The sequence below is a fragment of the Xiphophorus hellerii genome, chromosome 10 (genome assembly GCF_003331165.1).
Source record: "Xiphophorus hellerii strain 12219 chromosome 10, Xiphophorus_hellerii-4.1, whole genome shotgun sequence".
Classification (NCBI taxonomy): domain Eukaryota; kingdom Metazoa; phylum Chordata; class Actinopteri; order Cyprinodontiformes; family Poeciliidae; genus Xiphophorus; species Xiphophorus hellerii.
Window position 1 is genome coordinate 25,744,963 of NC_045681.1, and position 60,948 is coordinate 25,805,910.

At 39.8% G+C, this 60,948-nt stretch overlaps 4 protein-coding genes, 1 long non-coding RNA gene and 2 pseudogenes across 5 annotated transcripts; 4 read left to right on the forward strand and 3 right to left on the reverse strand.

Moving 5' to 3' along the window:
- Window positions 1–17,124: 17,124 nt before the first annotated feature.
- On the forward strand, window positions 17,125–18,318 carry LOC116726914 (uncharacterized). Its single transcript, XR_004340721.1, has 2 exons — window positions 17,125–17,852; window positions 17,986–18,318. It is a non-coding gene; the product is annotated as an uncharacterized LOC116726914 (long non-coding RNA).
- A 31-nt stretch (window positions 18,319–18,349) lies between these two features.
- LOC116727463 (zinc finger protein 850-like) lies at window positions 18,350–22,233 on the forward strand. Its single transcript, XM_032574906.1, has 5 exons — window positions 18,350–19,412; window positions 19,498–19,917; window positions 19,999–21,177; window positions 21,345–21,428; window positions 22,220–22,233. The coding sequence occupies exons 1-5, from the start codon at window positions 18,464–18,466 to the stop codon at window positions 22,231–22,233; spliced, it is 2,646 nt and encodes an 881-aa protein (XP_032430797.1). The 5' UTR covers window positions 18,350–18,463.
- Window positions 22,234–23,805: 1,572 nt separating this feature from the next.
- LOC116727466 (gastrula zinc finger protein XlCGF8.2DB-like) lies at window positions 23,806–26,651 on the forward strand. Its single transcript, XM_032574909.1, has 5 exons — window positions 23,806–24,117; window positions 24,287–24,958; window positions 25,294–25,377; window positions 25,998–26,026; window positions 26,640–26,651. Exons 1-5 carry the CDS (start codon window positions 23,850–23,852, stop codon window positions 26,649–26,651), a joined length of 1,065 nt encoding a protein of 354 aa, XP_032430800.1. The 5' UTR covers window positions 23,806–23,849.
- A 7,361-nt stretch (window positions 26,652–34,012) lies between these two features.
- LOC116726897 (zinc finger protein OZF-like) lies at window positions 34,013–40,681 on the forward strand. The gene is made up of 4 exons (XM_032573847.1): window positions 34,013–34,068; window positions 39,034–40,041; window positions 40,210–40,463; window positions 40,633–40,681. The coding sequence occupies exons 1-3, from the start codon at window positions 34,026–34,028 to the stop codon at window positions 40,380–40,382; spliced, it is 1,224 nt and encodes a 407-aa protein (XP_032429738.1). The 5' UTR covers window positions 34,013–34,025; the 3' UTR covers window positions 40,383–40,463; window positions 40,633–40,681.
- Window positions 40,682–47,212: 6,531 nt separating this feature from the next.
- Window positions 47,213–47,364, reverse strand: LOC116727754 (uncharacterized; annotated as a pseudogene).
- Window positions 47,365–50,233: 2,869 nt separating this feature from the next.
- LOC116727756 (uncharacterized) lies at window positions 50,234–50,371 on the reverse strand (annotated as a pseudogene).
- Window positions 50,372–57,721: 7,350 nt separating this feature from the next.
- Window positions 57,722–59,674, reverse strand: LOC116726904 (gastrula zinc finger protein XlCGF57.1-like; the record flags this gene model as incomplete). Its single annotated transcript, XM_032573861.1, has 1 exon — window positions 57,722–59,674. A coding segment is annotated over one exon (1,470 nt), but the record flags the coding sequence as incomplete, so codon positions are not given.
- Window positions 59,675–60,948: the final 1,274 nt, after the last annotated feature.

The following is a 60,948-nucleotide window of genomic DNA, read 5'->3' on the forward strand; positions in this document are numbered from 1 at the left end:
GACTTGGTTCCAGCATCAAACCACCAGAACTACTGCATCTCAGCATTTCCATGCTGTTCCCAAGCTAATAAGGCTGAAAATTGAGTGTAGTGCTGAAAATTCACATATTGTCACTTTTTCGCTTCTCTCGCCGAGAGAACGCTTTTTTTGTCTCTAACATTCAAAACTCATGAAACTCAAAATTTAGACTTGGTTCCAGCATCAAACCACCAGAACTACTGCATCTCAGCATTTCCATGCTGTTCCCAAGCTAATAAGGCTGAAAATTGAGTGTAGTGCTGAAAATTCACATATTGTCACTTTTTCGCTTCTCTCGCCGAGAGAACGCTTTTTTTGTCTCTAACATTCAAAACTCATGAAACTCAAAATTTAGACTTGGTTCCAGCATCAAACCACCAGAACTACTGCATCTCAGCATTTCCATGCTGTTCCCAAGCTAATAAGGCTGAAAATTGAGTGTAGTGCTGAAAATTCACATATTGTCACTTTTTCGCTTCTCTCGCCGAGAGAACGCTTTTTTTGTCTCTAACATTCAAAACTCATGAAACTCAAAATTTAGACTTGGTTCCAGCATCAAACCACCAGAACTACTGCATCTCAGCATTTCCATGCTGTTCCCAAGCTAATAAGGCTGAAAATTGAGTGTAGTGCTGAAAATTCACATATTGTCACTTTTTCGCTTCTCTCGCCGAGAGAACGCTTTTTTTGTCTCTAACATTCAAAACTCATGAAACTCAAAATTTAGACTTGGTTCCAGCATCAAACCACCAGAACTACTGCATCTCAGCATTTCCATGCTGTTCCCAAGCTAATAAGGCTGAAAATTGAGTGTAGTGCTGAAAATTCACATATTGTCACTTTTTCGCTTCTCTCGCCGAGAGAACGCTTTTTTTGTCTCTAACATTCAAAACTCATGAAACTCAAAATTTAGACTTGGTTCCAGCATCAAACCACCAGAACTACTGCATCTCAGCATTTCCATGCTGTTCCCAAGCTAATAAGGCTGAAAATTGAGTGTAGTGCTGAAAATTCACATATTGTCACTTTTTCGCTTCTCTCGCCGAGAGAACGCTTTTTTTGTCTCTAACATTCAAAACTCATGAAACTCAAAATTTAGACTTGGTTCCAGCATCAAACCACCAGAACTACTGCATCTCAGCATTTCCATGCTGTTCCCAAGCTAATAAGGCTGAAAATTGAGTGTAGTGCTGAAAATTCACATATTGTCACTTTTTCGCTTCTCTCGCCGAGAGAACGCTTTTTTTGTCTCTAACATTCAAAACTCATGAAACTCAAAATTTAGACTTGGTTCCAGCATCAAACCACCAGAACTACTGCATCTCAGCATTTCCATGCTGTTCCCAAGCTAATAAGGCTGAAAATTGAGTGTAGTGCTGAAAATTCACATATTGTCACTTTTTCGCTTCTCTCGCCGAGAGAACGCTTTTTTTGTCTCTAACATTCAAAACTCATGAAACTCAAAATTTAGACTTGGTTCCAGCATCAAACCACCAGAACTACTGCATCTCAGCATTTCCATGCTGTTCCCAAGCTAATAAGGCTGAAAATTGAGTGTAGTGCTGAAAATTCACATATTGTCACTTTTTCGCTTCTCTCGCCGAGAGAACGCTTTTTTTGTCTCTAACATTCAAAACTCATGAAACTCAAAATTTAGACTTGGTTCCAGCATCAAACCACCAGAACTACTGCATCTCAGCATTTCCATGCTGTTCCCAAGCTAATAAGGCTGAAAATTGAGTGTAGTGCTGAAAATTCACATATTGTCACTTTTTCGCTTCTCTCGCCGAGAGAACGCTTTTTTTGTCTCTAACATTCAAAACTCATGAAACTCAAAATTTAGACTTGGTTCCAGCATCAAACCACCAGAACTACTGCATCTCAGCATTTCCATGCTGTTCCCAAGCTAATAAGGCTGAAAATTGAGTGTAGTGCTGAAAATTCACATATTGTCACTTTTTCGCTTCTCTCGCCGAGAGAACGCTTTTTTTGTCTCTAACATTCAAAACTCATGAAACTCAAAATTTAGACTTGGTTCCAGCATCAAACCACCAGAACTACTGCATCTCAGCATTTCCATGCTGTTCCCAAGCTAATAAGGCTGAAAATTGAGTGTAGTGCTGAAAATTCACATATTGTCACTTTTTCGCTTCTCTCGCCGAGAGAACGCTTTTTTTGTCTCTAACATTCAAAACTCATGAAACTCAAAATTTAGACTTGGTTCCAGCATCAAACCACCAGAACTACTGCATCTCAGCATTTCCATGCTGTTCCCAAGCTAATAAGGCTGAAAATTGAGTGTAGTGCTGAAAATTCACATATTGTCACTTTTTCGCTTCTCTCGCCGAGAGAACGCTTTTTTTGTCTCTAACATTCAAAACTCATGAAACTCAAAATTTAGACTTGGTTCCAGCATCAAACCACCAGAACTACTGCATCTCAGCATTTCCATGCTGTTCCCAAGCTAATAAGGCTGAAAATTGAGTGTAGTGCTGAAAATTCACATATTGTCACTTTTTCGCTTCTCTCGCCGAGAGAACGCTTTTTTGGTCTCTAACATTCAAAACTCATGAAACTCAAAATTTAGACTTGGTTCCAGCTTCAAACCACCAGAACTACTGCATCTCAGCATTTCCATGCTGTTCCCAAGCTAATAAGGCTGAAAATTGAGTGTAGTGCTGAAAATTCACATATTGTCACTTTTTCGCTTCTCTCGCCGAGAGAACGCTTTTTTGTCTCTAACATTCAAAACTCATGAAACTCAAAATTTAGACTTGGTTCCAGCATCAAACCACCAGAACTACTGCATCTCAGCATTTCCATGCTGTTCCCAAGCTAATAAGGCTGAAAATTGAGTGTAGTGCTGAAAATTCACATATTGTCACTTTTTCGCTTCTCTCGCCGAGAGAACGCTTTTTTTGTCTCTAACATTCAAAACTCATGAAACTCAAAATTTAGACTTGGTTCCAGCATTCAAACCACCAGAACTACTGCATCTCAGCATTTCCATGCTGTTCCCAAGCTAATAAGGCTGAAAATTGAGTGTAGTGCTGAAAATTCACATATTGTCACTTTTTCGCTTCTCTCGCCGAGAGAACGCTTTTTTTGTCTCTAACATTCAAAACTCATGAAACTCAAAATTTAGACTTGGTTCCAGCATCAAACCACCAGAACTACTGCATCTCAGCATTTCCATGCTGTTCCCAAGCTAATAAGGCTGAAAATTGAGTGTAGTGCTGAAAATTCACATATTGTCACTTTTTCGCTTCTCTCGCCGAGAGAACGCTTTTTTTGTCTCTAACATTCAAAACTCATGAAACTCAAAATTTAGACTTGGTTCCAGCATTCAAACCACCAGAACTACTGCATCTCAGCATTTCCATGCTGTTCCCAAGCTAATAAGGCTGAAAATTGAGTGTAGTGCTGAAAATTCACATATTGTCACTTTTTCGCTTCTCTCGCCGAGAGAACGCTTTTTTTGTCTCTAACATTCAAAACTCATGAAACTCAAAATTTAGACTTGGTTCCAGCATTCAAACCACCAGAACTACTGCATCTCAGCATTTCCATGCTGTTCCCAAGCTAATAAGGCTGAAAATTGAGTGTAGTGCTGAAAATTCACATATTGTCACTTTTTCGCTTCTCTCGCCGAGAGAACGCTTTTTTTGTCTCTAACATTCAAAACTCATGAAACTCAAAATTTAGACTTGGTTCCAGCATCAAACCACCAGAACTACTGCATCTCAGCATTTCCATGCTGTTCCCAAGCTAATAAGGCTGAAAATTGAGTGTAGTGCTGAAAATTCACATATTGTCACTTTTTCGCTTCTCTCGCCGAGAGAACGCTTTTTTTGTCTCTAACATTCAAAACTCATGAAACTCAAAATTTAGACTTGGTTCCAGCATTCAAACCACCAGAACTACTGCATCTCAGCATTTCCATGCTGTTCCCAAGCTAATAAGGCTGAAAATTGAGTGTAGTGCTGAAAATTCACATATTGTCACTTTTTCGCTTCTCTCGCCGAGAGAACGCTTTTTTGGTCTCTAACATTCAAAACTCATGAAACTCAAAATTTAGACTTGGTTCCAGCTTCAAACCACCAGAACTACTGCATCTCAGCATTTCCATGCTGTTCCCAAGCTAATAAGGCTGAAAATTGAGTGTAGTGCTGAAAATTCACATATTGTCACTTTTTCGCTTCTCTCGCCGAGAGAACGCTTTTTTTGTCTCTAACATTCAAAACTCATGAAACTCAAAATTTAGACTTGGTTCCAGCATTCAAACCACCAGAACTACTGCATCTCAGCATTTCCATGCTGTTCCCAAGCTAATAAGGCTGAAAATTGAGTGTAGTGCTGAAAATTCACATATTGTCACTTTTTCGCTTCTCTCGCCGAGAGAACGCTTTTTTTGTCTCTAACATTCAAAACTCATGAAACTCAAAATTTAGACTTGGTTCCAGCTTCAAACCACCAGAACTACTGCATCTCAGCATTTCCATGCTGTTCCCAAGCTAATAAGGCTGAAAATTGAGTGTAGTGCTGAAAATTCACATATTGTCACTTTTTCGCTTCTCTCGCCGAGAGAACGCTTTTTTGGTCTCTAACATTCAAAACTCATGAAACTCAAAATTTAGACTTGGTTCCAGCATCAAACCACCAGAACTACTGCATCTCAGCATTTCCATGCTGTTCCCAAGCTAATAAGGCTGAAAATTGAGTGTAGTGCTGAAAATTCACATATTGTCACTTTTTCGCTTCTCTCGCCGAGAGAACGCTTTTTTGGTCTCTAACATTCAAAACTCATGAAACTCAAAATTTAGACTTGGTTCCAGCTTCAAACCACCAGAACTACTGCATCTCAGCATTTCCATGCTGTTCCCAAGCTAATAAGGCTGAAAATTGAGTGTAGTGCTGAAAATTCACATATTGTCACTTTTTCGCTTCTCTCGCCGAGAGAACGCTTTTTTTGTCTCTAACATTCAAAACTCATGAAACTCAAAATTTAGACTTGGTTCCAGCTTCAAACCACCAGAACTACTGCATCTCAGCATTTCCATGCTGTTCCCAAGCTAATAAGGCTGAAATTGAGTGTAGTGCTGAAAATTCACATATTGTCACTTTTTCGCTTCTCTCGCCGAGAGAACGCTTTTTTTGTCTCTAACATTCAAAACTCATGAAACTCAAAATTTAGACTTGGTTCCAGCTTCAAACCACCAGAACTGCTGCATCTAAGCATTTCTATGCTGCTAAAACACTAATAAGGCTGAAAATTGAGTGTAGTGCTGAAAATTCACATATTGTCACTTTTTCGCTTCTCTCGCCGAGAGAACGCTTTTTTTGTCTCTAACATTCAAAACTCATGAAACTCAAAATTTAGACTTGGTTCCAGCTTCAAACCACCAGAACTACTGCATCTCAGCATTTCCATGCTGTTCCCAAGCTAATAAGGCTGAAAATTGAGTGTAGTGCTGAAAATTTATGTGGCAGGAAGAGGTGGAGGCTGCACCTGCTGGCAGGGTGATTGCAAGCGGGCCAATAGCGCCAGAGGGCGCTCAGTAAAAAAGTAGAGGTGAGCTCCAGTCTGACGTTGTTTGCTGTTGACACACCACGCTTCCGTGTTGAGCTGTCTGTGCGCTGAGTACAGCAGGAACGGACGGGTGTATTTACCTCCACATTGATGTGGGTGAGGTGGTTCCTGCAGAAACAGTGCCAACATTTGAGCGTTCCCATTTGGGTGCAAGTGTGGAGAGCTTGCTAATTGGAATCTCGACTGTCACACAACGCTGCTGCTTTGCCTGCACCAAGTCACTGCTTACTTAGCGGTTGCGAGAGAGAGACCGGCTGCCTGGGACACGCCCCCCACCCCCTCTTCCGAAATCGAAACAAGGAGCGGCTGATCGCATTCATTTCGGATTGGATTGGACTGGGTTGCTCATTTTGCTGTGCCGTCGAGCATAGGGATTTTATGGGGTTATTTTGACATTTTCTATTTCTTTTATTGCCTGTATTTTTAACAAATTGTCTTTTCTTATTTTTATTTTCTAGACTACCGGTGGTGCGCTCGGGCCCTGGATGCGGCGTCCCTTTTTGGTGTGACTGTAGTGATCAATACCAATAGGTGGAGGGAGTTACAAGGAGTGAGTGACTTCACGGGTGTTTGTTTTGATTTCTTTGCTTTGGAGCCTACCATCCAGGACCTGGCTGTATCCACCGGTAAGCCTATTCGGATTTGTTTTGTGAATTTTCTTTTTGTTCAGATACAGGTATTTTTTTACTCTCATAATAAATTATTATTGTCTTGAGGACTGTCTCGCTTTTTTGCAAAACCGGACCTGTGTCCCTTTAATAATTCCTGGGTGAAAACCCCGGGTGGCGTTGTTGGCAACAAACGACATTGTATTGTCCAAATCACGGAGCGCCACATTTGGCGTTGTCGGCAGGATGTTTTTGCAAATTTAAGCGGAGACTGTGTTTCGAGTGTTTTATTTATTTTTTAAATTTTTTTTTTTTTTTTTTTTTAGTATCTGTTTTATTGATTGTTTGGCAAAGCAGCAGCTGGTTGAGTGGTGGCGTTTTTGACTTAACTTTTAACTTGTTTTTTTTTCTCTCCTGTGTTTTGGAGGCTGGCATCATTGTGTCACCCCTCTACGTGCCAGGGTTCAGTTATGGAGGCAGAAATGCAGGACCTGAAAAGCTTAATTGTTCAGTTGAGAGCTGAAAATGAGAAGTTGCGCCAGGAACAGGCGGCAGCCAGGCCTGGACCTAGTGCTGCACAATCTACAGCTGGGTCGCATTCTGAGGGAAGCCCTTCTATAATGGAGAGGTTTGTTTTTGTGCCACGTGATAGAAAATGTCCTATGTTTAGAGGGAAGGGAGGCATTGGGTTAACCGAGTGGCTTGAGGAAGTACAGGCCTGCATGAGGGTACGTCATTTGTCCCCAGCTGACCAGGCCTTCTTTTTATTTGATCACTTAGAGGGAGAGGCACGCGATGAAATAAAGTTTCGACCTACCACAGAACGTGAAGATCCACTAAAATTATGGCTATTTTAAAAGAATTGTATGGGTGTTATGAATCCTATGTGGCACTGCAGGAGGCATTTTTCTCTCGCCGTCAGCGGGATGGTGAAACGCTACAGGAGTTTTCGCTGGCTCTAATGAGCCTTATGGAGGCTGTAAAATCCCGTGCTCCTAGAGATTTTCAAAATGCAGAGTCATTGCTGCGTGATCAATTTGTCGAGCATGTGAGCGATGGGGCTCTTCGTCGTGAGTTAAAGCAGTTTGTGCGCAGGAAGCCAACGGCCACCTTGCTTGAGGTTAGGGCAGAGGCACTTCGCTGGGAGCGTGAGGTGCGACCAAGTAGTGTACTCGGTTTAAAATCTTCTACACCTTTAGCATTTGGTTCGCAATATGGCGTGCAGAGCTGCCCTCAAGGGGCGATTAGTTCACCCAACACCTCTGAACTGAGTCATCTGAGGAGCATGTTACAGCAACAGCAATCACAGCTTGATCAACTTACTCAGAGTATAGCTCGCTTGCAAAAACCCAGCCAGCAGGGCCGTTCTCGAGACTCTATTATCTGTAGGCGCTGCCAGAAAGCTGGCCATTTTGCTAGGGATTGTGATGGGGTTCGGGTTCCGGTACGGGCCTCTGAGAAATCACCTCAGGTGGCGGAAAACTCTTTCCCACCGAGTCGCTGAGCCACGATTCGGGTGGGGTAGTTATCGGCTCTAGGGGTGGGGTTTTTCAGGAAGGTTCTAATCTGGTGTCATCGTGTCCACACCTGGCTGTGAGCATGGGTGGAGTCAAAGTTCCTTGTTTGGTAGACACTGGCTCTATGGTGTCTACAGTTACCGAGAGTTTTTTTTACTCAATATTTTGAGTTGTGGGGTCAGGAGAAACTGCAGTCTTGTCATTGGCTCCAGCTTAGAGCTGCCAATGGCCTTGCCATTCCCTACATAGGCTATTTAGAGCTGGATATTGAACTTTGCGGTAAGATGGTTCCTCAGTGTGGGATATTGGTGGTCAAAGATCCTCCTTGTGGCGTATCATCACAGGCTCCCGGTGTTTTGGGGATGAATGTGATTAGTCGCTGTTATGGTGAGCTTTTTAAACATCATGGTTCAACTTTGTTTAACTCACCTGCTGTTTCCAGAGCTCCAGAGTCCATTAAACAGGCTCTCCATAGATGCCATCATGCCACCACTCGACCTCCAGATGACGGTAAAGTAAAAGTGTGTGGTAAGAAGGCTCACCATATTCCTGGTGGCACACTGAAAACTATACCAGCCACTTGTTCAGAGAGCTATTCGGGTAAAGCGGTTTTGTTTGAGTCTTTGGATTCCAGCCCTTCCTGCTGGGCTCCTCATTTCACCTTCTTTGGTCCAGGTCACAAGGGGAACTGCTTATATCCCCATGGTGAATGTGGGAATTACAGATGTGGTTTTACACCCTCGCACCTGTATTGGTACATTGAGTTCTGTTCATGTTGTCAGCTTACCTGCAGGTGTCCAAGCGGTATCATCAGAAATTGCCTCCATGGGAGGGAAAATTGTTGCTCCTTCAGTCCATGAGCAAATAGATGCGTTGGATGTGACTGGACTGTCAGCTGAGGAACAGGGTTGGGTAAGAGCTTTACTTAAGGATTATAGCTCAGTCTTTTCTGCACATGATGGCGATTTGGGGTGTACTAATTTAGTCACCCATGATATCCCTCTTTTGGATGACACGCCCGTTAAACAGCGTTACAGACGCATACCCCCTTCTGAGTATGAGGCGGCGAAGGAACATATTCATAAATTGCTAGAGGCACAAATAATTAAGGAAAGCAGCAGCCCATATGCTAGTCCTATTGTGCTGGTTAAAAAGAAGGATGGGACTTTGCGCATGTGTGTTGATTATAGGCAATTGAATGCTAAAACCAGAAAAGATGCCTTTCCCCTTCCTCGTATAGAGGAGTCCTTGGATGCATTAGGTGGGGCACGCTGGTTTTCCACGTTGGATTTGGTGAGTGGATATAACCAGGTGCCAGTATCGGAGGCAGATCAGCCTAAAACCGCATTTTGCACTCCATTTGGCCTCTTTGAATGGACTCGTATGCCCTTTGGCCTCTGCAATGCACCCAGCACCTTCCAAAGGTTGATGCAGCGGCTGTTTGGTGACCAGCAGTGTAAAAGTCTTCTGTTGTATCTGGATGACATTGTTGTCTTTTTCCTCCACAGTCCAACAACATCTGGAGAGGCTGGAGGTGGTTTTTGAGTCGGCTTCAAGGTGAAGGTCTTAAAGCAAAGTTAAATAAATGTGCCTTCTTTAAGCCAGAGGTGCGTTATCTGGGACATGTCATCTCTGCGGAGGGTGTTGCAACTGACCCCAGTAAGACGGAAGTGGTTGCCAACTGGCAGCCCCCCACCACAGTCTCTGGGCTGCGATCATTTTTAGGGTTTGCTAGCTATTATCGCCGCTTTGTGGAGGGTTTTGCAAAGCTAGCTGCCCCTCTTCACAGGTTGGTTGCAGGACTAGGGGGCACCAGGTCAAGGAAGCAGAGTGACCAGAGCATCATACCTGGTTGGACAGGGGACTGTCAACGTAGTTTTGACGAACTGAAAACCAGATTGATAACTGCACCGGTATTGGGTTACGCAGATTTTTCACTTCCTTTCATTTGGAGGTAGATGCAAGTTATGGTGGTTTGGGAGCAGTGCTCTCACAAGAACAAGAAGGCAAGGTGAGACCCATAGCTTATGCAAGCCGTGGTTTAAGACCTACGGAGCGTAACATGCTGAATTATAGCTCCATGAAGCTGGAGTTTTTAGCACTTAAATGGGCTATGACTGAAAAATTTCGGGATTACCTTTTGGGCCATAAATGTGTTGTCTTTACTGACAATAATCCATTGAGTCATTTGGCTTCGGCCAATTTGGGAGCAACGGAGCAGCGTTGGGCTGCCCAGCTGGCTTTATTTGATTTTGTAATCAAATATCGTTCTGGCAGAGCCAACAGGAATGCTGATGCTTTATCAAGACAGCATCCTGTGGGTGTACAAGATTTGGAAATTATGGTTCCTGGTACATCTCTCCCTGAGCCCTTGAGAGAGGTTTTTCAGGGGAAGAAAAGGGAGGTTACTCAAGAGGCTGTTATGGCCTTGCCTAACCATACCATCTCTGAAATCGGTGTTTTCCAGCAAGCTGACCCAACCATCCAGGAGTTCTTGGTTTTCTGGAGGCGGAAACGGCGCCCAACTGCGGACGAACGGCAGCAGGTATCCCAGCAGGTTCTGGTGCTACTCAGACAATGGGACAAGCTAGTGGAGGAGGATGGTTTTTGTACCGGCAAGTGTTCAAACCTGCTGGTGGTGAGTTAATTTTACAGTTGGTGTTGCCAACAATTTTGAGGGAGGAAACATTAAAACAAGTTCACCAGGAGCATGGCCACCAAGGGGTGGAGCGAACATTAGAACTCCTACGCCAACGCTGTTACTGGCCAGGTATGGCCGCAGAAGTGGCACATTGGTGTCAGACCTGTGAAAGATGCCAGGTAGCAAAACAGTCTCAGCCACAAGCCCGTACATTTATGGGACATTTGTTAGCCTCACAACCTAATGAAGTTTTAGCTATTGATTTCACAGTGTTGGAACCTACAAGCAAGGGACTTGAGAATGTGCTGGTCATGACTGATGTGTTTAGTAAATACACCCTTGCTTTTCCCACCCGAGACCAGCGTGCTTCAACTGCTGCCCAGGTCTTGGTGAGGGAGTGGTTTTTCAAGTTTGGCATACCTGTCCGAATACATTCGGATCAGGGTCGTAGTTTTGAAAGTCTGCTCATTCAACAGTTGTGCCAGTTGTATGGCATTGAAAAATCACGCACCACACCATATCACCCAGCCGGTAATGGTCAGTGTGAACGGTTTAACCGTACCCTTCATGACCTGTTGCGAACATTGCCTCCCTCTCGTAAAAGAGACTGGAGCTCATGTTTGCCACATGTTCTGTATGCTTATAACACCACGCCCCATCAGGCAACCGGTGAATCACCCTTTTTCTTGATGTTTGGACAGGAACCTCGGCTGCCGGTTGACTTCCTTTTAGGACGAGTTCAGGAACCTGTGGCTGGAAGTGTCCATGATTGGATTCAGGAGCATCAGGCCCGCCTTCAGGTAGCTTTTCGGGGTGCTCGTGACAGGTTGAGGGTGGCAGCGGACCGCCGCAAGAGTCACCATGACCAACGAGTTCAACATGCTCCCCTGAAGGTTGGTCAGCTAGTGTGGCTAAGGGACTTCACCCCACGAGGACGTCATAAGATTCATGACCTATATGGCTCAGTAAAGTATAAAGTCCTCAGAGAGCCCAGTGAAGGAGGTTCAGTGTATACTATAGCACCTGTAACGGATCTAGCTAAAACCAGAAATGTTAATCGCATACTGTTAAAGGCGGGGGTAGAAGAGTCTGGAAAAGGTGCCATTGGTCCCAGCCACCACTTGGTGATCGTCAATTTGAAGATGAGAGGTCAGGTGATGAGGATATGTATGTTTTGGTGAGTAGTAATCCTCCCGCTCCAAGAGTGGTGCAGACTAACCAACCTTTTCAGTCAGGGGATCCACAACCTCAGTCGCCATGTCCATCGGGCATTGCTACTCATGGGGGAGTAGCATCTTCCGGCCCTTCACTTGGTCCTTCTAGGGCTCAAAGGAACCAGTTTTGCGGCGGTCGGCAAGGACAACTGCCGGCCAGCATTCTAATGTTAACCACCTCCCCAGACCAGCGGGTGAAGCTCCACAGGCTGTAAACTCTCCTGATCCTACAGCCAACTCTATTTTTGTCCTATTTAGACCATGGAATTGAGTCGTCGGGGCGACGACACAAAAAGGGGGGGTAGAATGTGGCAGGAAGAGGTGGAGGCTGCATGCTGGCAGGGTGATTGCAAGCGGGCCAATAGCGCCAGAGGGCGCTCAGTATAAAAGTAGAGGTGAGCTCCAGTCTGACGTTGTTTGCTGTTGACACACCACGCTTCCGTGTTGAGCTGTCTGTGCGCTGAGTACAGCAGGAACGGACGGGCGTATTTACCTCCACATTGATTGTGGGTGAGGTGGTTCCTGCAGAAACAGTGCCAACATTTGAGCGTTCCCATTTGGGTGCAAGTGTGGAGAGCTTGCTAATTGGAATCTCGACTGTCACACAACGCTGCTGCTTTGCCTGCACCAAGTCACTGCTTACTTAGCGGTTGCGAGAGAGAGACCGGCTGCCTGGGACACGCCCCCCACCCCCTCTTCCGAAATCGAAACAAGGAGCGGCTGATCGCATTCATTTCGGATTGGATTGGACTGGGTTGCTCATTTTGCTGTGCCGTCGAGCATAGGGATTTTATGGGTTATTTTGACATTTTCTATTTCTTTTATTGCCTGTATTTTTAACAAATTGTCTTTTCTTATTTTTATTTTCTAGACTACCGGTGGTGCGCTCGGGCCCTGGATGCGGCGTCCCTTTTTGGTGTGACTGTAGTGATCAATACCAATAGGTGGAGGGAGTTACAAGGAGTGAGTGACTTCACGGGTGTTTGTTTTGATTTCTTTGCTTTGGAGCCTACCATCCAGGACCTGGCTGTATCCACGGTAAGCCTATTCGGATTTGTTTTGTGAATTCTTTTTGTTCAGATACAGGTATTTTTTACTCTCATAATAAATTATTATTGTCTTGAGGACTGTCTCGCTTTTTTGCAAAACCGGACCTGTGTCCCTTTAATAATTCCTGGGTGAAAACCCCGGGTGCGTTGTTGGCAACAAACGACATGTAGCATTTATGGGCCCCTGAAGAGCCTTATGGAGCCGCTGACTTAATTTGTTAAACAGAAGTGAAAATAATTGATATTAATTTTATTTGTATTGGGAAGAAGGGAGCGGGAGATCGACAGGCGGATTGGCGCAGCGTCTGCTGTCAAGCGGGCGCTGTACCGGTCCGTCGTGGTGAAGAGAGAGCTGAGCCAAAAAGTGAGGCTCTCGATTTACCGGTCGATCTACGTTCCCACCCTCATCTATGGTCATGAGCTTTGGGTCATGACCGAAAGAACGAGATCGCGGATACAAGCGGCCGAAATGGGTTTTCTCTGTAGGGTGGCTGGGCTCTCCCTTAGAGATAGGGTGAGAAGCTCAGTCATCCGGGAGGGACTCAGAGTAGAGCCGCTGCTCCTTCACATCGAGAGGAGCCAGTTGAGGCTCGGGCATCTGGTCAGGATGCCTCCTGGACGCCTCCCTGGTGAGGTGTTCCGGGCACGTCCCACCGGGAGGAGGCCCCGGGGAAGACCCAGGACACGCTGGAGGGACTTTGTCTCTCGGCTGGCCTGGGAACGCCTCGGGATTCCCCCGGAGGAGCTAGAAGAAGTGGCTGGGGAGAGGGAAGTCTGGGCCTCCCTTCTGAAGCTGCTACCCCCCGACCCGACCTCGGATAAGCGGAAGAAGATGGATGGATGGATGGATGGATGGATGGATGGTTTGTGTTAAAATATTAGCATTTATGGGCCCCTGAAGAACCTTATGGAGCCGCTGACTTAATTTGTATTAAACAGAAGTGAAAATATTGATATTAATTTTATTTGTATTCTTTGATTAGTTGTTTTTAAGACTAGTTGTGGGTTTAAATATCGTTTCACTGGCAATGTTTTCCCTTACCCTCTTCTTGGGCTGCCACCTTATCGTGGTGGAGGGGTTTGAGTGCTCCAATGATCCTAGGAGCTATGCTGTCTGGGGCTTCATGCCCCTGGTAGGGTCACCCAAGGCAGACAGGTCCCTAGGTGAGGGACCAGACAAAGCGCAGCCGAAGACCCCAATGTTGGATAAAAACATTGATTTGGCTTTCCCTGCCCCGACGCGGGTCACCGGGGCCCCACTCTGAGCCAGGCCTGGAGGGGGGGGCAACGATGGCGAGCGTCTGTGGCCGGGCTTTAACCCATGGAGCCCGGCAGGGCTCAGCCCGAAGAGGAAACATGGGTCCCCCCCTCCCATGGCCCACCACCTGTGAGAGGGGCCAAAGGGGTCGGGTGCAGTGTGGATGGGTGGCGGCAGAGGGAGGGGACCCTGGCGATCCGATCCTCGGTTGCAGAAGCTGGCTCTTGGGACGTGGAATGTCACCTCTCTGGTGGAAGGAGCCGGAGCTAGTGTTTGAGGTCGAGAGGTTTCCGGCTAGAAATAGATCGGTCTCACCTCGACTCACGGCTCTGGTTTTGGACCAGCCCTCCTGGAGAGGGCTGGACATACTTCCACCTGGAGTTGCCCAAGGTGAGAGTCGCGGGCAGGAGTGGGCATACTTGTTGCTCCCCATCTCGGCGCCTGTACGTTGGGGTTTACTCCGGTGAACGAGAGGGTAGCCTCCCTCCGCCTACGGGTGGGGGGACGGGTCCTGACTGTAGTTTGTGCTTACGGGCCGAACGACAGTTCAGATTACCCACCCTTTTTGGAGTCCTTAAAGGGGGTACTGGAGAGTGCTCCTCCGGGGGACTCCCTTGTTCTACTGGGGGACTTCAACGCTCACGTGGGCAATGACAGTGAGACCTGGAGGGGCGTGGTTGGGAGGAACGGCCCCCCCGATCTGAACTCGAATGGTGTTCTGTTGTTGGACTTCTGTGCTCGTCATGGATTGTCCCATATCGAACACCATGTTCAGGCATAAGGGTGTTCATATGTGCACTTGGCACCAGGACACCCCTAGGCCGCAGTTCGATGATCGACTTTGTCGTCGTTTCATCGGATCTGCGGACCGTATGTCTTGGACACTCGGGTGAGGAGAGGTGCGGAGCTGTCCACTGACCACTACCTGGTGGTGAGTTGGCTCCGGTGGTGGGGGAGAAAGCCGGTCAGACCTGGCAGGCCCAAACGTGTTGTGAGGGTCTGCTGGGAACGTCTGGCGGAATCCCCTGTGAGACGGAGCTTTAACTCCCATCTCCGGCAAAACTTTGAACACGTCCCGGGGGAGGTGGGGGACATGGAGTCTGAGTAGGACTGTGTTCCGTGCCTCCATTGTCGAGGCGGCGGTCGGAGCTGTGGCCGCAAGGTTGTCGGTGCCTGTCGCGGCGGCAAACCCTCGTACCCGTTGGTGGACACCCTTCGGTGAGGGATGCCGTCAGGCTGAAGAAAGAGTCCTACCGGGCCTTTTTGGCCTGTGGGACTCTGGAAGCAGCTGATGGGTACCGGCAGGCGAAGCGGCATGCGGCTCGGTTGGTTGCTGAGGCAAAAACTCGGGCGTGGGAGGAGTTTGGAGAGGCCATGGATAAAGACTTCCGTACGGCTTGAGGCGATTCTGGTCCACCATCCGGCGTCTCAGGGGGGGGGAAGCAGTACGGCACCAACACTGTTTATAGTGGCGATGGTGTGCTGCTGACTTCTACTCGGGACGTTGTGGGCCGGTGGGCAGAGTACTTCGAAGACCTCCTCAATCCCACCAACATGCCTTCTATTGAAGAAGCTGAGCCTGGGGACTCTGGGTTGGGCTCTCCAATCTCTGGGGACGAGGTCGCCGAGGTGGTTGAGAAGCTCCTCGGTGGCAAGGCTCCGGGGGTGGATGAGATCCGCCCGGAGTTCCTTAAGGCTCTGGATGTTGTAGGGTTGTGTTGGCTGACGCGACTCTGCAATATCGCATTGACATCGGGGGCAGTTCCCCTGGACTGGCAGACCGGGGTGGTGGTCCCCCTGTTCAAAAAGGGGGACCGGAGGGTGTGCTCCAATTATAGAGGGGTCACACTCTTAAGCCTCCCTGACAAGGTCTATTCAGGGGTCCTGGAGAGGAGGGTCCGTCGGATAGTCGAACCTCGGATCCAGGAAGAGCAGTGTGGTTTTCGTCCTGGTCGTGGAACACTGGACCAGCTCTACACCCTCGGCAGGGTCCTGGAGGGTGCATGGGAGTTCGCCCAACCAGTCTACATGTGTTTTGTGGACTTGGAGAAGGCGTTCGACCGTGTCCCTCGGGGAGCCCTGTGGGGGGTTTTCCGGGAGTATGGGGTACCGGGCCCTTTGATACGGGCTGTCAGGTCCCTGTATGACCGGTGTCAGAGTCTGGTCCGCATTGCCGGCAGTAAGTCGGGCTCGTTTCCGGTGAGAGTTGGACTCCGCCAGGGCTACCCTTTGTCACCGATTCTGTTCATTACTTTCATGGACAGAATTTCTAGGTGCAGCCAAGGTGTTGAGGGGATCCGATTTGGTGGCCTTAGGATCTCATCTCTGCTTTTTGCAGATGATGTGGTCCTTTTGGCTTCATCAGATCGTGATCTGCAGCTCTCGCTGGAGCGGTTCGCAGCCGAGTGTGAAGCGGCCGGGATGGGTATCAGTGCCTCCAAATCCGAGGCCATGGTCTTGAGCCGGAAAAGGGTAGAGTGCCTTCTCCGGGTCAGGGGAGGTGTCCTGCCCCACGTGGAGGAGTTCAAGTATCTCGGGATCTTGTTCACAAATGAGCGAAGAAGGGAGCGGGAGATCGACAGGCGGATTGGCGCAGCGTCTGCTGTCAAGCAGGCGCTGTACCGGTCCGTCGTGGTGAAGAGAGAGCTGAGCCAAAAAGCGAAGCTCTCGATTTACCGGTCGATCTACGTTCCCACCCTCATCTATGGTCATGAGCTTTGGGTCATGACCGAAAGAACGAGATCGCGGATACAAGCGGCCGAAATGGGTTTTCTCCGTAGGGTGGCTGGGCTCTCCCTTAGGGATAGGGTGAGAAGCTCAGTCATCCGGGAGGGAGTCAGAGTAGAGCCGCTGCTCTACATCGAGAGGAGCCAGTTGAGGTGGCTCGGGCATCTGGCCAGGATGCCTCCTGGACGCCTCCCTGGTGAGGTGTTCCGGGCACGTCCCACCGGGAGGAGGCCCCGGGGAAGACCCAGGACACGCTGGAGGGACTATGTCTCTCGGCTGGCCTGGGAACGCCTCGGGATTCCCCCGGAAGAGCTAGAAGAAGTGGCTGGGGAGAGGGAAGTCTGGGCCTCCCTCCTGAAGTTGCTACCCCCGCGACCCGACCTCGGATAAGCTGAAGAAGATGGATGGATGGATGTTTTCCCTTAACATATAATTACCCAGTAATATTTTTACTTTTACTGTCTACTTAATATCTTTTTATACAAAAACACGGTGGACCGCCTCGGCGCCCCGCCCACCGGGCTTAGCAAGTTTTCTGGGGGAAACCCTGCAGTCTACCCACGTCTCTTGGAAAAAACTGTGTGAAAAATAGACACTTGCTTTTTTCTCCCTTTCTCTCTTGTTTTGGAAACCTGACTTTACTTCATGGTAATTACTTCTATTCCACCAAACAGGAATTGGCTTTAACTTCTGTCAAGAAGGTTTGGTTTCTGCCAAAACTTTATCAATGGAGCTGAACTGAGCCTGACTGAACATAATACAGAGTCTTTCTCAATGTTCTGCTTGGTGGCGATTTGCAGAATTGATTGGAATGCAAAGCGCCGATGGGTTTGTCATTGCAACATACGCCAGAGCTTTGTTGAGGCGCATGGGCCATTCGAGGTTGCTTACAACTTTAATTTTTGTTGCTACAGTAATAAAGAACAGATGTTTATGCAAATGAGGATCGGAATGAAGACATGAAACCAAAACCATCAACAGGGTTTAAAGTGCTCAGTTTCTTTTTTAATGTGCATTAGAAAACAAGCTGCTCTATGCATTAAATGTTTCAGCATAGAATTATGTATAAGACTCTAAGGAACTATAACAGGACTAAATCAAGCTGCTGTTTGAACTATTTTTGTCTTGGAGCCACTAGGTTTAATTATCGCCATCTTGCTTTCTCGCCTGGAGATCCATAGTATGTTTTGACTGATTTCTTGACCCCTTCCAGTCAGAAAGACTAAAGTGGTTAAGTACATTTTCATAATTATACATTTGTAATTTTAGTCTTTGGATCACTTGAAAAGGCTTTAAGTGATTAAAATCAATACTTCCTTCTTTTACTCATATTTAAAAGCTTTTGTTATTGTGTTTTGTGCAGATCTCTCACAGTGCTGGGTGTGTAAAGAGGAGGAGGTTCTCAATGAATTCAGCAACCAGGAGAGGAAGTCCACTTCAGATAAAGAAGAACCAGAACATCAAGAGTCCAAAGAGGAAGAGAAGCAACTCTGCATCAGTCAGGATGAAGAGCATCTTGTGCTGAAACAGGAGACTGATGACATTTTGGTGAATCCTCTTAATGTGCAAAGAATCCACAATGAAACAGAACCACAGAGGAACCAACTCATCTCTCATGGCTCTGCTGAGGATGAGAACCAGGATCAGGAAGGCAGCAATTCTGAAGACCCAGGAAAAGAGAAAAGGAAGAACAGAAACAGAAGGAGAGATATGAGAAAATCAAAGAGCAGAAAAGCAGAACTGACACTGAAAAGCAAAAAAAGCAGAAGAAAGCTCACGCAGAGCAAAAATTATATTCTTGTAAAATTTGTGATAAAACATTTTCTGGAAACCGTAACTTGATGGTACACATGAAAACTCACACAGGAGAAAAACCTTTCACTTCTTCAATCTGTGGAAAACGTTTCAAACAAAAAAGACATTTAACTCAGCACATGAGAATTCACACAGGTGAGAAGCCTTTCTCATGTGGGAGCTGTGGAAAAAGTTTCAACGATAAAGGCCAATTAAATGTACATATGAGAATTCACACAGGTGAGAAGCCTTTCTCATGTGGGACCTGTGGAAAATGTTTTACCCATAAAAACACTTTGAATGTTCATATGAGAATTCACACAGGTGAGAAGCCTTTCTGCTGTGGGACTTGTGGAAAGAGTTTCACCCAAAAGGGCAGTTTAGATGTTCACATGAGAATTCACAGAGGTGAGAAGCCTTTCTCCTGTGGAACCTGTGGAAAAGGTTTCTCTATAAAAAGTAATTTAAAAGTTCATGTGAAAATTCACACTGGTGAGAAGCCTTTCTCATGTGGGAGCTGTGGAAAAAGTTTCACCTTGAAAACAATTTTAAATAATCATATGAGAAATCACACAGGTGAGAAGCCTTTCTCATGTGGGAGCTGTGGAAAAAGTTTCAACGATAAAGGCCAATTAAATGTACATATGAGAATTCACACAGGTGAGAAGCTTTTCTCCTGTGGGACTTGTGGAAAGAGTTTCACCCATAAGGGCAGTTTAGATGTTCACATGAGAATTCACAGAGGTGAAAAGCCTTTCTCCTGTGGGTCCTGTGGAAAGCGTTACAGTGAAAGAGGGAAGTTAACTCAGCACATGAGAATTCACACAGGTGAGAAGCCTTTCTCCTCTGGAACCTGTGGAAAAGGTTTCTCTATAAAAAGTAATTTAAAAGTTCATGTGAAAATTCACACTGGTGAGAAGCCTTTCTCTTGTGGGACTTGTGGAAAGAGTTTCACCCATAAGGGCAGTTTAGATGTTCACATGAGAATTCACAGAGGTGAGAAGCCTTTTCTCCTGTGGGTCCTGTGGAAAGCGTTACAGTGAAAGAGGGAAGTTAGCTCAGCACATGAGAATTCACACAGGTGAGAAGCCTTTCTCCTGTGGAACCTGTGGAAAAGGTTTCTCTATAAAAAGTAATTTAAAAGTTCATGTGAAAATTCACACTGGTGAGAAGCCTTTCTCATGTGGGAGCTGTGGAAAATGTTTTACCCATAAATACACTTTGAATGTTCATATGAGAATTCACACAGGTGAGAAGCCTTTCTGCTGTGGGACTTGTGGAAAGAGTTTCACCCAAAAGGGCAGTTTAGATGTTCACATGAGAATTCACAGAGGTGAGAAGCCTTTCTCCTGTGGGTCCTGTGGAAAGCGTTACAGTGAAAGAGGGACGTTAACTCAGCACATGAGAATTCACACAGGTGAGAAGCCTTTCTCCTGTGGAACCTGTGGAAAAGGTTTCTCTATAAAAAGTAATTTAAAAGTTCATGTGAAAATTCACACTGGTGAGAAGCCTTCTCTTGTGGGACTTGTGGAAAGAGTTTCACCCATAAGGGCAGTTTAGATGTTCACATGAGAATTCACAGAGGGTGAGAAGCCTTTCTCCTGTGGGTCCTGTGGAAAGCGTTACAGTGAAAGAGGGAAGTTAACTCAGCACATGAGAATTCACACAGGTGAGAAGCCTTTCTCCTGTGGAACCTGTGGAAAAGGTTTCTCTATAAAAAGTAATTTAAAAGTTCATGTGAAAATTCACACTGGTGAGAAGCCTTTCTCATGTGGGAGCTGTGGAAAATGTTTTACCCATAAATACACTTTGAATGTTCATATGAGAATTCACACAGGTGAGAAGCCTTTCTGCTGTGGGACTTGTGGAAAGAGTTTCACCCAAAAGGGCAGTTTAGATGTTCACATGAGAATTCACAGAGGTGAGAAGCCTTTCTCCTGTGGGTCCTGTGGAAAGCGTTACAGTGAAAGAGGGACGTTAACTCAGCACATGAGAATTCACACAGGTGAGAAGCCTTTCTCCTGTGGAACCTGTGGAAAAGGTTTCTCTATAAAAAGTAATTTAAAAGTTCATGTGAAAATTCACACTGGTGAGAAGCCTTTCTGTTGTGGGACTTGTGGAAAGAGTTTCACCCATAAGGGCAGTTTAGATGTTCACATGAGAATTCACAGAGGTGAGAAGCCTTTCTCCTGTGGGACTTGTGGAAAGCGTTACAGTGAAAGAGGGAAGTTAACTCAGCACATGAGAATTCACACAGGTGAGAAGCCTTTCTCCTGTGGAACCTGTGGAAAAGGTTTCTCTATAAAAAGTAATTTAAAAGTTCATGTGAAAATTCACACTGGTGAGAAGCCTTTCTCATGTGGGAGCTGTGGAAAATGTTTTACCCATAAATACACTTTGAATGTTCATATGAGAATTCACACAGGTGAGAAGCCTTTCTGCTGTGGGACTTGTGGAAAAAGTTTCTCTCGAAAAGATAAATTAAATAATCATATGAAAATTCACACAAGTGAGAAACCCTTCTCTTGTGGGACTTGTGGAAAGAGTTTCACCCATAAGGGCAATTTAGATGTTCACATGAGAGTTCACACAGGTGAGAAGCCTTTCTCTTGTGGTACTTGTGGAAAAATTTTCTCTCGAAAAGATAAATTAAATAATCATATGAAAATTCACACAAGTGAGAAACCCTTCTCTTGTGGGACATGTGGAAAAAGTTTCACCTCGAAAACAACTTTACATAGTCATATGAGAATTCACACAGGTAGAAGCCTTTCTCCTGTGGAACCTGTGGAAAAAGTTTCTCTAAAAAAGTTCATTTAAATGTTCACATGAGAATTCACACAGGTGAGAAGCCTTTCTCTTGTGGTACATGTGGAAAAAGTTTCACCTTGAAAACAACTTTAAATAATCATATGAGAATTCACACAGGTGAGAAGCCTTTCTCTTGTGCAACCTGTGGAAAAAGTTACAGTGACAGAAGGACTTTAATTCAGCACATGAGAATTCACACAGGTGAGAAGCCTTTCTCTTGTGGTACATGTGGAAAAAGTTTCACCTGGAAAACAACTTTAAATAATCATATGAGAATTCACACAGGTGAGAAGCCTTTCTCATGTGGGACCTGTGGAAAATGTTTTACCCATAAAAACACTTTGAATGTTCATATGAGAATTCACACAGGTGAGAAGCCTTTCTGCTGTGGGACTTGTGGAAAGAGTTTCACCCAAAAGGGCAGTTTAGATGTTCACATGAGAATTCACAGAGGTGAGAAGCCTTTCTCCTGTGGAACCTGTGGAAAAGGTTTCTCTATAAAAAGTAATTTAAAAGTTCATGTGAAAATTCACACTGGTGAGAAGCCTTTCTCATGTGGGAGCTGTGGAAAAAGTTTCACCTTGAAAACAATTTTAAATAATCATATGAGAAATCACACAGGTGAGAAGCCTTTCTCATGTGGGAGCTGTGGAAAAAGTTTCAACGATAAAGGCCAATTAAATGTACATATGAGAATTCACACAGGTGAGAAGCTTTTCTCCTGTGGGACTTGTGGAAAGAGTTTCACCCATAAGGGCAGTTTAGATGTTCACATGAGAATTCACAGAGGTGAAAAGCCTTTCTCCTGTGGGTCCTGTGGAAAGCGTTACAGTGAAAGAGGGAAGTTAACTCAGCACATGAGAATTCACACAGGTGAGAAGCCTTTCTCCTCTGGAACCTGTGGAAAAGGTTTCTCTATAAAAAGTAATTTAAAAGTTCATGTGAAAATTCACACTGGTGAGAAGCCTTTCTCTTGTGGGACTTGTGGAAAGAGTTTCACCCATAAGGGCAGTTTAGATGTTCACATGAGAATTCACAGAGGTGAGAAGCCTTTCTCCTGTGGGTCCTGTGGAAAGCGTTACAGTGAAAGAGGGAAGTTAACTCAGCACATGAGAATTCACACAGGTGAGAAGCCTTTCTCCTGTGGAACCTGTGGAAAAGGTTTCTCTATAAAAAGTAATTTAAAAGTTCATGTGAAAATTCACACTGGTGAGAAGCCTTTCTCATGTGGGAGCTGTGGAAAATGTTTTACCCATAAATACACTTTGAATGTTCATATGAGAATTCACACAGGTGAGAAGCCTTTCTGCTGTGGGACTTGTGGAAAGAGTTTCACCCAAAAGGGCAGTTTAGATGTTCACATGAGAATTCACAGAGGTGAGAAGGCCTTTCTCCTGTGGGTCCTGTGGAAAGCGTTACAGTGAAAGAGGGACGTTAACTCAGCACATGAGAATTCACACAGGTGAGAAGCCTTTCTCCTGTGGAACCTGTGGAAAAGGTTTCTCTATAAAAAGTAATTTAAAAGTTCATGTGAAAATTCACACTGGTGAGAAGCCTTTCTCCTGTGGGACTTGTGGAAAGAGTTTCACCCATAAGGGCAGTTTAGATGTTCACATGAGAATTCACAGAGGTGAGAAGCCTTTCTCCTGTGGGACTTGTGGAAAGCGTTACAGTGAAAGAGGGAAGTTAACTCAGCACATGAGAATTCACACAGGTGAGAAGCCTTTCTCCTGTGGAACCTGTGGAAAAGGTTTCGCTATAAAAAGTAATTTAAAAGTTCATGTGAAAATTCACACTGGTGAGAAGCCTTTCTCATGTGGGAGCTGTGGAAAATGTTTTACCCATAAATACACTTTGAATGTTCATATGAGAATTCACACAGGTGAGAAGCCTTTCTGCTGTGGGACTTGTGGAAAAAGTTTCTCTCGAAAAGATAAATTAAATAATCATATGAAAATTCACACAAGTGAGAAACCCTTCTCTTGTGGGACTTGTGGAAAGAGTTTCACCCATAAGGGCAATTTAGATGTTCACATGAGAGTTCACACAGGTGAGAAGCCTTTCTCTTGTGGTACTTGTGGAAAAAGTTTCTCTCGAAAAGATAAATTAAATAATCATATGAAAACTCACACAGGAGAAAAACCTTTCACTTCTTCAATCTGTGGAAAACGTTTCAAACAAAAAAGACATTTAACTCAGCACATGAGAATTCACACAGGTGAGAAGCCTTTCTCATGTGGGAGCTGTGGAAAAAGTTTCAACGATAAAGGCCAATTAAATGTACATATGAGAATTCACACAGGTGAGAAGCCTTTCTCATGTGGGACCTGTGGAAAATGTTTTACCCATAAAAACACTTTGAATGTTCATATGAGAATTCACACAGGTGAGAAGCCTTTCTGCTGTGGGACTTGTGGAAAGAGTTTCACCCAAAAGGGCAGTTTAGATGTTCACATGAGAATTCACAGAGGTGAGAAGCCTTTCTCCTGTGGAACCTGTGGAAAAGGTTTCTCTATAAAAAGTAATTTAAAAGTTCATGTGAAAATTCACACTGGTGAGAAGCCTTTCTCATGTGGGAGCTGTGGAAAAAGTTTCACCTTGAAAACAATTTTAAATAATCATATGAGAAATCACACAGGTGAGAAGCCTTTCTCATGTGGGAGCTGTGGAAAAAGTTTCAACGATAAAGGCCAATTAAATGTACATATGAGAATTCACACAGGTGAGAAGCTTTTCTCCTGTGGGACTTGTGGAAAGAGTTTCACCCATAAGGGCAGTTTAGATGTTCACATGAGAATTCACAGAGGTGAAAAGCCTTTCTCCTGTGGGTCCTGTGGAAAGCGTTACAGTGAAAGAGGGAAGTTAACTCAGCACATGAGAATTCACACAGGTGAGAAGCCTTTCTCCTCTGGAACCTGTGGAAAAGGTTTCTCTATAAAAAGTAATTTAAAAAGTTCATGTGAAAATTCACACTGGTGAGAAGCCTTTCTCTTGTGGGACTTGTGGAAAGAGTTTCACCCATAAGGGCAGTTTAGATGTTCACATGAGAATTCACAGAGGTGAGAAGCCTTTCTCCTGTGGGTCCTGTGGAAAGCGTTACAGTAAAAGAGGGAAGTTAACTCAGCACATGAGAATTCACACAGGTGAGAAGCCTTTCTCCTGTGGAACCTGTGGAAAAGGTTTCTCTATAAAAAGTAATTTAAAAGTTCATGTGAAAATTCACACTGGTGAGAAGCCTTTCTCCTGTGGGACTTGTGGAAAGAGTTTCACCCATAAGGGCAGTTTAGATGTTCACATGAGAATTCACAGAGGTGAGAAGCCTTTCTCCTGTGGGACTTGTGGAAAGCGTTACAGTGAAAGAGGGAAGTTAACTCAGCACATGAGAATTCACACAGGTGAGAAGCCTTTCTCCTGTGGAACCTGTGGAAAAGGTTTCTCTATAAAAAGTAATTTAAAAGTTCATGTGAAAATTCACACTGGTGAGAAGCCTTTCTCATGTGGGAGCTGTGGAAAATGTTTTACCCATAAATACACTTTGAATGTTCATATGAGAATTCACACAGGTGAGAAGCCTTTCTGCTGTGGGACTTGTGGAAAAAGTTTCTCTCGAAAAGATAAATTAAATAATCATATGAAAATTCACACAAGTGAGAAACCCTTCTCTTGTGGGACTTGTGGAAAGAGTTTCACCCATAAGGGCAATTTAGATGTTCACATGAGAGTTCACACAGGTGATAAGCCTTTCTCTTGTGGTACTTGTGGAAAAAGTTTCTCTCGAAAAGATAAATTAAATAATCATATGAAAATTCACACAAGTGAGAAACCCTTCTCTTGTGGGACATGTGGAAAAAGTTTCACCTTGAAAACAACTTTACATAGTCATATGAGAATTCACACAGGTAGAAGCCTTTCTCCTGTGGAACCTGTGGAAAAAGTTTCTCTAAAAAAGTTCATTTAAATGTTCACATGAGAATTCACACAGGTGAGAAGCCTTTCTCTTGTGGTACATGTGGAAAAAGTTTCACCTTGAAAACAACTTTAAATAATCATATGAGAATTCACACAGGTGAGAAGCCTTTCTCTTGTGCAACCTGTGGAAAAAGTTACAGTGACAGAAGGACTTTAATTCAGCACATGAGAATTCACACAGGTGAGAAGCCTTTCTCTTGTGGTACATGTGGAAAAAGTTTCACCTGGAAAACAACTTTAAATAATCATATGAGAATTCACACAGGTGAGAAGCCTTTCTCTTGTGGAACCTGTGGAAAAAGTTACAGTGACAGAAGGACTTTAATTCAGCACATGAGAATTCACACAGGTGAGAAGCCTTTCTCTTGTGGTACATGTGGAAAAAGTTTCACATGGAAAACAACTTTAAATAATCATATGAGAATTCACACAGGAGAGAAGCCTTTCTCATGTGGGACCTGTGGAAAAAGTTTCAGGATGAAAAGACAATTACTTAAACACATGAAGATTCATGTGGGTGCGAAACAGTGATGTGCGGTGAGGTTCATAGCTGGTGAGGCACTGCCTTATGATGTATAAATACAGACATCATGCATGTTATTGTTTACGTGCAGGCATTTTGCGCATGCATACAACGCTGGAGGGCAAAAAGACAAGTCTTTTACATGTCTTCCATAGCTGCGTTTACTAGATGTAACTTAGAAATGTAGGTATTATGGGTTGTTGTTATGTTGCTGTACAGTGTTTTAAGATCTTGTTCAATGTGCCCCTTTTTAACTTTGAGCCCCTGCCCCTTCAAAGGTCTTTGCACGGCCCTGTTCACATGTAAGGTAAGATTTATTATTTTTTACCGCCTAGCTTGGTTGTCCCCAGAGTGCTAATGTTGTTAGCAGCTAACTTAGTGTTGAGTCCTGGACAGAAAATAGGTTTATTCAGTGGGACTTCCATGCTAGAAAAAAAGCAGAATAAATTAAATATAACCTACCCAGCCATACAGTCTTTTCCTGACCCCCATCAGAATTTCTTGCAGCATCCGAGTCACATGTCTGAAGCCCAGAAATTGAACGCTGTGATGTTTGTTTGAAAGGAAGAAAACTCAAATATTATTGAGATTACTGAGATCTCAATCAAAATCACATTTTGATTGAGAGCTAACAGCAGAGAGATTTTTATTTTCCCAAATGTTTGTTCCTCAGAAGTCATTGTTAAAATTCTGCTGTGAAAATGTGTTTGTACATGCTCTACACAACCAGGTTCATAACAGTATATTGGTATTTTATACAGCTGCAAAATGACTTTTGTTTCTTAGCAGGGAGGAGCTTCAGTTAAACACATTTTGTTCCTTTGGGAGGCATCACAGTGTTTTCCTCTGTTATTTTATATTTCTAACATATTTTCTTTGTATGTTTTTAAATGAGTGATTAATAACATCTCTTTGCTCAGGTACATGTATGATGATACAAGCAAAATAATTACTTTGTCTTTGTGGCTTTAATTAAAGTTATGTCTTCTTCTTACATCTTGTCTCTTCAGTGACCTTTCATGTTTTCACTTCTTTCTATGGAAACATGAACCTTTTTTCACAAGATTCTGTTATTATTAATATTTTCAGGTCAAAACAACATTTCACTGTGTTAATCTAAAATATATGTAGTCATTCAGTGTTTAACTTTAAAACTGAATCACAACCTACAAAACTACAACTTGATATAGTTATATAGTTTATAGTATAGTATAGTTTATAGTATAGTTTTGCCTGATAACTGGAAGGAAGCTATTATTATTCCTATATGCAAACCTGGGAAAGATCCATGTTTAACTGAAAGTTATAGACCAATAGCCCTAACGTCGTGTTTAGGTAAAGTTATGGAGAAAATGGTAAATAATAGGTTAGCATATTTCTTAGAATCCAAGGGGAAGATAAAGGAATACCAATTTGGATTTAGGAAAGGAAGAAGTACGATTGATTCAGCAATATGTTTGGAACATGAAGTTAGACGAGCTCAAGTTAATAAAGAGAGTGTGATAGCAGTGTTCTTGGATGTGGAAAAGGCTTATGATATGTTGTGGAAAGAAGGGTTGCTGATTAAATTAAAACTAACAGGTATAAAGGGTAAAATGTTTAGATGGATTCAAAATTTCTTAACTGAAAGAAAGATAAGAGTGAAAATAGAAGGGGAAATAAGTTCAGAGTATCAAGTGGACAATGGAACTCCCCAAGGAATTGATGAAGTTCAAATTAGTTCGGTAGTTGTCTCTCCCGCCATCCCACCATGGGTTTTAGAACAGGCTGAAGTTGACTTAAAATTATTGGAAAAGGGAAGAGAGATGGAAAAGAATGAAGTGGAAAGTTATATTAATAAAGAATATTCAAAATATATCCAAGTATATACAGACGCTTCAAAAATGTCAAATAATCAAGTAGGGATAGCATTTATTGCTCCAGATTGAAATGTTATGGAAAATAAAAGAATTAGTGATAAACTAACAGTGTATACAGGCGAATTAATGGCAATTTTAATAGCCTTAGAATGGATAGAGGGAATAGGAAGAGGAAAGTTTGTAATTTGTTCAGATTCTAGTAGTGCATTAATTAGTATAAAAGGAATGAAATCGGAAGTTAGGCAAGATTTTATAGAGGATATAGTTCAGGTAATTTTCAGGGTTAAGAAGAAAGGAACTCAGATTAAATTAATTTGGATTCCTGCTCACATCAGTGTTGTTGGAAATGAATTGGCAGATAGTTTTGCTAAGAGAGCCTCTAATAAGGAAATTGTTGAGTTAAATATTAAAATAAGTAGGAATGAGATAAAAAGTGTTGTTAAGGAGTACATGAAGGAAAAATGGCAAGAACAGTGGGATAGAGGAGAAAAAGGGAGATTTTATTATAAAATTCAAAAAAGAGTTAGGGGGTAAAGAAAAGGTAATAGGAATAGAAGGGAAGAAGATATTATTTCCAGAATCAGATTTGGGCACACAAGGTTAACTAGTACTCTTAAGTTAATTAATAAACACAGTACAGGTTGTTATAAATATTGTGGAGAGATGGAAACAATACAGCATGTATTTTTAGAATGCAATAAGTATGTAAGGGAGAGAGAGATGTTGGTTAATAAGTTGAATAATTGTAAATTAGATTTAGAAGAAATATTTCAGAAATCATCAGGAGATATAATATTTGAGAGTGTTTTTAGATTTCTAAGAAGAACGGGTATTATGGGGAGGGTATAAGCGTGTGATCCCTACTCCAACCTGGAAGGTGGCGGTAATGCACCTGTAAGTTGTTTGCCAGCCGCCATAAAACAAGAAGAAGAAAAAGAAGGCGGGGAAGGAGACTAGGTAGGGTCGGAGGAGGAGATCCGGTTGGAAGGCCGGAGGATCTTCGAGCAGCGAGAGTTTTTGAAACAACTTTACAAAGGGTTTTGTTATTTTGGCGGTTGGCATAAACTGGAGTGTGACTGGATTGGGATGACCACAAAGGTAGATGGGGGTGGTGATGAAGATGATATGGATTTTGACGAATGGACTACGGTAGGTAGAGGAAGGGGTAGAGGGAAGGAAAACGTTTTGAAAGATGATAGAGAGATTGGTAACCTAAATAGTAAGAGAAGTTTAGAAGAATATGGTTCAGATGAAGAAAACAGAGTGGTTAGGAGGAAAATGGTAAATGAGGAGTTTAAGGTAATACTTAAATTCAGGAAGGAAGATATGAACATAAACCTCAGTCCGATAGCAGTGTCTAGAGAAATAAAAAAGAAACTAGGGGAAGTTGAGTTTGTAAAAATCTTGCGAGATGGTAATATGTTGATAAAATGTAAGACTGAAGAACAAAAGAATAAAAGCATGCAGATTGATAACATTTGTAAAAAGGTTGTGAGTGAAAAGAAAATTGTTGGAGAAAACAGAGTATCACGTGGTGTAATCACAGGTATTCCGCTTGAGGAAGATTTAGAAAAACTTAAAAGAAATATACATGGTGGTGAAGTGCGGAGATTGAAAAGATTGTTAAAATCTGTGGATGGGGAGAAAATAGAAAGTTTTTCGATACTTCTGGAGTTTCAAGGTGATGTTCTTCCTGATAAAGTGAAAATTGGGTTCTTGAGTTTTCCTGTTAGACCTTATATTCCTCCTCCCTTGCGCTGTTACAAATGTCAAAGGTATGGTCACATTGCAGCAGTGTGTAAAGGGAAGCAAAGATGTGCTAAATGTGGTGGAGATCATCGATATGATGAATGTGGAGCAGATGTACAGTTGAAATGTTGTAACTGCGGTGGTCAGCATAATGTAGCATATGGAGGGTGTGAAGCAAGGAAAAAGGCAGCAGAAATTCAACAGCTGAAAGTAGTTAAAAACATTTCTTATGCAGAGGCAGCAAAAAGTGTTCAAGAAAAAAGAATAGTTCAGAAAAATCAGCAAGTGTCTTCTAGTCCAAATCGTGGACCAAGTCAAAAAACTATGTCAGGAATGGAAATTACAATGGATAAATTAATTTTATTCATGGCTTATGTTATTAATTGTACTGATCAAGTGAAACAGAAAACTGAAAAAATCAAGATTATAGTGAAAGGTGCAGAAAAATTTCTAGCTGTGAAGGATTTATCTTGGGAGTTGATAAATAAAAGGCTTGAAATAGATGGGAAGCAAGGTGGAGGAAGAATTTAATGCTTATTTTACAATGGAATGCAAGAAGTTTGTTAGCAAATGGACAAGAATTTAAAGGATATTTAAACTATTTGAAAAATAAACCAGATATTATTTGTATTCAAGAAACATGGCTTAAACCAGAGTTAGATTTTGTCATAAGAGGGTATAATAGTATTAGAAGAGATAGGGAACAAGAAAGTGGAGGAGGATGTGTAATATTTATAAAACAAGGAATACAGTATAGATTTTTAGGAAAAGGAGCTTCACTCGAATGGTTATCTGTGGAAATTTGGATTAATAAAGAAAGTATTAATATATTAAATTTTTATAATCCGTGTAAAAAGTTGGATTTAGATGAAATGGAGGAAATGTTTAAAAATATAGGAAGAAAGTTCATTTGTTGTGGAGATTTCAATGCTTATAGTACTTTGTGGGGTAATAGGAATGATGCAAATGGAGAAGTGGTGGAAGAAGTAATGGATAGAAAACATTTGGTTTGTCTTAATAATGGAGAAGGGACGAGAATTAATATTAGAAATGGATCAGAATCAGCATTAGATTTAACTTTAGTTTCAAAGAATTTGGCTGGGATTAGTAAGTGGAAAATATTAAGAGAATCAACTATAGGTAGTGATCATTACCCTATACTTTTTGAAATTGGTAAAGAAATAGGAAAAAGTGTTAATGAGAACTTAGAAAGATGGATATTTGGAAATGTTGATTGGGAAAAATATAAAATAATAAATGATGAAGAGATGCAAAAACTTAATATAGATTTGGATGTTGATATGGTAAATTCTTCTATTTGTGAGGCCATTTTAGGGGCTGCTCGAGAAACAATCCAAAGGAAAAAAGGAAAATATAAGAAGAAAATTGTTCCATGGTGGACGAAGGAATGTGATGGTGCAATTAAATATCGAAATAAAGCTTTTAGATTGTTAAAGAGAAATCAGAATTTTCAGAATTTTATTGAATACAAAAGGTCACAAGCTCTGGTTAAAAGAACGGTGAAAAATGCAAAAAAGGTTTATTGGAGTAATTTTTGTGATTCTGTAGGTAGGGAAACAAAGATTTCAAAAGTCTGGGGAATGATAAAGAGAATGAATGGAATTAGAAGGGAATATGAATATCCAGTTTTGAAAGATGGAAATGTTATTGCTGTGACTGAGGAGGAGAAAGCAAATATGTTAGTTAAAAAATTTGTTAAAGTTCATAGTTGTAATAATTTAAGCGCAGAAGAAAACCGTAGAAGAAATTGTACAATTAATGAAAATGTAAATTTATTAGAAGAAAATGTAAGAAATAATGATTTATTGAATAGTCCCTTTTCTTTATTTGAATTAAACAATGCCTTAGGAAAATCAAAAAATTCATCTCCAGGAAAAGATAATATTTCTTATATTATGGTTAATAAGCTTAGCAATTCATCTAAGAAGGTTTTATTGGAATTCTATAATAAGATATGGGAAGTGGGTATTTTACCTCTGGCATGGAAAGAAGCAATCATAGTTCCAATCTTAAAGCCAGGGAAAGATCAGTCAAATCCAGCAAGTTACAGACCCATTGCTTTAACTTCTCATATTTGTAAAATAATGGAGAGAATGGTAAATGAAAGATTGAGCTACTTTGTTGAAAAGAGGGGATATTTATCAAAATGTCAAAGTGGATTTAGAAAAGGGAGAAGCACTATGGATCCTTTATTATGTTTAGAACATGAAATCAGAAAAGGGCAAGTTAACAAGGAGAGTGTGGTGGCTGTTTTCTTTGATATAGAGAAAGCCTATGATATGATGTGGAAAGATGGATTTTTAATTAAATTGAAAAAAATGGGAATTAATGGATCAATGTTTTATTGGATAAAAGATTTTTTACAAGATAGATCTATACAAGTAAGAATAGGACAACAATTGTCAGAAAAGTTTTTTGTTGAGAACGGTACACCTCAGGGTAGTATAGTGAGTCCTTTGTTTTTTTCTATTACGATTAATGATATGTTTGACAATTTGGAAAGTGGAATGGGGTGTTCTTTATTTGCTGATGATGGAGCAATATGGAAGAGGGGGAAAAATTTAAAGTTTATTGTTAAAAAGATACAAGAAGCAATTAGTATTATAGAAGACTGGTCATTTAAATGGGGATTTAAAATTTCTATAGACAAAACAAAGACTTTATTTTTTACAAGGAAGAAAGCATCTGAAAATTTAAAACTGCAAATATATAATCGTGAATTAGAAAGGGTAAGGGAATTTAAGTTTTTGGGTTTATGGTTGGATGAAAAACTTACTTGGAAAAATCATATTCAAAAAGTAGTGAATAAATGTAAGAGAGTTTTAAATGTAATGAGGTGTTTGGTGGGAAGTGAATGGGGTACTGAGAGGAAGGCATTGAAATCAATATATACTGGGTTAATAAGGTCTGTATTTGATTATGGAAGTATTGTATTTGGGTCAGCATCAGACACACTATTAAAAAAATTAGATAGTATTCAGTATCAAGCCTTGAGGTTATGTACAGGAGCAGTTAGAACAACTCCAACGTCAGCTTTGCTAATAGAAATGGGAGAGATGCCACTTAATCTCAGAAGATTACAGTTAAAGTCCAATTATTGGTGTAATTTAAAGGGCCATGATGGAAATCATCCATGTCAAGACATTTTAAAATCTAGTTGGGAAAAAGAAAAGAAGAAATTAAATTCTTTTGGATGGGAGATAGAAAATGTTATAAAAGATTTTGGTTTATCTGATATAAACATTAGTCAAACAGTTCCTCTTTCACCAGTTTATCCGTCTCTATTTCATAATAATGTTGTTGATTTAACTTTGTTGGAGAAAAGGAAAGAAGAAAACGTTTCAGATCCATATTTGGTTCAATCATATTTAGATAGTAAGTACTATGGATATGTTCAAGTTTTTACAGATGCGTCTAAAAACTCAAATAGCAGTAATGGGGTAGTCTTTCATTGTTCCAGAATTCAAAGTTAAAAGATGTAAAAGAATTACTGATGGAGTATCAGTTTATACTGGAGAGATGATGGGAATTATTTTAGCTTTAGGATGGATTGAGGAAGTCCGTCCATTAAGAAGCATAGTATGCTCTGATTCAAGTTCTTCATTATATTCATTAAAAAATAATCATGCTATTAGTAGACCGGATCTTTTATTAGAAATTCAGTTAATAACATATAGAATTCAAGCAATGGGGTTATTAGTTATATTTACATGGATACCTTCACATATAGGAATAAGAGGGAATGAGTTGGCTGATAAATATGCAAAATAAGCTTCAAAATATAGTGATATTGATATATTAGTTCCATTTAGTAGAGAAGAAATCAAATCTATTATTAAACAAAAGGTTAAGGAAAGATGGCAGAGACAGTGGGATCAAGATAGAAATGGTAGATGGCTGTACAGTATTCAAAGAAAAGTTGGTGCAATGAGGAGAACGGGACGAAATAGAAAAGAGGAAACAGTTATATCTAGGTTGCGTTTTGGGCATACAAGGTTAAACAGTAATTTATTTAAAATAGGAAAACATCGAACTGGAAGTTGTGATTTTTGTGGTCAAGAAGAGACAGTAAAACATGTTTTGTTGTTCTGTACCAAATATTCTGTTGAGAGAAGGAAATTAGTTTGCCGGTTACAAGAAAATAAATTACAGTTAAATTTACAAGATATTTTGGGAAAAATTTCTACTTCTAAAGATACAAGTTATTTAATTAATTATCTTAAGAAAACAAAATTGATAGAAAAGATTTAAGTGTTGTTATTTTATTATTATTATTTTTTTTTTTTTTTTTTTTGTTTTGTTTGTTTTGTTTTGTTTTGAGGGGGGTGTATATAGTTAGCGTCCCGATCCACACTCCATTCCAGTAGATGGCGGTAATGCACATCTAAAAGTTGCTTGCCAACCGCCATAAAAAAGGAAAAGAAGAAGAAGAAGAAGGCGGGGAAGATAAAATCAGAGCACACGGGCTAGCCTTAGCTTTTCCTTTGTTAGACGGTGGTTTGAAGAAGAGTTTGAGTTTAAGCTAAATATTTCCGTGTTTTCAGTGAAAATGTCTTCAGTTCCGCCTCAGAGAGAGTTTATCAACGAGCAGGTAACTCCTGCTGGAGAAACATTCACAGAGTGGAAAGAAATCAACGTTAAAGATCGGAGGAAGAGATGGAGGATCAGCGCAGACTGATGGATTTTACCCGGATACCGAGGATCATCTTACACCGGATAGGTACGAAACACCTTCATGTTTTACTGATTTATCAGCTTAAAGAGAGTTTTTAGACAGATAAATAATCGTTGTGTTCGGAAACATATTTAAGGAATCGGCTCAAATTGTAAATATTAAGCAGAAGTAGAAAATTCCTGAAGAAATTTAACCGGGGCCTGCCAAAGTGGGCCCGTTAGGTTGGACCCAGCAATGCTAACAATTAGCATCAATGCTAAGCTTCGCTAAATAGTAATCAATAGCCTGTGCAGAGTCACAAGCATGTTGACTAACATGGACTTGCACCATTCAGTTTGTTAAAATTAGTGTATAATCTAAAATGAGCCAAAATGCTAATGTAAACCTAAATGCTGCCAGTAGCATGTGGGCTATCATTAGAATGTTGTCTTACATGGACTTCCTACATTCAGTGTCCTAAACATGGATAATAATTAAGAAAAATAGCTAAAATCTTATTTTAGGGAAAAAGCTAATGCTTGCGCAGCAAGGCAGCGCCCTAACCTGAGAGGAAAAGATAATGCAGGCTAATATTATTGCACTGTCTCTGTGTCGCCCTGCGACAGACTGGCGACCTGTCCAGGGTGACCCCGCGCACCAGCACCTCCCAACCCCACTAGGGACAAGGGCTGTTAGAAAATGGATGGATGGATGGATGGATGTCCCTGGTCTTTTTTGGATACAGTCACAAATGTCAATTTAAAATTTCTGATATATACATTTAAAGAGACGTGTTTATATATTCTTAACTCAATGGTGCAAAAAATTTATTTACTACAAAATAGTATTCTTATCATGGTGATAGTTGTACGAACATGATTATCTATTGTATGAACGTAATAATTATATTGTATAAACGTAACAATTATATTGTATGAACGTAATAATTATATTGCATAAACATGATATTTCATGTCCAGGAGATAATATGCTTGTAGTGCAGCATAATGAAGGTTAGTACAGTAGCTAATATAATTTCAGATCTTTGTATAACTTTTCTTCAGGTTAACTTAGAAAGTGAGACATTATTGTTACAGGTTAATTTTCTAAACTACAAAAACGTAACTGTTAGGGAAGCTCAAAAATGAAACATTGGACTGATATTAATATATGATAGTAACACTGGTGTTATGCCAGATTTACCAATATTTTATTTTATCATTTTTTAATCCGATTACTCTATTAATCATAAGAATAATCAATAGATTACTCAATTACTAAAATATTTGTTTACAACAACCCTAATTATTTTATTATTTTTAGTATAATTTTTCCAGTTACTTAATGCATCAAACCGTATCAAATGCTTTGTGCTTAGTCAGCCAGAGTTAATGTGCGCGGCCGCAGGAAGATCCGAAAAACTCGTCCCACAAACTTGAGCAGCCAGAACAATTTCTGTGATGCATACTAAAAACTCAACAGACACAAATGGCAGAGATACCAGAGCCACATTAGCAGCCTTTAATTAAATCTCCCGTTTGTTGCGCATTTCTGCGCAGTGCAGCGGATTCAACTCCTCATGCAGGGCCGGTCCAAGGCTGTACGAGGCCTGGAGCAGAATCTGACTTAGGGCACCTCTTGCTGCTTAAAACATCAGCATCTCTAACAGCTTCTGTGTTAGATTTAATCTGGGAGAGGGGGAGTAGTTTAATTGGCCAACCTAAAAACAATCTGCTATAATTGCAGTTTTCTAATAGAGCATTGGAACTGACGTCACTGCGTGTGACGTTTACGTCGCTTGGCGCCATCTTGTATAGCGACAGACCAAAACAAACTTTATTCCAGCGTCTTCATTGTGTTACCGACCGCAGTGAAGTTGTTTTCAAGTTGGATATTGGATATCCGCGCTCCGCGGAGTTAGGGGCGTTTAGCTCAAGGTTGATCCGATTTATGAACGCTGATTGCGGCCAGCTGTTCTCTACCGCTCCCTCCTCAACGCTCAGAGGTTCACATAGGGACCGTCCATTTCTGAACCAAACACTCCTGTAAATAAACGCCTTGTGACCAACTGATACAAAAAAGTGGTAATTCATACTATTACAGGAGGCACACTATCCTCTATTAAAATTTTAAGTCATATTCAATATTTTAAATTATTTTAATATTGAATAATGTTTTCTTCAATAACTCAAAATCAGTGTGAAATTGTTCTGCTAGACTGTATAGATGAAGCACACCCATCTTTATTACATTATTACACCCAGATTTTTTATTTTTTAACTAATTTAATATTTTTTTTTTAATTTCATAAAATGTATTTGTTACCTGTAATGTTCAATTACATAAAATTCTAGGACAGGATCTATTTCATTACATGTTCACTTCTTACCTGAAATATGTTAAATACAACAAATATTTACTTAAAGTTTTTTCTATTTCATAACATTTACTTGTCACCTTTATATTTTACTCTGAACTGTTTAATTACACATTAAATATTTAAAGATTTAATGCTCTTTCATCTGGTTTGATTGCTTATATTAAATGTTTACTGCAAAATGTCTGATTATATAATTGTTTACTTTAATCACATAAAATGTTTATTTAAAAATATAATCTTCCATTACATGTACATTTATTACCTGAAATATTTTAAATATCAAATTTTTACTTAAAATGTGATTCATTTCATCACCTGTTTACCTGCAACTTGAAGTGCTTGAATCAAACGTTTCATGAATGTTTTACCACATTAAATGATTAAATGACAGAAAACAGACACTTCCAACTGAACACATAATTCAACACAAATGGTTCATGTTCCTCTCCAGAGTCTGCAGCCTTGCTGAGCTCTTCTCCTGGGGTTTCCTCCTCAGCCTCTCCAACTTGCTCCTCTTCTATAGCCTCCGCTACTGTGTTTTCATGATTTACCTCTTCTGGGGTAAATCATGAAAACACAGTAATTCTCTGTAACTTGTTGGTCCACCATGGTCTTGCTGTATTGCCTCTTTAATTGACGCGCATGTCGGTCCGATGTTGTGGCGTTTACCTCGCAGTGACCCAGATTCAGCCTGGATTGAGCTAATATATTTCATACGTCGGTTTGCCTTGAAGAGGACAAATCAGAACACATCAGTATTAATGCTGTAAATTTTATAATACTAGTAAAATAGTTTACTTCACAATAATGGAATAACCTCGATATCCACTGACAAAACTCGGACTATTGTACATAAAACGATTATGACACAACACCAACAAAGTGAATTTAAACACTCACCAGAATGGAGATGTCTGGAGCAAACTTGTAGATATCTTGGGATTTTGGAGAAGGTAACATCAGGACGTCTCACCGCTGATACCCGGGATATTTGTCTCCTTTTCGTTAGCTCCGATAGTTTAGCCTACTCGCGTTGTTTACAGACAGAAAAACAGTGAAACTAAAGTCTGTTTTAAAATCTTTTTACCGTCTCGGTCGTGTGATCGGACATTACATCCAAAAACGCAGCAAGTTCGAACCATTGCTAAATAATTTCAAGTAACTTAGATTCAAAAATTCAAAATATCTGTGAGACAGTGGTTTTCTCGGTTATGTATATGGCCTCACAAGATGGCGCTCATATCCCTACGCCTAGAGCAGTGACGTCACGTTCCAAAGCTCTGTTTGTATTTTTGAACAAATAGAGCTCAAACTCAAAGATTAAACTCACAGCATCTGATTGTAATGATAATAAAACAATCTAACTATGAATATTGTTCTTTGAACTTTTAGAAAGTAAACTTGTCAGCTCCTTAAAATCTTACATTTAAATGTTAAACAATTTAAATTAATTTATGTATGCTGAAACCATTCAATCAAATTCAGCAACATTGATGATGTGGATAAACAAATGTTACATTTATGAATGTGTGGTTTGTGTTAAAATATTAGCATTTATGGGCCCCTGAAGAACCTTATGGAGCCGCTGACTTAATTTGTATTAAACAGAAGTGAAAATAATTGATATTAATTTTATTTGTATTATTTGATTAGCTGTTTTTAAGACTAGTTGTGGGTTTAAATATCGTTTCACTGGCAATGTTTTCCCTTAACATATAATTATCCAGTAATATTTTTACTTTTACTGTCTAATTAATATCTTTTAATACAAAAACACGGTGGACCGCCTCGGCGCCCCGCCCACCGGGCTTACCATGTTTTCTGGGGGAAACCCTGCAGTCTACCCACCTCTCTTGGAAAAAAACTGTGTGAAAAATTGACACTTGCTTTTTTCTCCCTTTCTCTCTTGTTTTGGAAACCCTAACTTTACTTGATGGTAATTACTTCTATTCCACCAAACAGGAATTGGCTTTAACTTCTGTCAAGAAGGTTTGGTTTCTGCCAAAACTTTATCAATGGAGCTGAACTGAGCCTGACTGAACATAATACAGAGTCTTTCTCAATGTTCTGCTTGGTGGCGATTTGAAGAATTGATTGGAATGCAAAGCGCCGATGGGTTTGTCATTGCAACATACGCCAGAGCGTTGTTGAGGCGCATGGGCCATTCGAGGTTGCTTACAACTTTAATTTTTGTTGCTACAGTAATAAAGAACAGATGTTTATGCAAATGAGGATCGGAATGAAGACATGAAACCAAAACCATCAACAGGGTTTAAAGTGCTCAGTTTCTTTCTTAATGTGCATTAGAAAACAAGCTGCTCTATGCCTTAAATTTTTTCAGCATAGAATTACGTATAAGACTCTAAGGAACTATAACAGGACTAAATCAAGCTGCTGTTTGAACTATTTTTGTCTTGGAGCCACTAGGTTTAATTATCGCCATCTCGCTTTCTCGCCTGGAGATCCATAGTATGTTTTGACTGATTTCTTGACCCCTTCCAGTCAGAAAGACTAAAGTGGTTAAGTACATTTTCATAATTATACATTTGTAATTTTAATCTTTGGATCACTTGAAAAGGCTTTAAGTGAATAAAATCAATACTTCCTTCTTTTACTCACATTTAAAAGCTTTTGTTTTGTGTTTTGTGCAGATCTCTCACAGTGCTGGGTGTGTAAAGAGGAGGAGGTTCTCAATGAATTCAGCAACCAGGAGAGGAAGTCCACTTCAGATAAAGAAGAACCAGAACATCAAGAGTCCAAAGAGGAAGAGAAGCAACTCTGCATCAGTCAGGATGAAGAGCATCTTGTGCTGAAACAGGAGACTGATGACATTTTGGTGAATCCTCTTAATGTGCAAAGAATCCACAATGAAACAGAACCACAGAGGAACCAACTCATCTCTCATGGCTCTGCTGAGGATGAGAACCAGGATCAGGAAGGCAGCAATTCTGAAGACCCAGGAAAAGAGAGAAAGGAAGAACAGAAACAAAAGGAGAGATTTGAGAAAATCAAAGAGCAGAAAAGCAGAACTGACACTGAAAAGCAAAAAAAGCACAAGAAAGCTCACGCAGAGCAAAAATTATATTCTTGTAAAATTTGTGATAAAACATTTTCTGGAAACCGTAACTTGATGGTACACATGAAAACTCACACAGGAGAAAAACCTTTCACTTGTTCAATCTGTGGAAAACGTTTCAAACAAAAAGGACATTTAACTCAGCACATGAGAATTCACACAGGTGAGAAGCCTTTCTCTTGTGGGACCTGTGGAAAAAGCTTCTCTCGAAAAGCTCAATTAGATTATCACATGATAATTCACACTGGTGAGAAGCCTTTCTCATGTGGGAGCTGTGGAAAAGGTTTCAACGATAAAGGCCAATTAAATGTACATATGAGAATTCACACAGGTGAGAAGCCTTTCTCCTGTGGGACTTGTGGAAAGAGTTTCACCCATAAGGGCAGTTTAGATGTTCACATGAGAATTCACAGAGGTGAGAAGCCTTTCTCCTGTGGGTCCTGTGGAAAGCGTTACAGTGAAAGAGGGAATTTAACTCAGCACATGAGAATTCACACAGGTGAGAAGCCTTTCTCCTGTGGAACCTGTGGAAAAGGTTTCTCCTTAAAAAGTAATTTAAAAGTTCATGTGAAAATTCACACTGGTGAGAAGCCTTTCTCTTGTGGGGCTTGTGGAAAGAGTTACAGTGATAGAGGGATGTTAACTCACCACATGATAATTCACACAGGTGAGAAGCCTTTCTCTTGTGGGGCTTGTGGAAAAAGTTTCACCAATAAGGGCAGTTTAAATGTTCATATGAGAATTCACACAGGTGAGAAGCCTTTCTCTTGTGGGGCTTGTGGAAAGAGTTACAGTGATAGAGGGACGTTAACTCAGCATATGATAATTCACACAGGTGACAAGCCTTTCTCCTGTGGAAACATGTGGAAAAAGTTTCTCTCGAAAAGATATATTAAATGTTCATGTGAAAATTCACACTGGTGAGAAGCCTTTCTCTTGTGGGACTTGTGGAAAGAGTTTTCACCCTTAAGGGCAATTTAGATGTTCACATGAGAGTTCACACAGGTGGAGAAGCCTTTCTCCTGTGGATCCTGTGGAAAAAGTTTCTCTAAAAAAGTTCATTTAAATGTTCACATGAGAATTCACACTGGTGAGAAGCCTTTCTCATGTGGGAGCTGTGGAAAAAGTTTGAACAATAAAGACCAATTAAATGTACATATGAGAATTCACACAGGTGAGAAGCCTTTCTCCTGTGGGACCTGTGGAAAATGTTTTACCCATAAAGACACTTTAAATGTTCATATGAGAATTCACACGGGTGAGAAGCCTTCTCTTGTGGTACTTGTGGAAAAGGTTTCTCTCGAAAAGATAAATTAAATAATCATATGAAAATTCACACAAGTGAGAAACCCTTCTCTTGTGGGACCTGTGGAAAATGTTTTACCCATAAAGACACTTTAAATGTTCATATGAGAATTCACACAGGTGAGAAGCCTTTCTCTTGTGGAACATGTGGAAAAAGTTACAGTGACAAAAGGACTTTAATTCAGCACATCAGAATTCACACAGGTGAGAAGCCTTTCTCTTGTGGTACTTGTGGAAAAAGTTTCACCTTGAAAACAACTTTAAATAATCATATGAGAATTCACACAGGTGAGAAGCCTTTCTCTTGTGGAACCTGTGGAAAAAGTTACAGTCTAAGAACGACTTTAACTCAGCACATGAGAATTCACACAGGAGAGAAGCCTTTCTCATGTGGGAACTGTGGGAAGAATTACCGTCTAAGAACGACTTTAACTCATCACATGAGAAGTCACACAGGAGAGAAGCCTTTCTCTTGTGGGACCTGTGGAAAGAGTTACAGTGAAAGATACAATTTAACTCGTCACATGAGAAGTCACACAGGTGAGAAGCCTTTCTCATGTGGGACCTGTGGGAAAGGTTTCTCTCGAAAAGATAAATTAAATAATCATGAGAAGTCACACACATGAGAAGCTTTTCTCCTATGGGACCTGTGGAAAAAGTTTCAGGATGAAAAGACAATTACTTAAACACATGAAGATTCATGTGGGTGCGAAACAGTGATGTGCGGTGAGGTTCATAGCTGGTGAGGCACTGCCTTATGATGTATAAATACAGACACCATGCATGTTATTGTTTACGTACAGACATTTTGCGCATGCATACAACGCTGGAGGGCAAAAAGACAATTCTTTTACATGTCTTCCATAGCTGCGTTTACTAGATGTAACTTAGAAATGTAGGTATTATGGGTTGTTGTTATGTTGCTGTACAGTGTTTTAAGATCATGTTCAATGTGCCCCTTTTTAACTTTGAACCCCTGCCCCTTCAAAGGTCTCTGCACGGCCCTGTTCATATGTATGGTAAGATGTATTATTTTTACCCCCTAGCTTGGTAGTCCCCAGAGTGCTAATGTTGTTAGCAGCTAACTTAGTGTTGAGTCCTGGACAGAAAATATGTTTATTCAGTGGGACTTCCATGTTAAAAAAAGCTGAATAAATTAAATATAACTTACTCAGCCATACAGGGTATGGCTGGGTAGCCATAGACATTCTGATGTCTATGGCTACCTTGTCTTGACCACCCTTGATGGGGGTCAGGACATCCTGACCCCCATCAGAATGTCTTGCAGCATCCGAGTCACATGTCTGAAGCCCAGAAATAGAACGCTGTGATGTTTGTTTGAAAGGGAAAAAAACTCAAATATTATTGAGATCAGGTCAGATTTTGATTGAGAGCTAACAGCAGAGAGATTTTTATTTTCCCAAATATTTGTTTCACAGAAGTCATTGTTAAAATTCTGCTGTTAAAATGTGTTTGTACATGCTCTACACAACCAGGTTCATAACAGTATATTGGTATTTTATACAGCTGCAAAGTGACTTTTGTTTCTTAGCAGGGAGGAGCTTCAGTTAAACACATTTTGTTCCTTTGGGAGGCTTCACAGTGTTTTCCTCTGTTATTTTATATTTCTAACATATTTTCTTTGTATGTTTTTAAATGAATGATTAATAACATTTTTTGCTCAGGTACATGTATGATGATACAAGCTAAATAATAACTTTAATTGTCTTTGTGGTTTTAATTAAAGTTATCTGTCTTCTTCTTACATCTTGTCTCTTCAGTGACCTTTCATGTTTTCACTTCTTTCTCTGGAAACATGAACCTTTTTTCACAAGATTCTGTTATTAGTATTTTCAGGTCAAAACAACATTTCACCGTGTTCCTCTAAAATATATGTAGTCATTCAGTGTTTAACTTTAAAACTGAATCACAACCTACAAAACTACAACCTGATATAACATTAGACTGTTTTACAAACTAAAACGATCATACTCAAAAAAATTCATTAGATGTTCCAATATGGTTCTTTTGTAAGAATAAATACGTTTTGATAACTGACTCCAAACTCACATTCTTAAGTAATTTTTTCATTAGTCAGAATGATGTAATATTCTAAAAATAAATACTCTTCTTTACTTAGCTGCAGAAAATCCTCATAATCAACAGAAATAAAAGGCTTGGAAACATCCGTGTGTTTGTGTAATTACTTTAATACTGTGTTTCACTCACTGAAATATATGAACCTTTTATTAATGTTGTAAAATATTAAAATTATTGTATGTTGAGAGGAGGCTCAAAGCGGAAAATTCAAGGGGGAACTAAAATCGTCTATAGTTTCTTCAGTGCAGCCAAAGTGAAACACACGGGAAGCTACGGAGCTCACGAGGTAGCATTAGCTCCTCTTAGAAGGTAGTTTGGAAACAGGTTTGGTGTTTTCGGTAAATATTTCCGTGTTTTCAGTGAAAATGTCTTCAGTTCCGCCTCAGAGAGAGTTTATCAACGAGCAGGTAACTCCTGCTGGAGAAACATTCACAGAGTTTAAAGAAATCAACGTTAAGATGGAGGAAGAGATGGAGGATCAGCGCAGACTGATGGATTTTACCCGGATACCGAAGATCATCTTACACCGAATAGGTACGAAAAACTTTTCAATTTCACTCAGTAGAGTTAAAAACAGCGAGAAACAATGTAGGAATTTTTGGGGGGCGACCCTGAACTCAAAGTAAAAGACTCAGAAATATCAAATCAGTTCCCGCCGGAAATAAATAACAATGAATAAATAAATACTTAGAATGATGAACTCTGACCTCGACAATAGCCAATAATAATGAATATCCTATTCATTAAATAATATCAAAATTACAGTTTGTGTTTCGTGACTCCCTCATCTCTACTTCACCAGTTTAAGAAAGTACTGGTTAAAGTTTGCGCTTAAAATTATTAGTTTTACTAACCAACTAGAATTATTAGTTTATGGTTAGTTTTATGTTTTGTGTTTAGTCTTATATTTTACTATTGTTTAGGTTCGTTCTATGTTAAATTATGGCTCTTTAAATAGTCACATGAGGATTCACACGGGTGAGAAGCCTTTTTTATGTGAGATCTGTGGAAAAAGTTTCTCTTAAAAATCTTATCTTTCTCAACACGTTGAAGCTCACGCAGCTGAGAAGTCTTTTTCTTGTGTGATTTGTGGAAGACCTTTCTGGTCTAAACCTAATTTACTTTTTCATATGAAAACTCACCCAGGTGAGAGACCTTTCTCTTGTGTTATGTGTGGAAAAAGTTTGTCTCAGATTAGCAATTTAGCTGTTCATATGAGAGAGCACAGAGCACATGATGGCATAATTTGAACCTGAAGTATCAACATTCTCAGTAACTTGCTGTTTGAAAGCGCAGTAATTATAGCTGGGTGACATTTTGTAAATGTAACAGCTTTGTTAAAAAACATTTCAAATGGATTTAGCTGAAACACTTTGAAGAAATAATCTTATTCTGGTAGTTTTAGCTTTTCATTTAAATGTTTATTTTTAAGTGAGATTGTCTCCACATTAATTGTCTGTCCCGCGTGCTCTGTTTTTATAGTTTGTGTGTTTTACTGTGGCTGTACTGAAGAAACAGGAAATGATTTTTGGTTCCACTTTGAATTTTCTGCTGTGCTTCTCCTCTTTGTAAAAAAAATTACAAACTTTATTGATAGGTTTATTGTTAGTGGAAATTTAGAAAATAGTTTCTTTTAGTTATCAGTGTAAACTGGGGTTGTGACTCTTATTGTATGGTGGTAAAACATAACGCTTGCATACTGTTTGCTTGATAATTCAAGACCAAGTATACGTAGGGAGGGAATGTTTAGTGAGAATAGATCAGTCTGGAAAAAACACTGATGATGTTGTTGCAATAACTAATAAAATGCTGATTGAGTGAAAATTACTTATGTCTCCTTGGTAACTAAGAGCGATAGCTCATTAGAGTAAACTTTGTTATTCATTTAAGTTTTTCCATTACTATTCGTTCAGTACCTCAGTTCACCTGAGTGAAACGCAGTATATAAAATAATTACATACAGACTAATGTTTTCAAGCTTTTTCAGTTAATTATTAAGTTTTATGTTTTTTAACACATTTACTAAAGTTTTTATATAAAATGTTTATATTAAACTTCCAACGTTTAATAAAAACATTTTAAATCACAAATGTGACACAGAAGCACCTTCATGCTGCCACCTACTGACAAGAACCTGTTACTACACCTACATTGTTTCAGCTGCAACAGATGTAGAAATCAGTGACTCGGCTATTTTTCTACAATCTGTGCTTCTGAATTCATTTCAGTGGATTTCATATGCTGGAGTATGTTTAAACAGTCATGTTCAATAACATGGAATCAGACCAACAAATAAACACATTTTATGTCAGAAATGTGGGTTTGAAGTCAGTTATCCAAAAGTTTCTGTTGTAAGACGGTTTTTTCAATTATATTCAAAATGTTCCAGTTAAATACAATACTCTAAACCACATGTGGCCTCATACTGTTTAACTTTAAAAATGAATCTGAACATACAAACTATAACCTTATGTGCCGATATAATAACTGTACTTGTTAACCCCTAAACAGAAATACAAGGTTTTAAAACATCAGTCTATGAGTCATTATTCAAAGTACTGTATCATAGGTGTTTGGTGCCTTTCTATCCTAAAGAAAAAGATGTAAAACTTCAGATATCTTACAACAAGATATTAACATGTATGGAAAAACCTCACATAACCTTATATTAAAGCAGAAAGTACAGCAGCCTCCGTAAGAAAGGCTAACAGTATTCAAATATGCCGCATAACTGATCAGTACAGTATTGCGAGGGAACACAAAAGAAATTTTTCCCCATGTCCCCTAGAGGGCTCCGTAGAAAACAGAGGCAAATTATTTAGAACATTTTATATCACGCTTAACTGTCTAGTCCAGTGGTCCCCAACCCCCGGGCCGCGGACCGGTACCAGTCCGTGGACCAATAATAATGAAATATTTCTGTTTTATGTATTATTTGGGTCTGGAGGACCTTTTATTTTGAAAATCCTTTAACCGGATTCACTCGGTTACGTCTTGCGCGCCAACATTGAGCCACAAACAGCAAAATGAGTCAGAAACACATCAGATGTTTTTGGAAAGTTTCTTTATGAAGGGAAAAGGCCCAGAGAAGAGACAGGAGGATGGATTTATCCCGGCAGGTGATTCCCACAGTCCAAGCTCTGCATGATTTGGTGACCGGATGTTAATGAGGCAATGAAGCTTCAAACTGCTTCGCCACTAGAGACCAAGAACCCTGAGCATCAGCAACACTTCCGGTGTTATTGTCTCTCATCTCTCCCAGATGGACCGTCTGGCTGCAGAGAAACGAGCTCATGGCTCCTATTAGTCGTTATTGTGAGTTAAAATTTTCACGAAAGTAAAATGTTTGTTTTTGTGGTATATTTTGAAGGGATATGTAAACGTTACCATAGCGACCAGAGACAGAAACCGTTAGGGCAGCGGCGGAGACGAGGAGAGGAGTAGAGCTTTAGGTCTGGTTCACACGGCACGATTTTAGGATTGTCGGCCGATTTTCCAAACCTCTGTGACCACAGAACCGATAAAAGTCCAACAGGTTCGGTCGGTTCGTGTGTCCAGCCACACGGCAGGAGCAACACACCACACTAACCGGTTCCAGAAGAAAATCCAGTAAAACCCTCAACATACCCCACATGAATTTAGAATAATCAAACATGGATGACGATGTAGAAGCAGCAGTGATAGTTTGTGGCTCATTTTAAGAGATAAAAGACGTAACAAATAGAAAAGGCGTTTGATAAAAGATGGCGCGAGCAGCCGCTCTATTTGCTGCACTATGATTTGGAGGTGAGTTATGTTTTTTCGTAGTTAACAATTTAACTGAATAAACATAACCACATATAATAAACATGTATAAAATGTGAATTTTTGCTTATATCTGCTTAACAACCCTGGTTGTAACAACTTGGGTTGTTATTCTGCTGTGAACCGAATTAATTTGTTTGTTATTGACTTTTACTCAATTAAATTTCTTACGTATACATTGCAAATTGTATTTTTATTATAGTTGATTATGTTGTTTTCATCTCTCCTTATTTCTTTTGTTCTTCCTATAACTGATGGAGATATATAGACATTATTTATAATGTATAAAAGTATTGTTTATGTCATGTAATTAGCCATACATTCTTAAGAAAATGAAATAATAAATACTTTATGGTATTCTTATTTAGTAATGTAATTAGATTAGTTGTATTCTCACCCCACGCCACTAGAGGCAGAAGCAGGCCCGAGAAGATGCGACTATGGAGCAAATTTAGAAGTACACCAAAAGCAATTTCTTCGGTTCTTAGTATCATGCATAAATTGATTCAGATGGTATCACATAATTTATCATTTGACATTATTACCAGGGGAGAGCGCGAACGCAGTCCCCCACTACCATAAATTGTGCAGTTGAGATTCTCCCATGTGGAGAATTCACAGAGGTCAGATCGCCGCAGTGCAATGGCTGATCCTCACCCTGAGCGATCCTTTTTTTTTTTTTTTTTTACATAAAGATTTATAAAACAGAATAAATTAAACCGATTAAAGGAAACAAAGGGGGAAACAAGAAACGGAGGTTCGAGTTTGTGTTATTCAAGGTTGTTTCACTATTTTTAATAATTCAGTAGGCACTTCCCACTCGAAAATCTCCTCATCATTCTTTTTTCCTTGACTCCATTTAAAAATGTAATCTTTGACTGATGCACCCACCATCTTTATAACATTTGTTTCAATTATTTCATATTTTCTGTATAACCAAATATTTCTTGTTTTCCAAATTGCCTCCTTGACACAATTAATTACAATCCACCACCTGATTTCATTTCTTTCCCAGTCCTCCTTAAATAACCCGTACGCTATATTTTCATAAGTTAAAATCACATTATGCAACTTGCTCAACCATGGCAGCATTAACATCCAAACTCTTTTTGCAAAAGGACATGTCCAGAACAGATGTTTGATCGTCTCCTCGTCCCCACATCTAGCTCTAGGACAACTCGGCCTTTTGGTGCAATTTCTCTTGTATAAAAAGTCTCTTGTAGGCAAACATTTATTCACAATTTGCCAAGCCAAGTCTTTGTGAATATTCAATAAGTTTTTATTATTCACATTTTTCCATGTTTTTATAACTTCCTCCTCGTTCAGTTTTTCTATTGGTGTCAATTTATTGTAAGATACCAATTTATTCTCTATTTCTTTCCTCTTAATTCTTTCCGGTGGGATTTCTTGTAGGCCACATCTCAGCGCTTGTATTACCGTCTGAAATATCGCAGGGTAACTATCTGCAAAGGGCTTATGCAAAATTATTCTTTTGTTCCAATTTTTCAAAACTTTCCTCCCCAACCAGAATCTTGCGAATGGAGCCCATGACGGTTCTGGAGATAAGTTCAAGCACACGCTCAAGATTGGAGTAATGAACAACGCTTTGAATTTTATTCCTATATCTGGTACCTCTCTCCCCCCTTTTTCTAATTGTCTATACATAATTTCTCTTTTCAGTCTCTCCTGTCTGCTTCCCCAAAGGAAACTAAACATCATTTTTCTAATTACCGTCATTGTTCTATGGGGCATCGGGAAAGTTGATGCAAGAAAGGCCAGAGTGGATATAATTTCTGCTTTTATTACTAATACTTTACCTATAAAAGATAGTTCTCTGTCTCTCCATTGCATCAACTTCCCCTGGATTTTTTGTAATTTAACTTTCCAATTCTCTGTTTTCATGTCTTTCCCTATTAGTATTCCTAACACCTTTATTGTATCCTTTTTTTCTATTAAACCCCAATTTTCTCTTATTTCCCTCCAATTTATATATAAAATCTCACTCTTTTGCTTGTTAACTTTCATTCCTGAAGCTTTTGTAAATTTCTCGCTTATTTTTAAACTCTCACGTATAGAAGCATTATCTGTTAACAGAAGCGTCAGGTCGTCCATGTACATTGTTAATTTTATGTCTTTACCTTCGTTACCAGGCGGTGTTATTCCCTTGATCATTTTGTTTTCCCTAATAGCGCATGCTAATGGTTCTATTGCTATTATGAATAACAGCGGGGACAGTGGGCAGCCCTGTCTCACTACTGCTTTAATAGCCAAAGGGGGAGTTAAGGTCCCATTCACAACTACTACGCTACTACACTCATTATATAAGGTTTTTATCCATCTTTTAAATGTTTCTCCAAAATTAAAATGATCTAAAATTCTTTCTAAAAATATATGGTTTACTCTGTCAAATGCTTTTTCTAAGTCAATCCCTAAAATAGCTGTTGAAAGTTGCCTTTCCTGACTATATAGGTAACCATCTCTAATCAAGGCCAGACTATCAGTCATTTTCCGTCCTTTCACTCCACAAGTTTGCTCCTTCCCTATTATAGTGGTAATCACTGTCTGTAGCCGAAAGAATAAAACTTTCGCTATTATTTTTACATCTACACCTAGCAATGTCAATGGTCTCCAATTTTTCAGATCCGTTTTTTCCCCTTTTTTATATAACAATGAAATCATACCTTGATTCATTGAGTTGGGCAATTTTCCTTCACTTAGTGCTTCTCTGTAGACTTGTAGTAAGGGGGCTTTTAAGGATTCCCAAAATGTTGTATAAAATTCCTTTGGCAGCCCGTCTAGTCCTGGGGTTTTATTATTTTTCATACTTATCAAGGCTTCCGTAATTTCATTAATTGTTATTTCTTGGTCTAGTCTACTTTTTTCCGTATGAGTTAATTTGTTAGTCAGCTTCATTAACAATTCAACCCTGAGCGATCCACCTACAGGATCATGGAGTCGCTTCTGCCAGGTAAGTATGCTGTTCATTCCTCCGACTGACGATTAACAACTTCACACATCCGGTTCTGACTCACGGTGGGAAAGAAAATATTCCCTGATTCACTTTAGGATTTAACATTTAACAAAACACATTCAGTAACTCATAGAAATAATAACAAATATGTAATAGAAATCAAAATAAACCAGAATATGGGCGGTTTAAAGCTCCCAAAATGCATTGCGAGAGAGTGCTGAAGCGTTTTAATTTTAGCATTTAAAATGTATTTCGTCCCTCAAATTAACCTAAGCAACCTAAGTATATTCAGAGCTGATTACATCTACAACAACTAATAATTTATATTAATATAGTCTAAAATGTAAAGGAAACCAAAACAAATGTTTATTTTGTATCAATAACGGCGTTAATGGCCGCTCTGCTGCTGCCACCTGCTGGTCAGAGCGAGGAATGACATTTAACGGAATAAACAAACTGAATGACAAAAGATACATTTTGTTTTATCTCAGTGGGCACCAGAGTGATTGACAGAAAATACTTAGAAGATACGTTTTGGTAATTACGAAATTAACAGATGATAGTAAAATAAATATTTATCATTTCACATTATTACCAGGGGAGAGCGCGAACGCAGTCCCCCACTACCATAAATTGTGCAGTTGAGATTCTCCCATGTGGAGAATTCACAGAGGTCAGATCGCCGCAGTGCAATGGCTGATCCTCACCCTGAGCGATCCTTTTTTTTTTTTTTTTTTTTTTTTTTTTTTTTTTTTTTTTTGTTCTTAACATACAATTTCCAGTGCAGGCAGTTTTCAACAAACTTTACAATCTTACATTACTACTTATACATCATTGGAATTTATAACAAAGGGGGGGGAACGATATTTCATGTCAGATTAAAAAGGAAAGGAAATAAATAAATAATTATCTAACAATATTCTGTAGTCCATCCGGCACTTTTCATACCAAAACATCATCATCCCTTTTTTTCCCACAACTCATTTTCCAAATGTAGTCTTTTACCAATGAACCTACTATCTTTATAACATTTATTTCCGTTATCTCATAATTTTTATAGATTAAAATGTTTCTTGATTTCCAAATTGCTTCTTTTACACAATTAGTTACAATCCACCACAACAGCTCATTTTTTTCCAAACCATCTTTTAACAGACCATAGGTTATCTTTTCGTAAGTTAGCTCCTCCCTACACAAATTATTCAGCCATGGTGCCATTAAAGACCCAACTGAGCGATCCTTTTTTTTTTTTTTTTTTTTTTTTCGTGCAAACAGTTTTCAACAAATTTTACAATCTTACATTATTGCTTGTACATCATTTCATTGACACAAAGAGGAATTTATAACAAGGGGGGGGGGGACGATATTTCATGTCAGATTAAAAAAGAAAGGAAATATATAAATAATTATCTAACTATATTCTGTAGTCCATCCGGCACTTTCCATACCAAAACATCATCCCTTTTCTTCCCACAACTCATTTTCCAAATATAATCTTTTACCAATGAACCTACTATCTTTATAACATTTATTTCCGTTATCTCATAATTTTTATAGATTAAAATATTTCTTGATTTCCAAATTGCTTCTTTTACACAATTAATTACAATCCACCACAACAGTTCATTTTTTTCCCAACCATCTTTTAACAAACCATAGGCTATCTTTTCGTAAGTTAGCTCCTCCCTGCACAAATTATTCAGCCATGGTGCCATTAGAGACCAAACTTTTCTAACTATAGGACATGTCCAAAACAAATGCTTTGTTGTCTCATTGTCCCCACATCTGAGCCTGGGACATTTAGGGCTTGTTGCACAGTCCCTTTTGTACAAAAAATCCTTTGTGGGTAAACATTGGGTGGCGATCTGCCACGCCAAGTCCTTCTGGTTATTAGTCAAATTTTTATTATTAACATTTTTCCATGTTATTCTAACATCCTCTTCTTTCAATTTCTCGATTGGCGTCAACCTGGCGAAAGGAGATAGTTTACTTTCTACTGTTATTCTTTTAATAGATTCTGGTGCAATTTCTTTTATACCACCTTTCAGTGCCTGGACCACTATATTAAAAATTGCAGGATACCCATCGGAGAAGGGTGTATGTAAAGTGATCCTCTTATTCCATGCCTTTAATACTCGCCCTCCTAGCCAAAATTTGGCAAAGGGGGCCCAGATGGGCTCGGGACACACATTTAAACAGACCTTTAGAATCGGTGTTATAAACATTGCTTTAAATTTTATCCCTATATTTGGTACATTCCTCCCTCCATCGTTCAAAGGTCTATACATGATATCTCTTTTTAGTTTTTCATGCTGACTTCCCCATAGGAATCGAAACATCATTTTCCGAATTGCTGCCATTATTTTGTGCGGTAACGGGAAGGTTGCCGCTAAAAAGGCTAAAGTTGAGATGACTTCTATTTTAATCACTAGCACTTTGCCCATTAATGATAATTCTCTGTCCTTCCATTGCAGCAATTTACCTTGAATTTTAGGCAATTTTGACTCCCAATTGTCTATTTCCATGTTCTTCCCTATTTGGACGCCTAAAACTTTTATTGTGTCGCCTTTTTCTATCAATCCCCAATTTTCTCTCGACTCTTTCCAGTTGCTGTACAATATCTCACTTTTATTTTTGTTAATCCTCATTCCTGATGCTGCTGTAAATCTTTCGCTTATCTTTAAGCTTTCCTGTATGGAATTGTTATCTGGTAATAAAAAAGTTAGGTCGTCCATGTACATAGTTAGTTTAATATCTTTTCCATAGTTCCCTGGAGGAATTATTCCTTTAATAGCTTCGTTATGTCTTATTGCACATGCTAGTGGCTCCATGGCCAAAATAAACAGCAAAGGAGACAATGGGCAGCCCTGCCTGACTCCTGCTTTTATTGTGAAAGGTGGAGTTACTTTCCTGTTCACTACCACTACGCTGCTGCATTCATTGTACAGAATCTTTATCCATTTTATAAAACAGCTACCAAAGTTAAAATGGCACAATATTTCTTCTAAAAACCTGTGATTAACACTGTCAAATGCTTTCTCTAAATCTATTCCTAAAATGGACAGCGGGAGTTTCCTCTCTTGACAATATGTATAAGTATCTCTAATCAAAGCTAAACTATCTGTCATTTTTCTTCCTAGTATTCCACAAGTCTGTTCTTTTCCTATTATATTCGAAATAACAGTTTGTAAGCGAAAGAATAAAACTTTTGATAATATTTTTATGTCTACTCCCAGTAGAGTTAAAGGTCTCCAGTTTTTTAAGTCTGTTTGTGGGCCTTTTTTATATAGCAGGGAAATCATACCTTGATTCATAGTGTTTGGTAGTATTCCTTCTTTAAAGGCTTCCTTATAAACTAAAAGTAATGGTCCTTTCAAGAGTTCCCAGAAGGTGACATAATACTCCTTTGGCAACCCATCCAGGCCTGGTGCCTTATTGCTCTGCATACTCTGCATGGCCTTTGTTGTTTCGTCGATTGTTATTTCTTGATCCAAATTCTCTCTCTCTTTCATTGTTAGTTTATTGGTCAACTTAGATAGGAAAAAGGACATCTCTTCCTCTTCTATCGGTTTGCTTTCATATAATCTCTTGTAAAACTCATAGATTTCAGAGTTAATTTGTTTATTATCGTTTAGTTCTTCTCCATTTTCATTAATCAGCGTATTAATCAGTTGTTGAGATCTAAAAAGTTTTCTAAAGAAATATCTAGTACACTTCTCGTTTTCCTCTAGATGCTGTACTCTACTCCGAACCAATATTCCTTTGCTTTTTTCATTCATTTCTGTCATCATTTCCTTTTTAAGTTTCACTATTTCATCACTGACTTGGAAACCTGCCTTCAAAAGGTTATAATATCTTTGCAGTTTCATTTGGTTTCTCCTTTGCCACTTCCTTTTTCCTCCTGCTATCCTCTTTCCTTCTTTGCAAAAAAACCTTTTCGTCCTATCTTTTATCTCCTCCCACCACTCACCGACAGTTTCAAATAAAGGACTTAGCGTCATCCATTGTTTAAGTTTGTATTTATATTTTGATACTAATTTTTCATTATTTAATAAACTTATGTTCAATTTCCACACACCAACATTTGGTTTTTGGCAATCTCTTATGTTAATTGAAACTGTTAGTTTGTGGTGGTCAGAGAAGGGAACCGGGTCCACTGTACATGCAGTTGGTATAATCATGGGGGATGTCAGTATATAATCTATTCTTGAGAATGTTCTTCCATTTGACCAAGTGAAACCCGGTTCTCTTGGATAGAGGGTTTTAAATACGTCAGTAAGTTTACAATCGTTGATCAAATTATCTAATACATGAGAGCTTGAATCAATTCTGTTCTCCGAACAATTAGCCGAGTTACCAGTTCTTTTTTCTAATACACAATTAAAGTCCCCACCCACAATTACATGCCTCCCACTACATATGTAGGGCTGGAGATTTTGCATTAAAGTTACCCTTTCTCGTAAGTCTGTCGGCCCGTATACATTAATTAATCTGATTTTACACCCGCCTTTATCCATGTCTATTAGTAAAACTCTACCATCCATTACATTCTCTACTCTCTCTACCTGGAGCGCTCTATTATTAAACAACACCACTACCCCTGTGGATCTGTTTTGATTATCTCCTGACCATACAGACTGTCCATATGTCCATCTTTTTTGAAATTTTGCATAATTGTCCATGAAGGGTACAGCACATTCCTGTAGTAGAGAAAGGTCCCCTCCACTGTTATGTAGGTAATCAAAAACAGTTTGGCATTTTACTGTGTCATTTAAACCTCTAGTATTGACTGTTGAGATTTGAAGTGATAAAATGTCTTCTTAAGGTAGTGGAGTCTATGGTACGCCTATTAGTCAACATTAGTCTTTACCTTTTTCTTTTTCTTCCTTTGAGTTTTCCAAGTCCCCGGTTGGTTGCTGTCCTCCACCTCTTGCTCATCCGCCCTCAGCTGGGTGACTCCCGAGAAGGCCTCCAAACTTTCCTCCTCCAGGAAGGGGGTCGGGTTTTGCGAAGTTACCGGCCAATTTTCAATGTCTGGCCCCCCTGAAGAGTCCGTAGAGGGGGCTTGGGAGCGTTTTCGAGAAATTAGCTGGTCTGGAAAATCAACCTGGAATAAGGGTTGGATTCCCTCCAAGGGAGTTTCGTCCTCTAAAAACAGCGGGGCGCTACATCCTTCAGTGTCTGCATCTAGTGCTACTTTCGGCTGTAGCTGTGCCAAGTTCCTCATCATTAGGTCCAGCATTTCTCCACACTCTCCTACCGTCACTCCGCGGGTGATGTTCTGTGGCGTATCCTCCTGATGGGGGATGACCTCTGATTCCTGTTGTTTCATCCGTTCCGTCGTCGCTGAATCCGTTCTGTCGGGCACCGTCTCCGTTTCCTCAGGTGTCAGAAGTTCAGTTGCAGAAGGTCTGCTGGAGACGAGGGGGCCTTGTCCTCCTTCGTCCTTCTCTCGCTCCTCCATACTCTCCTGCTGCTGGTTCTCCTCTGGTCTCCTCACAGGGAGGGCCGGTTCTTGAATTAAACTATTTCCCAAACTTAATATCATTTCTGTTTCTTGTAAGGAAGCTGCTTTGACTCGATTTGCGTATGATTTAGGGCATGATCTAAAGGCGTGGCCTCCTTCTCCACAGAGGTTACAGCTCACAGGGAGTGGGCACTCTTTTGTCAAGTGATCATTTGCTCTACAATTCCTGCAGTAAATGTTGTTGCATTCAGCAGAGAGGTGCTGTTGAGAACCACACCTACGGCAAACCTTCGGCTGGCCCGGGTAGAACACGAAGCCCCTAATTGCACCCAGCTGTATGACCGGTGGCAAATGATGGGTCTCACCTGTAGTAGGATCTTTTTTTAATTGAACAAAAAAACGTTTCCCTCCTGTTCTGATTCCATCTTCGTCCTTTAATTCATAGGCGCTATTCACTGTACACCGAAGGCCAAGCCAAACCTTTATGTCCTCCATTCTCACTTTTTCTGAATAAATCAACACAGTCACTGCTTTTGCTTCTGATTCCATCAATGAAATCATGTCAATGTTCTTCAGCTGTGGTCTGGTCTCCTTCAATTTTCTAAAAGTGCGTAAGCATTTTTCAAAGAACGTACTTGTTGTGAAAATTACCTCGAAAGTTTTCCTTCCGGGCAGAGCAAAAATGTAGTCAATCTGAGCTGGTGCAAAACCAAGTTCTTTTTGCAGAACAATTCTGCTAAACTGCAATCTGTCCATTTCCAAGTCCTCTCTTAGGTCAAACCGAACTGCGTTCCTCCGGGAACCAGTAGGGGGCAGAGCTGACGCCATCTTTCATGATCATGGTATCTCCCCTGCCAGGTAAGTATCAGCCCGTCTAGTCCTGGGGTTTTATTATTTTTCATACTTATCAAGGCTTCCGTAATTTCATTAATTGTTATTTCTTGGTCTAGTCTACTTTTTTCCGTATGAGTTAATTTGTTAGTCAGCTTCATTAACAATTCAACCCTGAGCGATCCACCTACAGGATCATGGAGTCGCTCCTGCCAGGTAAGTATGCTGTTCATTCCTCCGACTGACGATTAGCAACTTCACACATCCGGTTCTGACTCACGGTGGGAAATTAAAATAAACCCTGAGTCACTTTAGGATTTAACATTTAACTAAAAACAATCAGAAACTCAGAGAAATAATAAATATATTTTAAATAACTCAAAATGAAAAACTTAGAAAAACTCAGAAGTGTTAAAATTGTATACTTTTCCAGCTCTAACTTCAGAAACTTTCTTTAAGCTGCAGCTAGCATAGCCTGACCTGAATGCTCGTGACTATCCACGGCCATAGTCACGAATGGCCCTGGATAAACGGTTTCACTGTAACTCTAAGTTGTTTCTCTATTAGCAAATTTAGCAGGACATACATGAATGAGTGATTAACAGCGTTAAGCCAAATCCCAGGCTGAACAATGTCAGTGAGGATGAGTACAGGCAATTAAAAATGTGTCCATCGTGGTGCAGCGTGATACCAGACAGAATGGGTCAGGAGAGGAACAGACCCATCAGACATCAGCGTCTCTTCATCCATCCATCATCTCCGGAGGCTGATACGGTGCAGAACATTTAGCTATGATTGATTAAGTTTCTTATTGTGATTTTAGTTGACTATTATGGTTTGATTATTTGCTTATTGTATAATAGTATCAGCCAAAATAATACAAAGGGTGATTTAAAGAACAAACCATACTAATAGATTAACAGTAAATGCATAAATATTTCCTACTTTAAAGAGGTTTGTTAGAGCTTTCTATATGTTTTATTTAGAAATGTTGATATTTTGTTAATACATTGTTCAGTGGCCATTTAATGTATTATTTCACTATTATTTTATTAATGTGGTTATGTGATGTGTGTTATGTGAACATAAAAGTTCACATAACATAAAAGTTATGTGAACTTTTTTTGTTATTATTAGGTGATCAGTTACTCAGTATTTCAGTAGTTTACCAAATACTTCAAAATAAAATACAAAGAACATTGTTCCAGCAGGGGTAATTAAATAAATAGAATAATAAATATTCGTTCTTTGTTAAATTATGGCTCATCTTTTGTTTTCTCTTTTATTCGTATAAATATAGAACTCAGTCTGTTAAATGTTGATTGAAAAATGAATATTGACTTTATTAAAATTCATGCAATGTTAAGGAGGAAGCGATGGGCCCTGTGAACCAGGGCTGTTTATATATATGAAGGTTTTCCTGATTTACTCTTTGTTTCAAACAGAAGGTTTTATTCCAGTCTCTATGTTTATGTAAATCTATTCTGTCACACAGTCTTCTACTAAACAGAACAAAGAAAAAGACCATCTTTGTTATACTTTATTATCTAAAATTATATAAAAAGTTTCAATAAATTTTCTATCTGAAATTCAATCCATATCATCAATACATGTTCTAAGCAGAAAAATCATTAAAACCATGTCAAAGAAATGCATCCATTTCTCCAAATCATTGAAATAAAACAAAGTACAAAGGATAAACACACAATAAAGGTTTCAAAATTTTAGAAGTCTAAATCTTAAAGAATTCAAACTCATTGTTTCTTTAAGAGACAATCTCTTCCTTAGTCTCATTAAATAAAATGGAAATATAAAATTGCGAGAACAAAATGTGTCGGTTGCAGTTACTCCACTTCCAAACAGCAAGTTACTGAGAATCTTACTTGAGGTTCACATTGTGCCATCAAACCTGCGTGAGTTCTCATGTGAACGGTTACATTTCTAATGAGTGAAACTTTTTCTACAGGACCTACAAAAGAAAGGCTTCTAACCCGTGTGAATCTTCCTGTGATGACGTAAACTGGATCTACACACAAAACATTTTCCTCACTTTTCACTAAGGGTGCACCGATTGCAAAAGTGCAGACATGACCTGGTGGGCCGGTCTAATAGTCAAACCTCTCAACGGAGCAGAAGACAAAAGCTCAGGTCAATAAAATTGGGGGATCAGATCGGCTTCACATGCATGTTTCTGCTGATCACCAATGTCCCAAAATTAAGGAAATCAACATAGATTAATCGGCTGGCTGATAAATCAATGCATAGCTACTACTCACATGTGTGAATTCTGATGTGAGAAGTTAAAAGGTATTTTTTAGTGAAACTTTTCCCACAGATCCCACAGGAGAAAGACTTCTCTCTTGTGTGACTCTTCATGTGATGAAGTAAAAATGACTTAAAAGGAAAACATTTTCCACAGGTCCCACATGAGAAAGAATTCTCACCTGTGTGAGTCTTCATGTGAAAATGTAAAAGGTGTTTTACAGCAAAACATTTTCCACAGGTTCCACAAGAGAACGGCTTCTCATCTGTATGAATTATCATGTGAGCAGTTAAGCTTTTTTTATGAGTAAAACCTTTTCCACAGATCTCACATGAGAAAGGCTTCTCTCCAGTGTGAATTCTCATGTGAATATTTAAACTTTTTTTATAAGTGAAACTTTTTCCACAAGTTCCACATGAGAAAGGCTTCTCACCTGTGTGACTTCTCATGTGATCAACTAACTGAGATTTAAACAAGCAATTTTTTCCACAGATACCACAAGAGATCGTCTTCTCACCTGTGTGAAATCTCATGTGAGCAGTTAAACTTTTTTTATGAGTGAAACCTTTTCCACAGGTCCCACATGAGAAAGCCTTCTCACCTGCGTGAGTTCTCATGTGATCAACTAAGTGAGATTTATTCAAGCAATTTCTTCCACAGGTGCTACAAGTGATCCCCTTCTCACCAGTGTGAACTCTCATGTGAACAGTTAAACTTTTTTTATGAGCGAAACATTTTCCACAGGTCCCACATGAGAACGGCTTCTCACCTTTGTGAACTCTCATGTGACTAACCAAGTGAGGTTTCCTCCGGAAACTTTTTCCACAGTTCCCACATGAGAAAGGCTTCTCACCTGTATGAATCGTCATGTGATCAAGTAACTGAGATTTAGACGCAAAACTTTTTCCACAGGTTGCGCACGTGTAAGGCTTCTCACCTGAGTGAATTCTTATGTGTCTGTTTAAAATGCCAATCTGATGGAAACTTTTTCCACAAGCTGCACATGTGAACGGTTTTTCACCTGTATGAATTCTCATGTGATTAGTTAAACGACTCTTGTGAGGGTATCCTTTTCCACAGGTTGAACATGTGAAAGATTTCTTGGCCGTGTGAGTTCTCACGTGTATCATGAAGGAATTATTTCGAGAAAAGGTTTTATCACAAATTTTACAAGAATATAGATTTTGGTTTGGTTGAGTTTTCTTGTGTTTTTCTTTTTCTGAAGTCTCAGTTGTGCCTTTCTGCTGTTTGTTCACCAACATGTCATCAGTCTCCTGTTTCAGCACAAGATGCTCTTCATCCTGACTGATGCAGAGTTGCTTCTCTTCGTCTTTGAACTGTTGATGTTCTGGTTCCTCTTGTTCCTCTTTTATCTGCAGAGGTTCTGGTTCCTCTTGTTCCCATTTTATCTGCAGAGGTTCTGGTTCCTCTTGTTCCTCTTTTATCTGCAGAGGTTCTGGTTCCTCTTGTTCCCGTTTTATCTGCAGAGGTTCTGGTTCCTCTTGTTCCCGTTTTATCTGCAGAGGTTCTGGTTCCTCTTGTTCCTCTTTTATCTGCAGAGGTTCTGGTTCCTCTTGTTCCCGTTTTATCTGCAGAAGTTCTGGTTCCTCATGTTCCCGTTTTATCTGCAGAGGTTCTGGTTCCTCTTGATCCAAAGTGGAGTTTTCCTCTGGGTTGCTGAGCTCATTGAGAACCTCCTCCTCTTTCCAGCATTGTGGGAGATCTGGACAAAAAGACAAAACAAAAGCTTGAATATGTGAGTCAAACAATGAGCCTTACACTTTCATTAACAAAAATTAAAATAAAAATATTTTTCAGCAAACATGTGCGCTTACATTAAAAAATAAAATCTCTGCCGCAGTTCATCTTTTTTAGCGATATTTTCTTGCCATTTGTGATATTAATTGGAAACGTGTTTTATGGATTTTCCTTAGAGATATTTAGTAGAAAGATGCGCTGTGAGAGTCTGGGGCTGTCCTTTTCACATTCTGCCAGTGAAAAGCTTTTTCACAGCTTGAGCACCTGGTGATCGCGTAGCTTAATCCACCGGATGGTTTGAGTTCTTTCATAATAGGCGACCATGTATTTTATTTTTTTTGGTAACAAATTCCTCCACTTTTGGACTTTTGTGTACACTTATATGTGCTGTTATTATTCAATGATACAAAGTTTTGTTTGAGGAAAAAAAAACCAACAGAACTTATACAATAATAAATATAAGAATACGCTCTAAGAAAAACATAATTAAATGAATATTTTAAACACTTACTCATTAAGCTCTTACCAGTAGTTTCTTGTACTGATAGATTAGAGATTAGAGAGTCATGGATCTTAAACTTTGATTTTTTAATTTTTTTTTAAGGTTTTGTTGGCTGTATTGGCCTTTAATAACAGTTTTTAGACACGAAAGTCGGTTACGACAGAGAGGGAAAACGTGCAGCAGAGGTCATAATCCAGGTCAGTTTCGAATAACTAATAAAATTAGAGAGGCCTCCTACAAAATTATGCATGGATACTATTTGCCAATCAGTATATGCAAAAAGTCAAAAAGGAAATTAACATAAAATGCTCACTATTTTCACCCCGAAACCTTTTTGGCTTTGCATTCATATAAAAAAAAGTTTTGTGGAGATGTCGTTTATAATCGATAATGTATATAAATATTTTGTTTAATGTTGAGACAATTAACCTTAGTTTTCACAATTGTTCGAGAAAAGGAAACTTTTTAGTTTTTTTAATCACAAATGTA

What these genes read in the sequence shown, in the direction of transcription:
- LOC116727463 (XM_032574906.1), top strand. Translation starts at nt 18,464, where the DNA reads ATGGTACACATGAAAACTCACACAGGAGAAAAACCTTTCACTTCTTCA. An exon ending in TCATGTGAAAATTCACACTG is followed by an intron (nt 19,918 to 19,998) that starts GTGAGAAGCCTT and finishes GAGAATTCACAG; the next exon opens with AGGGTGAGAAGCCTTTCTCC. An exon ending in TCATATGAGAATTCACACAG is followed by an intron (nt 21,178 to 21,344) that starts GTAGAAGCCTTT and finishes GAATTCACACAG; the next exon opens with GTGAGAAGCCTTTCTCTTGT.
- LOC116727466 (XM_032574909.1), top strand. Translation starts at nt 23,850, where the DNA reads ATGAGAAATCACACAGGTGAGAAGCCTTTCTCATGTGGGAGCTGTGGA. An exon ending in GCACATGAGAATTCACACAG is followed by an intron (nt 24,118 to 24,286) that starts GTGAGAAGCCTT and finishes GAATTCACAGAG; the next exon opens with GTGAGAAGCCTTTCTCCTGT. An exon ending in TCACATGAGAGTTCACACAG is followed by an intron (nt 24,959 to 25,293) that starts GTGATAAGCCTT and finishes GAATTCACACAG; the next exon opens with GTGAGAAGCCTTTCTCTTGT.
- LOC116726897 (XM_032573847.1), top strand. Translation starts at nt 34,026, where the DNA reads ATGGATTTTACCCGGATACCGAGGATCATCTTACACCGGATAG. An exon ending in GATCATCTTACACCGGATAG is followed by an intron (nt 34,069 to 39,033) that starts GTACGAAACACC and finishes TGTTTTGTGCAG; the next exon opens with ATCTCTCACAGTGCTGGGTG. An exon ending in TCATGTGAAAATTCACACTG is followed by an intron (nt 40,042 to 40,209) that starts GTGAGAAGCCTT and finishes GAATTCACACAG; the next exon opens with GTGAGAAGCCTTTCTCTTGT.